At 35.8% G+C, this 72,089-nt stretch overlaps 3 protein-coding genes across 3 annotated transcripts; all 3 read right to left on the minus strand.

Annotated features, from left to right (window-relative positions):
• Window positions 1–13,675: 13,675 nt before the first annotated feature.
• Window positions 13,676–14,802, minus strand: LOC131802120 (probable serine/threonine-protein kinase clkA; the record flags this gene model as incomplete). The annotated part of the gene is given in 2 exon segments (XM_059121508.1): window positions 13,676–14,617; window positions 14,620–14,802. Coding segments are annotated over 2 exon segments (1,125 nt in total), but the record flags the coding sequence as incomplete, so codon positions are not given.
• Window positions 14,803–17,929: 3,127 nt separating this feature from the next.
• On the minus strand, window positions 17,930–27,275 carry LOC109613305 (uncharacterized). The gene is made up of 6 exons (XM_020037982.2): window positions 27,031–27,275; window positions 26,800–26,970; window positions 23,618–23,693; window positions 23,495–23,551; window positions 21,289–23,418; window positions 17,930–18,205 (listed from the first exon to the last, which is right to left on the minus strand). The coding sequence occupies exons 3-5, from the start codon at window positions 23,651–23,653 to the stop codon at window positions 21,289–21,291; spliced, it is 2,223 nt and encodes a 740-aa protein (XP_019893541.2). The 5' UTR covers window positions 23,654–23,693; window positions 26,800–26,970; window positions 27,031–27,275; the 3' UTR covers window positions 17,930–18,205.
• A 33,355-nt stretch (window positions 27,276–60,630) lies between these two features.
• Window positions 60,631–65,718, minus strand: LOC131802193 (uncharacterized). The gene is made up of 2 exons (XM_059121804.1): window positions 64,125–65,718; window positions 60,631–61,339 (listed from the first exon to the last, which is right to left on the minus strand). The coding sequence occupies exons 1-2, from the start codon at window positions 65,661–65,663 to the stop codon at window positions 61,328–61,330; spliced, it is 1,551 nt and encodes a 516-aa protein (XP_058977787.1). The 5' UTR covers window positions 65,664–65,718; the 3' UTR covers window positions 60,631–61,327.
• Window positions 65,719–72,089: the final 6,371 nt, after the last annotated feature.

Raw genomic sequence — 72,089 nt, forward strand, 5'->3', positions numbered from 1 at the left:
TTACATTCGTAAAAAAAAGAGACAGTCACACCATTACCAACCAACAACAACTACAATTGACCAAGTCAAGCCACAAAACTCTCGCACAGAGCCGGCCACCTACAACCACATCAAACCAATGCAAGTGAATTGTGGAGGACATTCATTGGAAACCACACGGCCAATGGCCAGCAAAAAACTGGTGCTCGCTCCACAGCAGAATACAAAATAGACAAATTTGTTGGTGCTGGTGTTGTTGTTGTTGCTATTTTGTAAAAATTCATTGTTTTATGGTTGTGTGGGAGATTTCGCATAATTGTGCATGTGTGCATCTTTAGTTATGTTTTCCCAACCCCCACCCCATCCCAATGCATCTTATGTGCCCCATGTCCGGTCCATTGGTTGTGTGCAGAATTATATGGTTTATCTCTTGAATGTACCAGTGGTGGGAATATTGTTGGTAATAGGCTAGCGATCCCAAGCAGAACAAATAAATATTTTCTGATTTTAATTTTTAATTGCATTTACCACACACACAAAACAGCTGATGCTCCAACATTGCTTGCTCCTCCATCTCCTCCTTCACTTCAGAACTAATGCCAGTAGATACCAATAAACCAACCTTGGATAAAGACAATGCAATTTACATAAAGAATTAGTCGGAATTTGTTAGGAGGTGGTGGTATAAACTAATTGTGTAATTAAATTGAAAATCTCAAACTTGGCATCTCCTGATTAAAGTAACATGGATTGCAGGGTGGGAGATGAGTCCACAAAATTTCAAATATTTTCTTAGGGGCACCAGCAGAAACGGGTATTTGAAGAATATTTGTTATGGCGGCGGTGTGAATATAACGATTTATGATGGCTAAAGCTTTGATACTGCGGCTAGTGGAAAAATATGACGGTAACGGCTCCAAACGTCCGGCGGCCTCATGATTTATTCAATAGTATTCATATTAAAATCAAATGAAATTAAGACGTGAGTTTTCTTTTCAAATTTGTTATATTTATAAAAAAAGACATGCATAAACAGGCCGAAAGGAACCCAAAAACTGTGGCCGAAATATTGGAAAATTAAGTGGAGACAGTTCCTTAAAGACGAAAGTTTTTATACCCTCCACCATTCTATGGAGGGTATATTAGCTTTGTAACTCCCCGAAATATTCATGGTAAACCCTACAATGTATATATATATTCTGGATTAACGTGTCTGTCTGTTGTAATCACGCAATCTTTCGAACGAATTCAGATAGAAAGCTAAAATTTTGCGTACATGCATATTTTCACAGTAGGCAGGTTAAGTTCGTAAATGGGCCATGTACCTCCCGATATTCGGTATTTTCATGATTTTTACGTAATTATTCACTGGAATTATTTCAAATTTCGTATTGGGAGATCTTAATGGGTACTACAAAATTTCGTATGCAGGTTCACGTCTTCGTATAGCCCCATATAACGGTACCTCCCGATATTCGGTATTTTCATGATTTTGCTACATTATTCACCGGAAATTTCGTAGTTAAAGTTCGTAATGGGTATTACTGCCTATGACACAAAATTTCGTATCCAGGTCCACGTCTTTGTATAGTCCCCATAAAACGGTTTTCATTTAATTGGTAGTTTTCGGAAGTTTTTCAACTTCCTTATTCGGACCGAACTTAGCTGTTTTTTTTTTAACTTTTTTTCTTTTTTTTTTTTTTTGATGTTTTCGAAATAAATGCTGCCAATTTTGAATAATACACTCTGGCCGTCGAACTTACCTGTTTTTTACTTTTTTCCCATGCTCCCAATTCTGAATAAAACATCGAAAGAACTGCCAAAATAAATCCATTTAGTTGCAGAACTTTTTACTATATCCAAAACTGTTGCATAGTAGGAGTTTATTTCATGATCTTTTTGTTATTTCAAATGTTGATTATCTTGTGAAGGAGGTAACAGGAGAATTGGGCGAATATTTTTCATCTTCAGACCAGCTCTTGCTTTAGTAAAAATATTGAAATATGTGACATTTGAAGAGAATCGGATGCTTATTTCACTTATGATGAACGATTCGGTTATTCAAAATTTTAACTCTTTGTGGGGAAAGTGCCAGAAGGAGTGAACTGATATATTTAATCTTAACATCACCTCATGTGTTAATAGAAATATAATCGATTTTAAGTACCGAGTTGCAAAGGAATCGAATGCTCATTTCATGTTTTGTGAGCTTCGTGGTTATTCAAAATGTTGATTAGTTGGGTGAGAGGTGCCAGAATGCGTATAATTTGAAGACTTTCGGAATTTTATTTCCCCTTTTATAAGAGTTATAATTATTCCTGATTTTGGTCGTTTGTGGGAGAGGTACTTGATGGAGTGGTCGAGAAGCTCTGGACCGATGTTACCCATCTCCAAACTTGTTCTAGGTTTGATAATAATATTACCAATATATTATGTACCAAGTTTGGACCAAATTGGATACATCTTTCGCGAGTAATCATGCGCACCAGCCAGACGGACATCACTAGATCGTTTCCAAATGTCCCGAAACGGATTTGGTCCAAAGAGACCAATGATCTACAACCGTTATATTGATGAGACACGTTTTGACCGTATCAAACGATATATACCTCTGTATGGACCATACTATCAAATTGACAAAATTGCTATCGATTTGAATCTCGGATGTAGGGTGGTCTTAAAAAAACATTGGTTGAATATAATTGTGCGGAGAAGAATGGAGAGGCTTCTTCCTCCCAATTTTTGGGGCTTAACATTCCACTCCATAAATCAAAGATTATACGTCTTTCTATAAATACGATTTTCGCTTTGATTGGTTAATCAAGCTTTGATTTTGAAAAGTCTAAAAGAGGAAGTAAACGTCTCATAATCGATTTTAAGATGCATCCTTAAGCAATCGTTTTTAACCTCAGCCATATGGCTATAAGGGGTATATATCATTTGATACTGCCATAACGTGCCTCATTTTAGACTCTAGGTCCCTTTGGACCAAATCTGTTTCAGGACATTTGGAATCGATATATGGATGTACGTCTGTCTATCTGACTGGCTGGTGCACACGATAACTCTTTATCGGATACTTCATTTGTTCAAAACTTGTAATAATATTATTATCAAATTTTGATCGAGTTCGGAGATGGGCAACATCGGACCACCCCATCTGGTACCTCCCCCATATATAGACTTTATAAAATTTGAAATAAGAGTTCTGTTGTTTTTAAATCTCACACATCCTAATGTTATTACCAACGCAAGAACTGGTGTGAAGGTGACAGATATCGGCCCAACCCTTTTGGTACTTTTCCCACAAAGGGTCAGAATTTTCAATATTTATATATTATTCCTCTTTTTCATTTCAAATTGGGATATTTAAATATTTCTTTCAGAACTGGCGTGAATATGGAATTCATCGGCTCCTTCTCGTAGCTCCCCCGCAAAAGTTTATATTATATATACATCTTGCATACTATAGAGGGTATGTTAACTTCATGATTCTGGTTGTAACTCTTCGAAATACTCATGTCAGACCCGCCAAGTATAGGTATTCTTGATTAGCGTAAAATTCTAAGTCGATTTAGCGGTGTCCGACTGTATATCTGTTGTAATCACGCTATCTTTGGAGCGAATTGACAGGTTCATTTAATAATGCGACCTCCCAATATGCAATAGTTTGATGACTTAAGCGACATTATTCACCAAAATTGTTTCGAATTTCATATTTGAAGTTCGTAGTGGGTACTTCAACCTATGACAGAAAATTGTCTATGCAAGTCCACGTCTTCCTATACCCCACATATAACGGTATCTCCCTTTTTCGGTATTTTGATAATATTAGCGATTAATAATAAATTAATATAAATGTTGAGAATTGATGTGCTTTCCTTTTAAAGACTTCCTTTGTGGCTTAAATTATTTGCAATGTATCGTCCTCGTCATAAACGATTTCGAGATTTCATTGGACAAATCATAGCTGCTAATCTTATTAGTAAATTTCGGCCAGTAAAAGAGAAACAACGGCGAATGAACGCATTCTCAAATAGAAATATAATACACCATGGCCCAGACTTGCATCGTTACTGGAGACCGTAACAACGCGATGTAAATCCTACAAAATTCTTTTTCTACATACAAATTGTACTGAATTTTTTATGGGAGAAAAATTTTAAAACAAACAAAAATTTGTAAAGGTTGTAGAAAGCGACGCAAGTCGTTGCACTGGTTTATGTTTTCGTGAAGCCTAATAACTTAAATTTTAGACAATTCGTTAATAAAATACAACTGAAATCATGGACTGCGGTGGAGGTACATATCAAATTTTTTTCTAATCCAGAATTTTGTTTTGTGGAAAATTTCCGAAAATCTAGATAAAAACTTTCTATGCGTATTAAAAAATAAGAGGTTTAAAATACGAAATAAATGTCTCAAAAATTTACATCATTTTATTTAAAAGAAAAATTATACATTAATTATATTAATTATATAATTATCGCATACAACAAAATATAACAATCATAGAATTTTAATTTCTGTTTCAACACTTCATGACACGATGTCAACACCGTGTATTGTAACACCACAGTCGAGAGGGGGAGAGAGAGAGAATGAGAAAATTTCATCACATATTTGTAATGCATCTGCATGCTGTCAGTTCGGCATTAATGAATGCATAAATGCCAGACAGCATGTCTATTTGTTGGTCTAGACAGGAGGAATGAGTTGGGGAGAGTAAAACGTCATTCACTTTTTCGAATGTGCTATTGAAATGCCTTACTACCAGTAAGGACATCATCGAATACCCAATTCAATGCATGCATATTTGGTGTTAATTTATGCGGTTGTTTACAAATGGAATAATTTAACCACAGACAAGTAAAACAATTTCAATACTTTTGGAAAGCAAACAACTGGTATGGGAGGAGATCTTAATTTTGAAAACAAAAAATAAATTTCGTCGCATAGTGAAATATGCACATATACAGGGTGAGATGAAAAACCTGTAAGCAACTTCAGACCGCTGTCATTTCTTAGCCACTCGTCCGACAACTGTTAAAATTATTCCAGTGACAGCTCATTATATTGTTTACAAGCGTAACGCATTTTGGTAAGAATTTTCCAGAAAACGAGTTATTCGTGATGGAATTCAAGCGTGATAGTGTGATTTCTCTATATTTGGCTGGAAAACCACAAGGGACTATCGTTAGAGCATTCCAGCATTTAAATGTGAATAAATCTTTTGTGTCTCGTACCATCGCTCGTTACCGTGATACTGATCAAGGAAATGGATGGAAGAAAACAGCAACATCAGCAGAAATGGTTCGAAAAGTAAAGAAGCGACTTGATCGAAATCCGCGACGCAGAGGCCGGAAAATGGCTCGTGTGCTAAACATATCGCAATATTCCATTCGGCAAATATTGAAAAATGAGCTCGGGGTAAAGCCATTGAAATTCCAAAAAGTGCAAGAACTTACACCGCAGTAGAAGGAAAATAGACCCAAAAGAGCTAAAGAGTACTCCAGCGTTTAAATCTGAATAAATCTTTTGTGTCTCGTACCATCGCTCATTACCTTGATACTAGTAGCGTTGCCCGACGTCAAGGAAGTGGACAGCAACATCAGCAGAAATGGTTCGAAAAGTAAAGAAGCGACTTGATAGCAACCCGCGTCGGCTCGTGAGCTGAACATATCGCAATATTCGATTCGGCAAATATTGAAAAATGAGCTCGGGATTAAGCCATTGAAATTCCAAAAAGCGCACGAAATTTCACCGCAACAGAAAGAAAATAGACTCAAAAGAGCTAAAGAGTTGCTTCGCTTGGCCGAAAGTGGTGAACTGCCGAATTTGGTTTTCTCCGATGAGAAAACATTCGTTGTCCAGCAGTTTGTAAACAAAGAAAATGATCGTGTTTTCTTGAAAAAGAGGTCAGCTAAAAATATTCACCTTCAGGGGCCAACCACCAGAACTCAAGCGCCGGCCATGGTGACGATGTAGGCCGCCATCGCTCTCCACTCGTAGCCGATGGTCGCTCTCCACTCGTATAATTCGACCGTGGTATCAGAATAAATGCCGATATTTTCGCGAAAATATTGTGGAGAGAGAATTACAGCCTTGGGCACGCATAAATTTTGGTCGCAGACCTTGGATATTCCAACAGGACTCAGCACCATCGCACTCAGCACGCGCCACCCAAGAATGGTTACAAAATGAGGTTCCTCGCTTTATTTCCAGCGCACAATGGCCACCAAAATCTCCGGATACCAATCCGTTGGACTATTGTGTCTGAGGTATTTTGGAAAGCAAGGTTGGCACTAAAAAATTCCAAAGTGTCGATCACCTCAGGGAAGCGCTTCGCCGGGAATAGGCCAAAATACGCAGAGCAACATTCGGGCAGCATGTGACAGTTTCATTGGCCGTTTGTAGGCCATAATTCGTGCCAAAGGTGACCAATTCGAACAAATCTAAACTTATTCTAAAATTTGATGCTCTTTCCGATATTTTTGCTTTCATTCAATAAAATTTAAAAAAAAAATGTAAAAAATGTAGCGTTTGACTTTGTTGCAGTTTTTATACCCTCAGCCATATGGCTACAGAGGGTATATACAATTTGATACGGTCAAAACGTGCCTAGTCGAAATAACGGTTTTAGACCCTAGGTCTCTTTGGACCAAATCCGTTTCAGAACATTTGGAGTCGATCTAGCGATGTCCGTCCGTCTGTCTGTCTGTCTGGCTGGTGCGCACGATAACTCTCGAAGGGAGCATCCGATTTGGTCCAAACTGGGTACATCGTAATATTTTTGTCAAACTTAGATCGAGATGGGCAATATCGGTCCACTCCTTCTGGTACCTCACCCACAAAAGGTCGAAATGTTAAAAAATTTAATTTTTGCACAAAATGAGAAAGGATGATCCAACTTTGCAAATCCTAATATTTGCGTCAGTGATAGGGCAGGTGTGAAAATGGACAATATCGGTCCACTGCATAAAGTACCTCCCCCACAAATGGTAAAAATTTTGAATAATTACAACTCTCTTAAAATGTGATGCAAGAGTCACACATGCCAATTTTTATCTTAACCCAAGGTCCGGTGTTAAGATGGGCAAAATCGGTCCACTCCTTCTGGTACCTGCCCCACAAATGGTCGAAATTTGCAAAAGAAAAATATTTTTTGCACAGAAAGGGAAGCAATAATCTAATTTTGCTCTAATCTCCTAAATCCTAATATTTGCGTCAGTTCTAGGTCTTGGGCCAAAATGGATAATATTGGTCCACTCCATCAAGTGCCTCTGCCACAAAGGGTCAAAATTTTGAATAATTATAACTCTTAAAAATATGATGTAAGAATCCGATTGTCTTCAAATTTCACACTTCCTACTATTTTTATGAACCTAAGATCTGGCAGTAGGACGGAATATATCGGTCCACTCCAGAGAGGGTCAAAAGTTTGAAAATTCGTAACAGAAGTCAAAATATTTTAAAATAATCGAACATTGAGGGTATACATCTGTCGGCAAAATCGATCGATACTTGTTTTTATCTCACGCCGTATATTTCAAAAATAGCACGTTTTCTTCCAGCAAACCGGATCACGTATTAAATGGTTTGAATTAAATAATCTTGTTTATCTCCCGTCTACCCCCCCCCCCCCCCAAATCCATTCTTCCATGACGAAAAATAAAAACGTTTTATGTTACTAAATATCCTAATCCAAAACTGATACCGTGCAAAATGGAAATAAGAAAATTTGTACTTTTTATCCTCTGACAAGGGTTAATCTAACGTTGACAGTTTTCGATTTTGAAAATTTTGTTCTTGGGGGGTCCATTGTCGGTAATGTATAAAGAAAAATATCAAAGATGAACTTACCTAAGTTTGTATTTGGGTAGCAGCTCGCTCTCTCTCCCTCTCTCTCTCCAAGAGTGCAAAGAATAATTCAAATTCCATTTTTTCCATAAATTTAATGAAACATAACCTAAAAAGAGAGAGAGAGAAGGGAAAAATTGTTTAAATTGCTTTAAGCAAATAATATAAGGAGCAAAGTTTTCGGTGTGGAAAACCTCAACAAAGGAAAAAACAAACCCACATCATCAGGAAAAAAATGAAATTAGGGCAAATAACGAAAAAACTGTTAAATTCAGGCGGATTGGGTAAAAAACTGGTATGGGAACGAAAATGGAAAAAAACTGCTGGCCATTTGTGGGAAAGATCTGCTTAAAAAAGGGAAATGTAAAAAAAAAAACTTGCGGTTAAGCACACTTTATTATTGAAACAAGAATTTTGGTAGTTAATTTTTTTCCTTCTTTTTGTGTGTACGTGTGTGTGTGTTTTTGTTCCCTTTGGCTGATTGCTGTTTGCTCTCTGTAATCCATTTGAAGAGTTTTGTAATTTTGGTGAGGATTATTGAAAAATGATTTTTTCCCTGTCGCTCTATGTTAGGGATTAAGTGATCAACAAGTAAAGAGCATTTTGAGTTCGGTCGAATCGAATTTGTCATACCTTCTAACTATGGAAGCAATTTAAATGTAAACATGTAACAAGTAAATTATCTGTAAGTTCGGCAGGGCCTAACTTTGAATACCCTACACCATTTGGTACAAATTTGGCAATTTTCAAAAAAATAAAATCCGTTTAAAATTCTGTTTAAATCTTAAAAATACCGAATGTAGCTGTTATATAGGGTCTTTACGACGACATGGACCTGCATAGATAATTTTTGTCATAAGCCATTACAATATTCAAATGCGTTATATGGGGGCTATACGAAGACGTGGACCTACATGACCCATTTTCAATACCAAAAGTCCTGCAGACATAATACACATTTGAGTAAAATTGTATCAACCTACTTCATTTCGTTCGGAAGCTAGAGAGATTTACACAGACGGACGAACGAATAGACGGATGGACATTGCTAAATCGACATAGAATTTTATGCTGATCAAGAATAGTTGTACTTTTGTGGGGTCTAAAATGTATATTTCGAGGGGTTACTAACGGAATGACAAACTTAATATACCCTCCATAGTATGGTGGAGGGCATAAAAAGGTATCAGTCGGTTTAGTCGACAGATGTATGACCCCAGCCTTAATTTCTTATGGTTATAAAAACTCTTGACTCTTTATGGCGGAGGTTCCGAAGCAGTTGGCCAATATTGACCAATTCGCATCTGACCTACGACTGATATAAATATTACAAGATGACAGATTTGGACTATATCGACTACTTCCTGAACTTGATATGAGATATGTGTATGAGGTACCAGAAGTAGTGGATCCTTATTTTCCATCTTCACACCAGACCTTGGGCTAATAAAATATGTGTGTAATTTGAAGAGAACCGGATTCATATTTCAGATTTTATGATAGTTTTGGTTATTCAAAATTTTGACTCTTTGTGGTTGAGGTACCGAAGCAATAGTCCGATCTCCACCATCCTTATAACAAATCTTGTGTTGCTGGAAATATTAAGATGAGCCAAGTCTGAATGGAATCGGATATTAATTTCGTGTTTTATGAGCTTCATGAATATCTGAAATTGTGACCCTTTGTGGGGGAGATAACAGACCTTGGGTTTATATTGTGATGTGTGTAATTTGAAGATAATCGGACTCTTACATCACATTTTATATATATAAGTATTCAAAATGTTTACCCTTTGTTGGGGTACTTGGAGTAAACCGATATTTTCCATTTTCCTGACCTAGCACTGATGCAAATACTAGGATATGCAAAGTTGGAGCAAAATTAGATTATCCTTTCTCTTTCTGTGAAGTAAAATATCTTTTTTTTTTTTGAAAATTTCGTGGGGAAGGTACCAGAAGGAGTGGACCGATATTGCTTATCTGCGAACACGATCTAATTTTGATAATAATATTCCGATGTACCAAGTTTGGACCAAATCGGATACTCCTTTCGAGAGTTATAGTGCGCACCAGACAGGCAGACGGACGGATATCTCTAGATCGACTCCAAATGTCCGTTATTTCTATGAGGCACGTTTTGGAGGTATCAAATGATATATACCCTCCCTCTCGAGCCTTATGACTAAGGGTATACAAACTCGGGTCCATAAAATCGATGCCTAAAATATAACTCCCGAATCGTTTTAATAAGCTCTAGAATACGACCATTTGTGAAATAGTTATTTTCAAAAGCTTTCCATTGATATCTAGTTTGTCCATATCAATTTATTGGATCCGGATCTTGGACCCAGGGGCATCCGGGTCCTCCTTCTCAAAGATTTATAACTTCAGAGCTAAGACACCAAACACCAAAACTAGAGATTGATCATGATAAAGTACAATCTACGCTAATGATTCCAGAGTCTGGAACGAACATTTAAGGGAAACAGGTAACACGAGGAACTGGTAAAACCGACCTCGAAAACTGGGAAAATATAAATAAGACCTTTAGTGATAGTTTGAATACCCTTCACCATTTAGAAGGAATTTTTAAATTAAAAAAATGCGTTGAAAAATACGGCGGGCCGAACTTTGAATACCCTCCACCATTTGTAACGAATTTGGAAAATTTCAAAAAATAAAATCCGTTAATCTGTTAAAATCTTAAAAATGCCGAATATAGCCGTTATATTGGGGTCTATACGACGTGGACCTTCATAGGCTTGTTTGTCATAAGCCATTACCATATTCAAATTCGAAACTTGAAATAAACGGTGAATAACGTAGCTAAAGCCAAAAAAAATATAGTATATAAGGTGGTACCGTTATATCGGAGCTATACGAGACCTGGACCTGCATAGGCAATTTTCTGTCACAGGCTGCAGCATCCATTACGAACTTCAAATACGACATCTCAAACAATTTCGGTGAGTATTGTACCTAAAATCGTCAATACCAAAACGAATATATAGGGAGGTGCTGATATATGGGGCCTATACCAACACCTAGACCTGCACAGACAATTTTCTGTCATAGACTGTAGTTCCCATTACGAACTCTAAATATGTAATATGAATCATCGAAATACTAAATATTGGGAGGTACCGTTATATGGGGGCTATATGAAGACGTGTACCTGCACAGACAATTTTCTGTGATTACAACAGACCATCTGCCTGGGCATCGCTAAATCGACTTAAAATTTTACGCTGATCAAGATTGTATATCCTTTTTTTTTGGTCTGACATGAGTATTTCGAAAAGTTACAAACGGAATGACAAAGTTAATATACCCTCCGTAGTATGGTGGAGGTTATAAAAATACCGAAAATAGGGAGTTACCGTTATATATCTACACAGGCAGTTTTCTGTCACAGGCTATAGTACTTATTACGAACTTCAAACACGAAATTTGACACAATTTCGATAAATAGTGCCGCTAAATCATAAAAATACCGAGTTTAGAAAGATACCGTTATATGGGAGCTCTACCTGTAAAGTCCTGGAGAATAAACACACTTCTATTCTAACCAATAGGGTTTCAGATCTGCAGAAATTTTATCCCAACTTCTAGTGTTGTAGGGTATCAAATGTTCGGCCCTACCCGACTAGAGCCTTTTGCTTACTTGTCTTTATATTTTTTTAATTTTCAATTTGTTTTAACAATTTTGGTAAAATCGCAAAAACGCAGTAAACAAATAAATCTTTCAACTGTTGTTTTAATTTTTTTTGCTTTAATTCATGGAAAGGTTGATTGCCTTTGAATTGAATTTCAACCCTTATCAAATGAAATTGTTGATGACATTTTCAAATTCCACTGGATGGCCAGGTCAGCGCAGACCCGCCATCCAACGAAAAGATGAAAGGTGAAAAGAAAACACAAAAACACAAATGAAATTTACATTTTCCATTCAACAACATGATTGACGACTGGCTATTGATTTTTGAACTGTTTTCACGTGTCTGTAAAATACTAAAAAAAAAATAAATAAATAAAAAGATTAAAAAAAAGAATTTTTATAATCTATCGGCAGGAAATAATCGGTAAAACGAAATGTAAATGACTTTTTAAATACTATTAGGCGTTTATAAAAAATACAGGTGAACAGTTTGATATATTTCAAATGAAAAAATTACAGATGAAATTAAGTATTAAAGTATTGTTAGAAATTGATTTCGGAATTTTTGAAGGTTGTCCTATGGAGGAAAAGTGTTTGCCAATATTTAATGAGGCTATTTTTTACAGGAGGCAATATTATTAAATCCCTGCAAGAGAAAAACTTCCCTTTCAGAGAAAGGGAATAGTTTAAGGTTGTGTCTTTTAGCTTCTGCTGTGCCTTCCACTAGCGAAAAATAGAGACTTGGGACAAAAAAATCTGATCTTGAGAAAATCGATTCAAATGATCTCAGGATCTAAAAGACTGGTAATGATACTGGTAATGATCGCTCACGTAAGTCCTTAAGAAATTTTAATGCTCTACATTCCTCTTCGGACCAAATTCGTTTCAGGACATTTGTCGATCTAGCGATGTCCGTTCGTCTGTCTGGCTGGCTGGTGCGCACGACAACTATCAAAGGGAATATGCGATTTGGTCCAACTTGGTACATCGTAATATTTTTGTCAAACTTAGATCGATTTCGGAGATGGGCAATATCGGTCCACTTCTTCTGGTACCTCCCACATAAAAGATCGAATATTTCAATTAATATATTTACTGTACAGAAAGATAAACGATAATCCGATTTTGATGCAACTAACATTTGCATCAGTACTATGTCGTGTGCGAAAAAGGTCAATATCGGTCCACTCCATCAAATACCTCCACCACAAAGGGTCAACATTTGGAATAATTTTAACTCTAATAAAATGTGATGAAAGTCTGATTATCCTCAAATTACACACATCACAACATTTTTATTAATCCATGGTCTGGTGTGAAGATAGAGTATATCGATCCACTTCTTCTGGTACCTCCCCCATAAAAGCTCGTAATTTTGAATATTCATTAAGCTCATAAAATACGAAATTAATATCTGAATCCATTCAGACTTGGTACATCAATATTTCCACCAACGCAAGATCTGCTATTAAGATGGTAGAGGTCGGACTATTCCTTCTGGTACCTCTCCACAAAGGGTCGAAATGTTGAATAAACAAAATGACCATAAATTCCGAAATAAGCATCCGGTTCTCTTCAAACTTCACACATCACAATATTTTTATTAACACAAGATCTGGTGTGAAGATGGGATATATCGATTTACTCCTTCTGGTACCACCCTCACAGAGAGATCAAATTTTTAATAATAAAACGATATAAAAATGCGAAATTACCATCCGATTATTTTCAAACTTCACACATCTTAATCTTTCTACCAACACAAGATGTGATATGAAGATGGAATACATCGGACATTACCTTCTGATACCTCCCCCACAACGGGTTAAAATTATGTATATGTATTATGCCTCCTATACTTCCTTCCCCACAAAAAGTTAAAGTTTTGATTTAAATAAATGTTCGATTTTCTTTAATGTTTGCAGGTCTCAATATACTTCGACCCACTATATCTGGCTCCTCATGCACATTTCAATACTCTCTAAAAATTGACACATATCTCATATCAAGTTATATAGTTATATAGAGGAGATGGATAATATTGGCCAGCTCCTTCGGAACCTCCCCTATAAAAGGTTCAACATGATGAATAATAAATACCGATGCCAAAATACGTTCAAAAATCGAACATCTGTCGGCAAAACTGACTGATACTTTTTAAATTGTAATTATTATTATTATTATTATTATTATTATTATTATTATTACTATTATTACTATTATTACTATTATTACTATTATTACTATTATTACTATTATTACTATTATTACTATTATTACTATTATTACTATTATTACTATTATTACTATTATTACTATTATTACTATTATTACTATTATTACTATTATTACTATTATTACTATTATTACTATTATTACTATTATTACTATTATTACTATTATTACTATTATTACTATTATTACTATTATTACTATTATTACTATTATTACTATTATTACTATTATTACTATTATTACTATTATTACTATTATTACTATTATTACTATTATTACTATTATTACTATTATTACTATTATTACTATTATTACTATTATTACTATTATTACTATTATTACTATTATTACTATTATTACTATTATTACTATTATTACTATTATTACTATTATTACTATTATTACTATTATTACTATTATTACTATTATTACTATTATTACTATTATTACTATTATTACTATTATTACTATTATTACTATTATTACTATTATTACTATTATTACTATTATTACTATTATTACTATTATTACTATTATTACTTATTATTATTATTATATTATTATTATTATTATTATTATTATTATTATTATTATTATTATTATTATTATTATTATTATTATTATTATTATTATTATTATTATTATTATTATTATTATTATTATTATTATTATTATTATTATTATTATTATTATTATTATTATTATTATTATTATTATTATTATTATTATTATTATTATTATTATTATTATTATTATTATTATTATTATTATTATTATTATTATTATTATTATTATTATTATTATTATTATTATTAGTATTATTATTATTATTATTATTATTATTATTATTATTATTATTATTATTATTATTATTATTATTATTATTATTATATTATTATTATTATTATTATTATTATTATTATTATTATTATTATTATTATTATTATTATTATTATTATTATTATTATTATTATTAGTATTATTAGTATTATTATTATTATTATTATTATTATTATTATTATTATTATTATTATTATTATTATTATTATTATTATTATTATTATTTTAATTATTATTTATTTATTTTTTACAATTTAATTATGGAATATTCCACAATTTATTTCCAACTCCACAAAAAGAATCCAATCAAAATGCAATCATAATTCAAAGCCATGGAGGAATCACACAAAGCAACAATGTCCTTCATTTTAAATTCCTCACAAATAGATTTGCGCTACTCCCCCAAAAAAAATCCCACTTCTGCGATATAATTATGGAATAACCAAAAAGTTTTCCCAAAAAAGAAGCGGAAACTCCACCAAAAGATTTCCCATAGAATGTTTTTTATGAAGTTTGTGGTTGCTTTCATAATCATTTTCACGAACTTTCATAGAAAATAGAAAAATATTTGATATAAAAGAAAAAAAGAAACGAATTAGAAATGAAATTATAAATTTGAATACATCATCATCAACGGCGGCAGCAACGTTTCACTCTGCCACCACCACCATCATCATCATCGTTGTCATCAACTGGCGCTTGTTATGCTAAACATGGACATGGCAGGAAATCTGGGAAAATCCCACATCCGCACCGAAAAAAACAACTAACCACAAACGAAGGGAAAATATGTAAAAAGTAAAATCGACAAAAAATCGACGAAAACAAACATTTAATGGAAAGTTGATGAGGGATACTTTTTGCGTCTGCAGAGTTGGGATGAGATGCGCCACCATGCTAACACACTTCATCAATAGCAATCATTAATTTTTCTTTCTAATTCTCTTTGAGGACAATGTCAATAGCAGATGTTATTGTGTTGGTGGGGGAGTGTTCGTAATTATTTGGGCAAAACGATAAACAAGAAAACTTTTTCAAGGTTTTTTCTTCTGTAGAAAAGTTATATCTTAAGACACTTCTCTAGATTGTGGATTAAGTCCTCCTTAGGATTGTAGACCCACAGCGGTTATTTATATATATAGATACAACTTCAGCTAGATCTCTTGAATTATCCAACATCTTTTTTTTACTTCAATATATCTATTGGGTGTTTCATTCAATTATGTAATCGTTATAGACGGAAACAATGTTACCAATGTCCTTCACTTCGCTCGAAAAAAATAAGTTTGTCCAAAGATATTGTATCCCTTTGATTACAAATTAAAGCGTGAGATGAAAAAACTGCATCCAACTTCAGACTGCTGTCATTTCTAAACCACTCGTCCGACAGTTGTTAAAATTACTCCAGTAACAGCTCATTATTTTGTTTACAAGCGAACATAAACATTTTGGTAGGAATCTTCCAGGAAAAAAGTTATTCGTGATGGAAATCAAGCGTGATAGTGTGATTTCTTTATATTTGGCTGGAAAACCACAAGTGGCTATCGTTAGAGCACTCAAGCATTTAAATGTGAATAAATCTTTTGTGTCTCGTACCACCGCTCGTTACCGTGTTACTGGTGGCGTAGCCCGACGTCAAGGAAGTGGACGAAAGAAAACAGCAACATCAGCAGAAATGGTTCGAAAAGTAAAGAAGCGACTTGATCGAAAACCACGTCGCAGTGGCCGAAAAATGGCTCGTGAGCTGAACATATCACAATATTCCATTCGACAAATATTGAAAAATGAGCTCGGGTAAAGCCATTGAAATTCCAAAACGTGCAAGAACATGCATCGCAACAGAAAGAAAATAGTCTCAAAAGAGCTAAAGAGTTGCTTCGCCTCGCCGAAAGTGGTGAACTGCCGAATTTGGTTTTCTCCGACGAGAAAACATTCATTGTCCAGCAGTTTGTAAACAAATAAAATGATCGTGTTTACTTGCCAAAGTGGTCAGCTGAAAATGTGCACCTTCGGTTGGCCACCAGAACTCAAGCGCTGGCCATAGTAATGGTATGGCCGCCATAACAACCGATGGTCGCTCTCTGCTCGTTTCAATCGAATGCCGAATATTATTGCGAAAATTTTCTGGAGGGTATATTAAAGCCTTGGGCACGCAAACATTTTGGCCGAAGACCTTGGACATTCCAACAGGACTCAGCACCATCGCACTCAACACGCGCCACCCAAGAATGGTTACAAAATAAGGTTCCTCGCTTTATTTCCAGCGCACAATGGCCACCAAAATCTCCGGATACCAATCCGTTTTGTGGAAAGCAAGGTTGGCACTAAAAAATACCAATGTGTCGATCACCTCCAGTAGCGCTTCGCCGGGAATGGGCCAAAATACTGCAGAGCAACATTCGGGCAGCGTGTGACGATTTCATTGGCCGCTTGAAGGCCATAATTCGTGCCAAAGTTGACCAATTTGAACAAATATAATCTATATTCTTAAATTTGATGCTATTTCCGAAATTTTTGGCTTTCATTTATAAAATTAAAAAAAATGAAAAAAATTATGGCGTTTGACTTTGTTGCAGTTTTTTATCTCACCCTGTATTCCTTCTCTAGATTGTGGATAAAATCCTCCTTTGGAGTGCAGACCGACTGCGTTTATTTTTTTAGTTTTGATACATCACCTAGAGCTATTGAGATATCCTCGCCTGTTTTTTTTTTTAATTAATAATCTAATCCCTCAGTTATATAACTGTTAAAGGACATTGGTCCTTAAAAAATGTTATGGGGACCCTTGGCTCGGAAAAAAAGTTGGTCCAAATATATTGTATCCCTTTGAATTTCAGTACTGAATACCGGGAGATAACGTTTAAATTATGTCACTATGTGGGGCGAGGAACTTATTTCAGGAAAATGATTATCACCAGTGATGTCAACTTTTCTTAATTTTGATCCCATTTCACCTACGACAAATCCAAAAGACATTAGCAATTAGATAACTTCATTTATATTTATTTTTCTTATTAATTGTTTAAAATAAAGAAAGCTGTAAAACAATACAAAAAATATCTAGGAACATAGGAAATTATCAAGACGGTCAATTTGACTTGAGTTTCCGGAACAAATACGTAAACAAAACAATATAGAAATATATATTTTTGTAGTTTTCGAGGACTTGTTTTAATAATAAAGACATATGAAAAACAAATATTGTCCCCATGTACAAAGTTTACAAATACACTAAAAAACCTACATAAACTTATTGTTATGTAACTTTACTTAAAATTAACACGAATCAAACAATCTGCAAAGATTACGAAATTGATTTTAATATATCGTGAAAAAAATTATGCTTGAATGATGAATTTATTCTTGGAGTAAACAGATTTGTACTTAAAGACTAGAATTGTATTTACTAAAATACAGCAATTTAGTGGTCGACACTAATTTTAATATAAAAACAAAAAACAAAAATGATCAAATTTCACATTTAATAAAAATAGAAAAAATCCAAAAAAAAAATTAAATAAAATAAAAAAGAAGAACTGGTGAACTAAATAACAAAACTAAAGGTACATATTTCTTAGGAATGTCTTTGAGCGTAGACTAAGGATTTATTCCCCACGGACTGATGAACACTTTACTGAAATGATAAATAAAATTAAATTAAAAAAGGAGAATGGATTTGAAACGGCTTTTAGAGAAATAAGAAAAAATCTTCGAGGAAAATTAAAAACAAAGTTAAAATACTAATGGCTCAGAATTAAAAATATGAAGAGATTAGAGATAAGAGACAATTATTCAACATTTTCAATTATAACCAGTAAGGAAAAATCGGGCTATACTATATGATAACCTACACCACTATGCATATTTAGTAGAGCTCGCGTAACTTTTTTATTTTTAATCTTTTATACCAAATAAAATTGTTATAGAGTGCATGATATCACTTCGATAAGAATTATATTGAAACAAGTAAAAAAGCTGTAAGTTCGGCCGGGCCGAACTTTGAATACCCTCCGCCATTTGGAACGAATTTGGCAATTTTCAAAAAAAATAAAATTCGTTAAAAATTCTGTTAATATCTTAAAAATACCGAATGTAGAAGTTATATTAGGGTCTATACGACGACATGGACCTGCATAGGTAACTTATGTCACAAGCCATTACAATATTCACACTTAACAGAAAAAAATCGGTGAATAATGTAGCTAAAATCATCAAAATACCGAATATTGGGAGGTACCGCTATATGGGGGCTATACGAACACGTGGACCTGCGTAGACAATTTTCTGTCACAGGCTGTAGTATCCATTTCGAACTTTAAATGCCAAATTTTAAACAATTCCTATGAATAATGTTGCTAAAATCATCAAAATACCGAATATCGGGAGGTACTGTTATGTGGGGGCTATATGAAAACGTGGACGTACATGGACCATTTACGAACTTAACCTGCCAACTAGCAAAATAAACATGTGTGCAAAATTTTAGCCTTCTATCTTAATTCGTTCGAAAGATAGCGTGATTACAACAGACAGACGGACATGGCTAAATCGTCTTAGAGTTTGGTTTCAGACGGAACTAAGATTTGGGGAGGCATATCCAATTCGATTTTCAATAAATTAAAATTTATACCAAATAAAATAATTATAGAGTGCATGATATCACTTCGAGAAGAATTATATTGAAACAAGTAAAAACGCTGTAAGTTCGGCCGGGCCGAACTTTAAATACCCTCCCCACCATTTGGAACGAATTTGGCAATATTCAAAAAATAGAATCCGTTAAAAATTCTGTTTAAATCTTAAAAATATCGAATGTAGAAATTACATTAGGATCTATACGGCGACATGGGCCTGCATAGGTAACTTATGTCATAAGCCATTACAATATTCAAATGAAAAATTTAAAAAAAATCGGTGAATAATGTAGCTAAAATCATCAAAATACCGAATATCGGGAGGTACCGTTATATGGGGGCTATACGAAGACGTGGACCTGCACAGACAATTTTCTGTCTTAGGCTGTATTATCCATTACCAACTTCAAATGCCAAATTGGAAACAATTCCGGTGAATAATTTCGCTGAAATCATCAAAATGCCGAATATCGGGAGATTCCGTTATATGGGGGCTATACAAAAACGTGGATCTACTTGACCCATTTTCAATACCAAAAGTCCTGCAGACAAAATATACATCTGAGTAAAATTTTATCAATCGACTTCAATTCGTTCGAAAGCTAGAGTGATTTCCACAGAAGGACAGACTCACGGACATCGCTAAATCGACATAGAATTTTATGAAATTTGAACTACTGGTATATAGGATGAATGCAGTCGTAGTTGCGAAAATTCGGTTCATTTGGGTTGATATTAGCCATTTGGTGCACAATAAACATGATATCGGATAAAAATATATATGAGAACTATATCCTAATCTGAACCGATCTCGATATAACATTGGATAGAGGTATTTTCGAGCAGTATCTGGTCTCCGGTACCAAATATCATTCTTGTGGAGTGCGTATTACGCATGTGAGGAACTTAGACCCCCAAATTGGATAAAACATTTATATATTGGAGCTATAGCTATATCTGAACCGACTTTCTTCAAATTTTATGTACTTGCTTCTAGACTGAAATCGGTGGGATGTACCAAAATTCAGGTTTTTTAGACTTATATTGGCAATTTGGTGCACAACTTACCCGAAATCTGTTCAAGATAAATGGGAGCTATATCTAAATTTGATCCGATTATCACCAATTTCAATAGGGTTCGTCCTTGGGCCAAACAAATATCATTTGGAAAATATCATCTCAATCTAATAATAAATGCGATCTGCATTTTGTTCACAAGAGTACACGGACGACTCAGAAAGTGATTCTATGAAGATCGTCAAAAGTAACTATGTTACAAACAAATGCACAAAGACATAACACCCTTACCACGGTGTAGGGTATAAAAATCAGACGGGCATCGCTAAATCAGTTTAAAAGCTACACAAGAATCTATACACTTTGTTGAGTCTAGCATAAGTATTTCGAGCAGTTACAAACGGAATGGCAAAGTAAATATACCCTCCAAAGAATGGTGGAAATATATGAAATTGGAATTAACACCAAAATCTTCAAAATATTGATGATCCGGAGTGGCTATGTCAAAAGCGAACCTACATTGATTATTTTTGAACAGACAGTATTTAAAGCATCAAATTATAACTGAGTTGGTTGGAGATACTGATATATGCGGGCCAAACCTAAAAGTGGATCGGTGGAGCCCATTTCCAATATCAAACATCTTAGGGGTACTACAATCATCTATATCTATATCGTGATATAATATGCAGACAGATCTAGTTAAATTGACGTAGAATTTTATGCTGTTCACGAATATGTGCACTTTATGGGATATTCAACCAAGGAAGGAATATATGTGTACTCTAGCATAATTCAGGAAAAAGTCAAGAAAACTTGAAATTTTATAGTTTAAATGTAAGACATATAGTTGAATGCTTATTGTCGAAAAAATAATCAAAATATTAAATTATTTCCTGAATCGTTAACATTTTTTACTTTGATCACAAAACATTTGATTTTCAAAAAAGTGATGATGCTGGAAAACTCTAAGAAAATTTTCCCAGTAAGAATTTCCCAACTATCAGAATCGTATTCACAACTCGAAAGAAAGTACATGAAAGAAAATGCAAAAGAAATCTCTTACCTATTTTGTGAATTCTTCAAATCTTCCTCTTTTCGCATGCGATTGATACTCATCATTATTATCTGCATCACAACGCCGTTTCCCACTATTTCTGACATTATGTCCCGGATATTTATTATTAGTATGGTAAAGACATTTACGCATAATCCATATGCGTTCTTGCATATTTTCAAAATTACAAATGGGATTGTTTTCGTATTGCGGCCCTTGTGACATTATACGATCATAGATTTTCAAATAATGTTCGATAATAAAGCGTAGAACATGGGGAAAAGAGAAGTCACGAATATTCAGTTCCAAATGATAGAGATCGTCCAATAGATATTTATTGCTTGTACGTTCTATAATGCGCCGCAAATGGCCTTGAAGTACATTATTTTTCCAATTGCGTGGTAAATGGCGTACGGAGTAACGAACATCGCCATCATAATCCTGGATGTGTGGATCATGCAATTTGGTAAGGAATTTCGATTCAGTACGATGTATGGCAATGTCCAAAAATGATATGCGACCAGCTATGACCAATTGATCATTTTCTCCGTAATCATAGTATTTGAGTTCCGTTTTAGCTTTGAAGCGTAGATTCAAATAGTTTTCCAAATTCATTAGAAAACTATTTATATCCGTATCGCATACATAGAACAGCAGCTCATTTTCGTGCATATAGACCCGAGAGTAGGCGGGAAAGCGGCAAATTTCATACTCATGTTGGCTCAATAGATAGCATAGAAGTAATTGAATTAAAACCGGTGCATCAGCGGAGCCACGCATCAAACCTTTTACTTGTTGATATGTCTTGCCACGATATTCAAAAATTTGTAAGTATTGGAAACGAAATTTCATCATTTTCATGAAAACAATTGGATCTATGGAACTGGTTTGTCGGAAAATTTCCGTTTGCACTAATTTCTCGAGTAAATATAAAATATCATCTTGTTTCACGTTCCAGTAGATATCCTCAATTTCGACTTTCACAAAACTATAATTATCTTGCACGGGAGTATTACGTATATCAGATGCTGCTCGGGTAATATCCTTTACATAGAACTTCTTTAGAAAAGGTTCAAGGACTCGTTTAAGGACATGACAAATAATCTGTTCCAATGGATAACTATACCAGCCTAAGGTGTTGGCTATGGCGCATAAAGTTCTCTGTTCGTCATCAATTTTCAGCTGGCCATATAAACAAGGAACATTTCGGCGACCGGTGTTGTATTCATTAAAAAGTTTCTGAATATTATCGCTATAGGGCTGTGGACGTCCCATGGCTTTAGCCATTTGTCGATTGTGCAAAAAATCTCGCTGGAGACGTTGATATTTTTTCAGACAAAGTTTTATCCAGCGTTTGAGATATTTGGTATCGCGCATTTCGACATAAATATCATTTTGTACAGCCTTTTGTATGACACAATCCATATCCCGATTGTATTCATGGGCTTCCATTAATATTGTACATTTGTTGTTTAGACTTTCAACAAATCTGTAATTCTGGTCCCCAACAATTCTACGAGTGTCCTCCAGGGCGTTGATCAAACGTGTGGCGTTAGCTGAGTTTTGTTCATACAATGACTTCAGTATTTTATCATAGCTTAACATCAAATATTCGCCATAGTACATTGAAGGTTCGATGGCCACATTTTCTTCATTAATGTGAAGGTCCTTCATGTACTCTGTGAATTTTGGCATATTGGGCGGTACAAACATATCACCCAATCCCAAAATGGCATTTACATTTGCCGGCAAATGTCGCCATGTAAAGTTTACAAATCCACTCAATACTTCATGCTTTGGTCGGGTATACATAAATGGTGGCTTTTTTAATGATTTTTTTGTATTCTTCCTGGTAACGGGTGCCTCAATGGCCGGAAGCGTTGTGGTTGTCCTTTCGAAGGGATTTGTGGGGAATTGTATTACAGATCTTACAGCTCTACTGTTGCTTGTGGTATCTTCTTTATCGCCCATGATAAATCTCTCAACACTCGGTGAAGCCATTAAGTTAATACAATCAGTGTTCCGAGTTGGAAATACAACGACACTTTGGGGTCTAATGGTTTGAATACCATTGTTTTGATACTTCTCAATTTTAGTTGTGTTGTTTTGCCCTGTTTTCATATTTCCATTGACATCATTCTGTAAAGATAAATTGGTAAATAATTTATTTTTATATGCCTTATTGTAATAATAAAGAAAATACAAAATAATTTACCTCATCATCTGAGCCAGTCAAGTCAATAAAGAAAGGAGCATCGGCGATTAGGACGACCTGAAAGTGTTTGTATAGAGATAAATATTTATCCAGTTTGCATTACTTTGGAATTCTTTAACTTACATCGTCAGAGAAATCCACTTCAATTTTTATATCCATTTCGTTTGTGGCAATCGAACGAGAATGCTAAGAAAGTATGCTGCAATAAAAAAAGAAAAAAAATATTTCAGATCGGTTTAAAGAAATAACAAGTAAAGAAAGTCTTAGTGTCGGGCGGGGCCGACTTTATGATACCCTACACCACTTTGATAATCTAGTAGAGCTACACATAACAATTAAAAGTTTTAATGGGAGAATTCAATCATACACGCTACGATTATTATTATGATTTAAAGTTCAAAGGACTAAATATGCCGAAGCATGTGTATCTTTTAAATTCGGACTTGTGTTGCCCATTTGGTGCACAAATAATTTAAAATCGAATAAAAATATATATAGGAGCTATATCCAAATCTGAACCGATTTCGATAAAATTTGGCAAAGATATTTCTGAGCTGTATTTTGTATATTTCCCTGAATATCGTTGTTACGGAGTGCATATTACGGTTGTGGGTAACAAATATAACAAATCGGATGAACAATATATATGGAAGCTATAGTTATATCTGAACCGATCTTCACCAAATTTGACATACTAGCTTCTAGACTCAATTCGGTCGTAAGTGCCAAATTCCATCCCATTTAGACAAATATTAGAAGTTTGGCGCACAATAAAAGGTAAATCGGACGAAGTTATATATGGGAACTATATCCAAATCTGAACCGATCTCGATAAAATTTAGCAAATATATTTCTGAGCTGTATTTGATATATTTCCCCAAATATTGTTGTTACAGAGTGTATATTACGGCTGCGAAGGACAAAAATAACAATTCGGATGAAAAAATATATATAGGTGCTATAGCTATATCTGAACCGATTTTGATCAAATTTGGCATATTTATTTTCAGGCCTAATTTGGTTGTATATGCAAAATTCTATACAATTCGGGCAGATATTACACGTTTGGTGTACAATAAAAGGCAAATCGGATGAAGATATATATGGGAGCTATATCTAAATTTTGACCGATTATCTCCAATTTCAATAGGGTTCGTCCTTGGGCCAAACAAATGATCTGTGCAAAATTTCATCTGGATCGGGCAATAAATTCGACCTGTACTTTTTACAAAAATACATGGACAGACGGACGGACAGAGGGACGGACAGACGGACGGACAGACGGACGGACAGACGGACGGACAGACGGACGGACAGACGGACGGACTGACATGCATAAATCGATTCAGAATGTGATTCTATGCTGATCATCAAAAGGAACTATGGGTCTATCTCGTTTCCTTTTTCCTGCTACAAACAAATGCACAAAGACATAATACCCTGACCACCTTGTGGTGTAGGTTATAAATATATAGATAGATTTTGGCTTTTTATACCTTCAGCCATATGGCTAGAGGGTATATATCATTTGATACCGCCGAAACGTGCCTCATCGAAACGACGGTTTTAGACCCTTGGTCTCTTTGGACTTAATCCGTTTCAGGATATTTAGATTCGATCTTACGATGTCCGTCCGTCTGTCTGTATGGCCGGCGATAGTGGTGATAATTCTCGAAAGGAGTATCAGATTTGATCCAAACTTAGTACTTCGTAATATTATTGTCAAACTTAGATCGAGTTCGAATATGGGCAATATCGGTCCTAGTTCTTCTGGTACCATATTTATAACAAATCTTGCGTTCATGGAAATATTAAGATGTACCAAGTCTGGAATTGGATCGGATATTGATTTCTCTTTTCATGAGCTTCATGGCTATGAAAAATTTGAGCCTTTGTGGGGGAGGTACCAGAAGGAATAGTCCGAACTGTAATGTCTTAATAACAGCAGATCCTCTGTTGATAGAAATATTCAATCGGATGTTAATTTCGCGTTTTATTATTAAAAACTTTTGTGGGGGGAGGTACCAGATGGAGTGGACCGATATGTTCCATCTTAACACCAGACCTTGGGATGATAAAAATATTGGTATGTGTGAAATTTTACGAAAATCGGACTCTTACATCACATTTTATAAGAGTTATAATTAATAAAAATTTTGACCCTTTGTGATGGAGGCACTTCATGGAGTGGACCGATATTATCCATTTTTACACCTGAACTAGAACGGACGCAAATATTAGGATTTGCAAAGAGCAAAATCGGATTATTGCTTCTCTTTATTTATTAACGCCAGTTTTGGTGTGAAGATGGGATATATCGGCCCACTCCTTTTGGTTCATCTCCAGAAAGGGTCAAAATTTTGAATATCCATTCTATATCGAATGAATATGGATTCCATTCAGATTTGGCACATCTCAATATTGCTATCTTATAAAGAAGGTACAAATTGATTCGTTCCTTTTGGTACCTCCCTCACACAGGGTTCAAGATTTTGAAAAACGAAACGCTCATAGAAAGCGAAATAAGCATCCAACTCTCTTCAAATTACAGAAATCCAAATATTTTTGCTAACACAAGATCTGTTAGCAAAATGATATATATCTGCAAAACCTCTGCTACTTCACCCATGAAGGGTCACAAATTTCAATACTTTTATCTGTCATAATTTTCTAAACAAGTCAGCGATTCTTTACAACTTGCTATATCTAAATATTTCTCTTAACCAGAAATCGGATATAAATGTTCGATTGTCTTGTAATTTTGCCCATACCAATATTGTTATCTGTATTCGATGAAGCATGAAAATGGAATACTTCAAAATATATTCAAATAATCGAGCATTAGCTGAGGGTATACATCCGCTGGCAAAAATAATATCACAAACTCGAAAACATGGATTACACAAAAAAAAAAACAAATTATAGTAGACCTTATTGGACTATGTAGGTTTTAGTCCGGATCAAAAACCGAGTTGTATGTCCGGCAAAACAGGTTTTGAAAACATACTTTCAGATCATATTTATTGTTGTACAAATCGGTCCCCAAATTCCTGAAATTCCTGAATTCAGGCTAAAAATGCCTACTTCTGGAAAAAATGCAGAGTTTTTGCGAAAGTAGAGGTGTACCTAGATAACTTGAAATTTCTTTCAATAACCCATATGATCACGCATTTCTAGCTGTGGTACAAAATTATAAGGCTTAACACTAGGTTAGTAGAAACTCTTGGATTTAATTTTTTTTTTTTTTTCATGAGTTAGATATTTGTTGTTCCGATTCTAATAAAAGTATTCTAATTTATACTTACCCGAAACCAGTTCCTCTAATAAGCGTCTTCTATAGAAGATAACGTCATGTATGAGCAGTGGTAATCTCGAAGAATCTAGTAGGAGCAAACGCCTTTATTCAGCAATACCCAGCGTAACGATGCTCACCATGCCTTCTTTAGTTCTTTAATCGTAATGGATTGATTGATTATCTATTGGATTGGAATTATCACGGAGTATTATGTGTTTTTTTTAAACATTATTTGTCTTACCTATTAACTGCTACAGAGTCCTTTTTTATAAAAACGCGCAATAATAATGCAAAAAACCCAAATTGTCTGCAATTCCAATTGGACAAATCCCGACAGCTTTTTGCACAAAATACACTTAAAACTACAATATACGACTTCAATACAATCACACACGCGACATATTTTCGAATCTCTTTAATTGTTTCAATATTTTCCTATATATGTTGTATTTTTGAAAATTGTACACAGATTGTCAAAGTTTTTAAAAAATTACGTTGAGTTCTATTCAAATTCGTCATTTAAGTAGAAAAAAGGTGCTCACTATCTGTCTCTTTCTATTGCACAGCAAAGAGGTTGCCATAATAATGCAAAAAATAAATGCACTACTTGCAACATAATGGAAAGGCGCTCCAGGGTGTTATAAAGCAGGTTTTCAATTCTTGTTCTATGAAAATGTGAAACGAAAACTTATATAAAGGAAAGAAATGTCAAATGAAAATTTTTTTATAAAGGAAATACTTCTCATTTCAAATTTGAATAGAAAAAGAATCCACTCCAAACTACAATTAAGGTTAGATTTAGATTTAAACACTTGACGCTGATCACTGTCCAAATGCCTTAAATTTAAGCATGTTTTTCGAAACTTGATTGCATCCGATTTTGTAAGATTGTACACGTAATGGGTTTCCGAACACAGCAAAGCAAGTCAACTTGTGTTTCAGAACCTGCAATATAGTAATCAAGGCCTAGCTAAGATCGACCAAGAAGACTACTTTGATAGTTAACTTAGTAGTCTTGTGCTATTGTGAATTGATTCTCTTTGAATTTCAAAACACATCGTTTCCATTTATTTGATAGTTTTTCTTAAATTTTAAAATGAGTTAAAAACGCTAAAGATAAAAGTTTGAAAATTCCAAAAATGTGCTTACAAAATTCTATTCCATACACCTTTTTAAAAATTTGCATATAGCCTTAGCGGTTTAAATCAATTAATATTGGAAACTATTGGTCTGTCCCACAACCTGCAAGAATCTTCTATTTTTACTATTTTTTTTAGATGTCATAAAGTAAAAATCAGTTATCGTAGTAAAAACTTTTACATTCTTGCAGTTCTGAAACAGATCTACTGCAAAAACTTGTTTACGTATTTACCAAAATTAAGAAATAAATTTTCAGTGAATATATTACAAAATTTACACGATCTCAAGTATCAATCCCATAGCGTATACGTCAAATATTTACCATTCATATGACGTATACGCCATGGAATTGATAATTTAAAGAAATGAAATGGATTAAGAAGTCTAAACGTACTCTAAATTTGACTATGGACATACCATGGTAGAAGAATATAAGTAGATGCATGGTACAATAAGGAGGTAGAACAGCTTCGTAAAGCTACAAAAATACAGCCCTGAGGTTACGCCCGCTTCCTGTCAGACTCATCCAAAATTATTGTTTTCATTTTTTTTCATATTTTTCCTCATTTTTAAAATGAGTTAAATACCGCAAAAAAAGAATAATATGTCTGGATTTTTCTCTCAATAATGTGATCCTACTTTTTCAATCTTTCAATATCATGGCTATACTTTTTATTGCACACTTATAAAAAATTGTAATCAGCTGTTAGCTCTACCTTACCTTTTTATTGTACCATGGGTAGGTGCATCCATGGTACAATAAGGAGGTAGAACAGCTTCGTAAAATTATAGAAATACAGCCCTGAGGCTATGCCCGCTTCCTGTCAGAATTTTTCAAAATATATCCAACAAGTTGTTTTCATTTATTTGATATTTTTTGTTCATTTTTAAATTGAGTCAAATATCGCGAAAGATGAATGAAATATCTGAATGTTCTCTCAAATATATGATCCTAAGTGTTCAATTTTTCAATTCCGTGGCAAATCTGGTTAATATCATTAATGAGCGCCCCGCAATTTAAGTCTCTTCCAATCATTAGTTGTGTTCTAGTACTTTTTTAGTAGTAAAACTAGCAGAAGAGAGAACAGTTCGAAATGTCATTCTCATTTAGGTTTGCTCAAAAAATAAGGGAACGGAAAATTAGCAGAAATGCGATAAAATGTCAAAATTCCAAAAGTAAACAGCCTAAATCGGACTGGTGAAACCTTACTGAAAAGGGTGCCAACATTTAAAAAATGAGTATTAAAGACGATAAGTTAAAATTAATAATTTATAATCTGATTCCTCATTGAGCCAGTCCTCTTCACTGCTGGAATCATCCAAAAGTGAATACATCAGTTGCTCCATATTTTCTCTTTTGTTTTTTTGCACGACAAATATTAGTTTTTCCTTTAGTTTTCAAGTTGATCATTTTCTTTATTGAAATGTATCAATACATTTTTCAACCTTGTTAGCCCTGCCAATTAAATGTCAAATTTACAATATGCTCATTTCTGCTCGGCCAAATTCATGTAGATCAAACAAACAGAAATGTGCACCACTCAGCGCCATTTTTTTCTCGAGAGAGCTGCAAGTTTTGCTAGTTTTTGGAGTACGGGAACGCGTTGTAGCAGAATTAGTGCTAATTAGTACTAATTTGCAGGTTCTGGAACACAACTATTGATTTTGAAAATAATTTGTTTTCATTTTTCAAAACAATAATACATACGCAAAATTGGCAGAAGTCGTGCACACTCAGAAAAAAATTCTAATCAGCTGGTAACTCTACTCTACCTTTTTATCGTACCATGGGTGCATCAAAGCTTGGGAATATTGATATGTCAACAATCTTGAATATTTTTTTCGAAAATAAGTAGTGTAAGTTTGTTTGTTTGTTGCTATAAATGCATTTTACAAAAATTTTTACAAATGTAAAAATTTTTCATTCAAAATTTTCTATTTCAAAATCGGTTTGACAGTTCATTATCCCAGCAGCTGTGTCGATGCGACTAGCTGTATTCTTCTACCATGGGATATACGCTACATTTATTTTGATCGGCCAATTTTGACGTTTAACCCTATTAAAGATTTACTATGTAAACGTACTTTTAGGTGCAGGCTTAGCACAATTGATGGTAGAATAATACAGGTAGATGCATCAACGCTTTTCAATATTTCTGTAATGTTTCTCCAAAAATAAGTTGAGTTACATACGTTTTACCCTTCGCCGCCAAAAGGTTAGAAAATTTTTCCTTTAAAAATTTCATTTCGAAAATTGGTTAGACAGGCCATTGTCTCAGCAGCTGTATCGATGCGACTACCTGTATTCTTCTACCATGGCACAATTACAGAAGGCAGAACAGAAAATACATCGAGATGAATTTCCGTAACAAAAAACGGCCAATGAAACCGTCACACGCTGCCCTAATGTTGCTCTGCGGTATTTTGACCCATTCCCAGCGAAGCGCTTGCTTGAGGTGGTCGACACTTTGTTATTTTTTAGTGCCAACAATGCTTTGCAAAATACTCTAGACACAATAGTCCAACGGATTGGTATCCGGAGGTTTTGGTGGCCATTGTGCGCTGGAAATGAAGCGAGGAACCTCATTTTGTAACCATTATTGGGTGTCGGCTGTTGAGTGCGATGGTTTGTAAGTCCTGTTGAAATGTCCAAGGTCTTCGGCCAAAATGTTTGCGTGCCCGAGGCTTTTATACACACCCCAGAATATTTTCGCGATAGTATTCGACATTTATTCTGAAGCCACGGTCGATTAATATGAGTGGAGAGCGACCATCGGCTGTTATGGCGGCCCACATCATCCCCATGGCCGGCGCTGATCATTTTGTTTGTTTACAAACTGCTGGACAACGAAGGTTTTCTCATCGGAGAAAACCAAGTTCGGCAGTTTACCACTTTCGGCCAAGCGAAGCAACTCTTTAGCTCCGTTGAATCTATTTTCTGTTGCGGTGTAAGTTCCTGCACTTTTTGGAATTTCAATGGCTTTACCCCGAGCTCATTTTTCAATATTTGCCGAATGGAATATTGCCATTTTTCGGCCACTGTGACGCGGGTTTCGATCAAGTCGCTTCTTTACTTTTCGAACAATTTCTGCTGATGTTGCTGTTTTCTATGTTGTTTTTCTGTTGTAATTCTACAACGTCCCTGGTATGTGTGGATGTTGATTTTCGTAGGATTTTTTGTTAAGCTCGGGAGTGGAGAGCGTGTTATCCAGGTTGTAACTTTTCTTTTGGGTTTATGATTAAGGATGGAAATGCATACAGCGTATATTTGGCTGGCTTCTTCGTAGATGAACAAAGGAGTTTTAAGTTGACTTAATTCGATTTTGGCCCTAGGTCCCTTTGTTCATTTCCGAAGAAGCCAGCCAGATAAGCGCATTAGTATTTCCACCTTAAGGGTTTAGGTTAGGTTAAAGGATGTGTGGTTGTGTAAAAACAACAACCACTCCACTCGGAGACGTATTGGCCCATTGTGATCATCCTAATTTAGAAAAAATTAAACTGAAAAGGTTTGGAGGTTAGAGTAGAATGGATAGGAAATAAAAGAGTTATTGGGTTTGCATCCATGGTGTAGTCACGTGTCGTCCTTAGCCATTTTAGTCTTCTGGCTAACTGAAGAATAACTACTGGCTCGGTTTCGGAGAGGCATGACAAATCGGACAGAATTTGCTTACCTAGAAGCCTATGTCTTACTCCGACCAGGGTAGGGCAGTGACAGAGTAAGTGTTCCACCGTTTCTGTTTCTTCCTCATCTTGGCAAAGGTTGCAGTATTCAGTGTCGTCACCTCCCCATTTTAAAGTCATGGCCTTTATGTTGCAATGACCTTTAATTACACCCACCACCAGCTTCAGGTCCAACTTCGTCATGGATGTAAGTGACCGTGATCTCTTTTCTGAGTTCACTGGCCAAATCTTTTTGGAGATGTTACATCCCCTTCCAGATAGCCAGTTCTGTTGAAATCTCCCAAGATAGTGATTATGAAGTACTTGAAAGAAGTGGCATAAAGGTGGCTTCACTGAGATCTCAATCTCTAGATCTACTGACGCAGATCCACGTCTGGCCAATTCATCGGCAGATTCATTGCCAGATATGTTGCATTGTCCAGGAACCCAACAGAGCTTGACAAACGACTTTACCTTTTCCAGGGCAGTCTTGCACTCCAGAACAGCCATAGATTTGATTCTCGCAATGATAGACATTTATAAAAGAAATTACTGATTGGGATGATACCTTCAAATTCTTTAAATCTTTAATTTCTTTTGTTAAAAAAACTTAAACTCCTTTACAGGTCGTCTTCCATAATTCCAGACAGCTGTTGTGCCCAGAACTAAAACACACACAAAAATAAAACAAATGCTTATGAAAAGAGAATTTCCGCTCGAAATGATTGCATTTAAAGGTCGTAAACATTAACAAAGGGGTTTCTGGAGTTATGCAGTGCAGTGCACTGCACTACAGTCAGTCAGCCAGTCGGCAATCCAGTCAACTTGTAGACAATGGAGGAGTAAATTTGCACGGCAAAATAAAAAAGCAAACACAACGACTGGAATGCAAACGGTACAATGTAAATGTATGTACGCTTATGTACCGGTAAAATCTATTTACATTATGAAATAATAAAACAATAATCCGGAGTTTTTTCCCTCCTTTCAGCTTAATGCACACGTAAATATTTACGAAGGAAGAACGGAAAATAAACAGCACCAAACTGCCGGAGGAATTGCATGTGGCAGTGTTGCCATTGTGAGAATTTTGCTGAAATAAAATATGGTCCAATTCTTGAAATAATCCCGCTCTGAAGGTGGGTAAGCGAAGCAGTTTTCCGTGTGTGTCATGATATGTTAGTGGAGACAATTATTAAAATTCATTTTAGAACCACGTCGAATTTCCACATTGATAAATAATATGGCAACATTTTACCTTCGGCAGGAGTTCTGCCATGTATTGACGTTTATTTCCCCACGAAAATCAAAATAATAACGATGGGAAAGGGATGTTACCACCTGATGGTTGTGTTGGGATAGAGTACTCTACTTCTGCTGGAAGACTTCATTTTATTTTGTTTTTTTTTTTTTTTTTTTTTTTCATAAGCTCTTCTTGTTGCTGTGGGAATGGCGCCCAAATGGGTATTTTTTATGACTTAATAAAATGTATTTAAACCATTAACACTAAGAAAATGTGTAGAACAGACTTCCTTTGAATATGGAAGTGGCAATGCACATATCCGGATGGAAGAAATAACCATTGCTTTGCGTATTAGTGTGTATTTTATTGCACTGCAGGTAGTGTGGATATCCCTAATGGAATTGCAGAGTTTTTTTCCTTGGCGAAATAGACTTGGGTAAAATGATATGGGAGTCATAAACGATTAACACCAGATAATCGTTGAAAAAAGTAAAAAAAGACGACTAATGATATATAAAACTTATTTTGGCTATTATAGCGCATTTACATACAAAATGTCTACCCGGGTTAAACCTTATAAGAGATTTTTCGCGATTGGCTTCCTAGTTCCAATCATGGTAGAAGAATATAGGTAGATGCATCAACGCTTAGAAACATTGATATATCCATTTTTTTAAATGTTTTTTCAAAAATAAGCATATTTTTATATGTTTTCTCATACGACGCCAAGCGGGGGTTGTTATAATATGCATTTTCAACAATTTTAACGAATTTGAATAGCTTTTCATTCAAAAATTTCAATTTCAAAATTCATCTGACATTTCATTGTCCCAGCAGCTGTGTCGCTGCGACTACCTGTATTCTTCTACAATGGTTCCAATTATGCGTCAAATTCGAACTAGGTCACCCTAACTTATTTTGCTTTTTATAGCACGTTTACATACATTTTTTAAGTGATGGCGTTGAAAGTTTACCATTCTCTATTAACCGAATAATATTTATTCAAGCTAACCCTGATAATTAAGAAATCACAATAAATATGTAAATGTAATTTCCGGGTGTAGATTAAATTTTGGTTTTATTCAAAAATATTTTTCTTAAGTACTACAAAAACCAATCTAACTTAACCTAATCGCAACCACACTATTAATCTTAAGCTGGGAATACATAAGGCGCTTATTTGGCTGGCTTCTTCGGAAATGAACAAAAGAGCCTATGGCCAAAATCGAACTAGGTCAACCTAAAACTCCTTTGTTCATTTACGAAGAAGCCACCCGATGACATAAGCCAGCCAAATATGCGCTTTATGTATTTCCAGCCTTATCTATTTTGCAGGGATTCAACTTCAAGGCCTTAAAAATTCTTGGTGACTTAATGCGATCATCCAAATAGTAAATTTTTATTTTTGCATCCGGGGCTAGCTCGTTGCAGCTGTCTTTTAAACGTGGTTGTTTCAATGAGTATTCCCGATCAATACTAATCTTTTTTACTTTGTCTTGCTACTCTTTTTTCCGCTTCCTCGATGCCTTCTTTAGCTGCTGATTTATCATATTTGTTTATTTCATACATGGAACAATTGCCATAATTATAATCCTCGACAAACAAGTATTCGCATTCTTTCAGTAAGGCACCGATATACACCGCGTTTCCTTCTTTGCTCTTCTCTTGATAGCAGTCTTGCTTCCCGTGGCTTATCAAGCACATTTTTACATGCCTTTCATTTTATAACCTTAACCTCCTTCTTAACCTAAGATTCCCATTTTTTTGCTGCTCCAACTCAGCTTCCAGATACAGATTGAGATGAAAAAACTGCAACCAACTTCAGACTGTTGTCATTTCTAAGCCACTCGTTCGACAGCTCTTAAAATTATTCCAGTGACAGCTCATTATATTTTTTACAAGCGTACAAAAACATTATGCTCAGAATTTTCCAGAAAAAAAGTTATTCGTGATGGAATTGATAAGCGTGATAATGTGATTTCCTCATATTTGACTGGAAAACCACAAGTGACTATCGTTAGAGCAGTCCAGCATTTAAATGTGAATAAATCATTTGTGTCTCGTACCATCGCTCGTTACCATGATACTGGTAGAGTTGCCCAACGTCAAGGAAGTGGACGGAAGAAAACAGCAACATCAGCAGAAATGGTTCGAAAAGTAAAGAAGAGACTTGATCGAAACCCGCGTCGCAGTGGCCGGAAAATGGCTCGTGAGTTGAACATATCGCAATATTCCATTCGGCAAATATTGAATAATGAACTCGGGGTAAAGCCATTGAAATTCCAAAAAGTGCAAGAACTTACACCGCAACAGAAAGAAAATAGACTCAAAAGAGCTAAAGAGTTGCTTCGCTTGGTTGAAAGTGGTGAACTGCCGGATTTGGTTTTCTCCGCTCCGATGAGAAAACATTCGTTGTCCAGAATTTTGTAAACAAACAAAATAATCGTGTTTACTTGCCAAAGAGGTCAGCTGAAATGTGCACCTTCGGTTGGCCAACAGAACTCAAACGCCGGCCATGGTGCTCGTGTGGGCCGCCATAACAGTCGATGGTCGTTCTCCACTCGTATCAATCGACCGTAGCATCAGAATAAATGCCGAATATTATAGCGAAAATATTCTGGAAGGTGTATTAAAGCCTTGGGCACGCAAAAATTTTGGCCACAGACCTTGGACATTTCAACTGGAGTCAGCACCATTACACTCAGCACGCGCCACCGAAGAAAGTGAGGTTCCTCGCTTCGTTTCCAGCGCACAATGGCCACCAAAATCTTTGGATACCAATCCGTTGGACTATTGTGTCTGGAGTATTTTGGAAAGAAAGGTTGGCACTAAAACATACCAAAGTTTCGATCACCTCAAGTAAGCGATTTGTCAGTAACGGGCGAATATACTGCAGAGCAACAGTTTCATTGGCCGTTTGAAGTCCATAATTCGTGCCAAAGGTGACTAATTCGAACAAATCTGAACTTATTTGAAAATTTGATGCTATTTCCGACATTTTTAGCTTTCATTTAATAAAATTTAAATAAAAATTTTAAAAATTATGGCGTTTGACTTTATTGCAGTTTTTTTTATCTCTCCCAGTATTGGTTCTGTTTTTCTAGGTTACGCCATTGCTTTTCAGAAACTTCTCCCATGGTCAATAGATCTCTTTCAAAATTAGAGAACAAGAACCACTAGCCCCAGTTTTGTATCATTAACTAGGTTTAGGTCATCTTTTAATAATTTGATTCGGGTAGTTGATTCGGCTTATTGCTATGCTATGTATTGTTATTGCTATGCTATGTTACGCCTTTCCTCATCCTTGGCTTCATTGTAGGAAGAGATCCCAGCTCTAACTGTTTCCATCGAATGAGGACTCGCCGGTGGGAACATGTTCATATCCTCAAACTTTTAAGCGGCCACAGAATCAAACCACACATTCGCAGTTATGTGAATAAAATAACCAATATCTTTTGGCCATTTCGAGAATCTCTCGAACACCTTCACACCATTAGCTTCTCTTTTGTCATTTAAATCACTGTGTTGTATTTTCATTCGACGTACAGCCTCAATTCAATTTAACAATGTGTCAGTACCTTACGGCTAAAAATATTTCCTTATATCTATACTTATGCCATGTTTACGTTAGAACTTTTTGTAGGGTTAACCTACTTTGAGAGGATTTATTTGAAGTAAAAGTAATGGATATGACAATTTAAATCCAAATCCAGTGGGTTAACCCTCATATATATAAACGTACTTTTAGTATATATCTTATTTATCTAAGTTTATCTATATAATACTTAACGGAGGATACGGTGAAGCTGTGGCCTTTCTCTATGCTATGTTAATTACATATATACTTATAATTACGCTTATAATTATAGTGTTCCCCTGAAAAACGTTGAATAAAAGCTGGAATCCCTAACGTTTTTTATATTTTAATTTCTTAAATCTAATTAAATCTATTTCATTTTTAATATCAATTCTAACTTAGATCCTCACGTTTAAAAAGAAATTTGTATTTATTCACGTTCCGAATATGCACATAAATAATATACCAAGGTGCTTATAGTTTGGGATTATTGGATTTAAACACGCCCTTAACACACTATATCTAGTGAGGTGAGTTTAACTTATATACTGTAAACCTACTTTAAGTTCGTAATGTTTTATAAAACCCCATGTTTCCAAATAAAAAATATTAATAAAGGCTCTACCACTCCCAGTATGTATATATCTGTGCCTTTCACATATTTTTGATTTTCTTTTATTAAATGCATTAAAGTGTTTGTTGATGTTCCTCTCAACGAACTGCTGTTTGACTAGGGATTCAAATGCAAATGGTGTGCAATACCTCTGCATTTGTACAGCCTAGTCTGGGCTCACACACACACACCATTTTTCTGCCATCAAAAAAATCATAACCGTTGGTGTTTGTTCAAGAATAGATTCTGGGATTCCCAGTTTTTTCTTAGTTTGAATGTCAGAGTAGTTAAAGCTTTTATAGGTTTACACTCCACGGAGGAAAAAAGGCAAGTTTACCATTTCATACCAGCAAAAAAGGAGGTAGAGATTGTAATATTGCTATTTGTATTTACAAAGCCGTTTGGAGTTTGCCATGCAGTTCATGGTAAAGCAATTCTGTACATTACTTAATGTTTTTTGCTTTTATTTTTTAAACAAACGAGATATTTGTAGACTAGGTATTGAAAATATTTTTCTTCTGAGATTAATGTGAGAATAATATAATAATACTATATTAGCAAAAAAACTTAAGTAATATTGTCAAGGACTACAACTCAAATTATGAAAACTTGAGATTCTCTCAGAATCTTTTTATTGCTGCGTTGTAGAAGGCCATCCTTTTTCGTTTTCATCTCGCTGACGATCACTTCATCCTTAAGTTCTGTCGTGTTCCGTTTTCATATGGCTAGAGAGGGTATATACCATTTGATACGACCAAAACGTGCCTCAAAAAAAATAACGGTTTAGACTCTAGCTCTCTTTGGGCCAAATCCGTTTCAGGATATTTGGAGTCGATCTAGTGATGTTCGTTTGGCTGGCTGGTGCGCACGATAACTCTCGAAGGGAGTATCCGATTTGGTCCAAACTTGGTACTTCCCAATATTATTATCAAACTTACATAGAACAAATTTGTAGATGGGCAAAGTCGGTCTTCTCCTTTTTATACATATCCCAAAAATTTGTATAAGAGTTCCTTCAAGGGTTCTTCTGCTCCAATTCTTTCGTCTTTGCTGTTTTTCCGCCATTTTCGCAGCGAACACATCACGCTCTGTTTTAGTCTCTCTACGGGCCTCCCCAGAATATGTCAAACCCTCCGAAAGTTGTTTCACTTTCTCCTCCAAAGATTTTATGGTTTGCTTGAGTACTTATTGTGCTCTTTCCTCAATACCCACCATTTCCGATTTGAATTCATGTCCTTGATTTTGTAAGACATGGTATTTATATTCATCTCCATCATTCTTCAAGTTTAAGTCTCGTTGAACCTGGACGTTCAATAACAACCTTTCTTTTGGATCAACATTGGCATCCACAGCGACCTTCAGGTTAAATTCAAACTTTATGTTCGTTACTTGTAGTTTCGTCATTTTCCTGTTTTGTTTCCTCTAGTAACTGTACATATTTACTATTCATTCGTCTTCATCCGTAATCCGTTCGTGATTCAAAGCATCGTTTGTTCTCTTCCTAAAGCCTCATGCAGTAGCTTATGATGCCTTGCTTTGCGCATTTGGCACCTCTTGTTGCTAAGACCTCTTTTGTCTCATCTTGTGTTATAGAAAAGAATTTGTAAAATTCCGTCATCTTATGTCTAACTTCATTGCAGGCATTGTGTGACTCTTGTACATGGTTAAGTCCTTTTTCGAACTTCGTCATTGGTGCTAATTTCACCGATTCCTCTTCTGGGGATAAAGCCCCTTCTGTCTGAAGTTCTCGGCATATTTTTATTGTGTGAAAAATTTCCTTACTGTGTGGCACAATTCCAGCTTTTAATTTTAATCTTAGCTGACAGAATTTCCTCGATGTTGAGGCAAATTGTTCGAATTTTTTTTTTAATATTTTTCGCCGATCCGGCTCGGATTATAGTTTTAAAAAAGAGGCATTCTCTTCTTCGTGGATATAAGATGTTAAATATTTAATATAAAAAAATATTAGATAGTATGGTAAGAATATGGCCATATTTTGCGAAGATTAGGTGAAATTGATGGTTTTCTTAATATTGAGTCGCGATAATGTCCAGGTTTTATGAGCTCAAAAATAATTTTGGTTTGTTCAGATTTAATTCGAAGATTTGTTATTTTGGTAAGAAGAAATTCCTAGTGTTTGTTTGTAAGAGAGGAACCTAGGGTGTATGCAACTGTTTGGTATGTGGTATCAGATTTTGGGGTCCTTTAAAATTTTAAATGTTTTGGATGAAAGAGACAAGGATGGACAGTCAAGGTGTCGAAACCTAAAATTCAAGTTCCCTTGTGTGACGATAGAAATCATGCCTCAATTTTATTTTTATCGAATTTTTCATTGTTTTATTTATATTTCCGTTTTAATTATAAATGTTTTCTTTTTTAAATGAATTATGTTGATTTAGGCAAATATTTAATGATTTAGGCAAAATTTAAAAAAAAACATTACCAGGTGAGTGGAAAAAAAATAAAATCCAAGCCTTAGAGAATTTTGATTGAAAACGATTAAAAAATCTGGAATTTAAATGAAAATCCAAGTGCTTTCGTGGGTCCTGGGTATTAAAAGGAAATTAATCTGAAGTCGAGTGAAATTCAATTGCCGTCGTGGGCCTTGGATATTAAAAGAAATAAACCCGAGATTAAAGTTAATCCAAGTGCCGTCGTGGGCCTCGGATATTAATAATCAAGAACCCGGAATTTAAGTGAAAATCCAAGTGCCGTCGTACGCCCTGGGTAAAAAGGAAAAAAACTGAATTTGAGTGAAATTCAAGCGCCGTCGTGGGCCTTGGATATTAAAAGAAATAAACCTGAGTTAAAACGAAATTCAAGTTCCATCGTGGGCCTTGGTTATTAAAAGGAAAAAAAATCTGAATTTGAGTGAAATTTAAGTGCCGTCGTGGGCCTTGGATATTCAAAAGAAAGAAACTTGTATTAAGTGAAATTCAAAGACCCGTTGTGGGCCTTTGACTAAAAAATGTTTTACCAAACGAATAAGCTTAACCACCACACCACATTCGGCAAGTACCAGAAGTGAAGCAGCCTTTATACAACCAGCCAAATAATGACCACCGGAGCAGAATGCCGTATTTCTGACAGCAACAATCAATATAACTATTAACATTTAATCGGAACATTAAATCTGTAACAACCGTGTTCCACGAAAAATAACGAAAATAGCTGTGGCTGTCCTTAAGTGGCGTCGCCGGTATGCTGGCGTATAGCGCGGCTATGGCTCGTCGGATTGGGGGTTGGTTCTTGCCACTTTTCGGATGTTTTCGGTTGAACAAAAAAAAAATCATACCGGACTTGTAAAAAAAAGTAAATTGGGTAAAAGGAACCTGAAACATGTCACTAAAAAGTACAAACAAAAAAAAACGTGAACCTAACTACAACCAAATCACTTTCACTATCAACACAGAAACAGTGCTCCTGGCGGCTGACCGACCAGGATATAGGCCTCCCTCCGAGAACACATCTCGCCATGACGTCTATTTATTCCTGACGTCCCAGATTTTGTCCTCAACTTACCATATTTTATCCCATTCCCACCACCTTGTTAATAGGGCTTTAAGCCGAAGACATTTTTATCTTTTCAGGTTTAATTATGTACATATTTATTTAGACTATCTTAGATATTTGGCGAAAAACAATTCATTCCATCATAATTCGAATCGAAATCTAATATTTAATTTACAGCGAATTATCAGACAAAAATTTCAGAAAAAAATTTCCAATTTTCCAAAAATTAATTTTGGAAAGTAATCTTTCCTTCTTGTACTTTTAGGGCTTAATGACGGGCACCCAGAGTGTGGAACCTTGACGGCAGCTTGTGACTAAGGCTTTTTTTTTCCCAAAACGCAATTATGTACGAATTAGTTTGTGTTTCAGCTTTTTAATTATATTCCTCGGTCAGAATGTAAATAATATTTTTCTTTCAATTCTAGATGAGGACGAACAGGTAGGTCGATACCACATTAAATCGACAATGTAACTAATATCTGGTAATCTAACTTTGAATTGAGCTTTTTTTTTGTGTTTCAACCAAATAAATCGTTGAATTCAATTTTCACTAAAGTCACCATAATCTTGCTAAATTTTCCTTCCTTCGGTTAGTCAGAGCCCCACGTCCAATCTTCTTCACGGGTTAAGCAAAAAGGACAGGTTTTTCTCACCATTTTTGCCAGGAAATTCTGGCTGCCATTTCCTCCCTCATTTAATTTTTACATTATTCCCCCTAATTGACATTTAAGTAATTGGAATAATCTGCTGTTTCCTAATAATGGTTGGCAACATTCTTCTTCTTCTTCTAGCTATCAATTATTTTCATGGTTACCCATTTTAAAGGCGCACACCACAAATCGGCACATATCGAATTTGTAACAAAAAAACTACCTCTTTCACTCTCAGTCACTTCAATATAAATTTTCTATGACGAACACTACACCCGCGAGCGTATCCCAGGAAACTCGTCGTTACACTTATCATGGTCCTATGTCGTGTTTGTCGTTTTATTTTGAGTTTCATATTGTTAATTTTCCTTTTGATATTTCGATCCCCAGGAGTGATGGTGGAAAGGTTGAGAACCCCTGTCAATATAAGCCGCAACTCAGTTGAAAACTCTCCATAGCTTCGCATTAGGAGATACATTACACAAGATTAATAGATCTCAGGAACCTATTAAATTTGTGCAATTGAACAAAAGTGTCATGCTATGTTCCAACGAAAAATACGTAAAAATATTTGGATATTACAAAGACATACTTAGTTGGTATTTATTGAGAAGATAAATCTAGGCTTCTAAGAATACATTTCAGAGACCAAATGATCAAGGTAATAACTAAGAATTTCTTAAAATTGGTTTTTAATATTCCTTCAAAATATAAAGAGTAAAGCTTCTATATTTTCAATATTTATAATATCCTCCATTCCATATAAAATTCGATAAATATGCAGAATTTATTATTGTTGGTCCTGTTGGCAAACAAGATTAAAACATGTTATTCAGGATTTTCCATGTTGTCCTATTTGTCAATATGTTGCCTTGTAAGCACACATCCACGGACGTACACTCACGTGCTACAAATTTTTATTATGTGTCCTTTCACATGTTTTTTCTCGACGGTCTACAGTGGTTCTGTTGATTTATTCCTACCCCTCTCCCTTACACACCATCCGTACCAAGCACCTCGACCGGGTTATTGTTAGTCATGGTTGTACCTTCGACATTGCCATCAACAACAATCTTTGATGGAAATTTTTATGGATGCCGTTGAAATATGCTAGCACTGGTTATTCCCCCATATTTATTGGTGGTTACCTTCAGAAAGAAGAAGAAGGGGAGAGACACAATGTTACACCTTGTCCTGCCGACAGTCACGACAGCGTGTGAGATTGTTGTTGCTGGTAAATACCTCTAGTAAATATCTCTGTTAACTTCGATTCTTACAGCTGTGACACACAATTTTGTTGTTGATGCTCTTGTAAAGGTGTACAACAGCTGCAGCAAATAGGTGGGTTCCTCCCACATCTTCTGGGGAGGAACATCAGTAAAAGATGAGTTGGCAACAACAAATAGCTGGAGCATAGGTACAGCTAAAGGAAACTAACTAGGATGTCTTTCAAATGACTTTATAATCCAATTATCGTTATTACATTTCTTTGCTTCGATTTAATCTTCATCAGCAATCAAAGGTAATTTTGCCAATAGGGGAAATGCACACAAATATCGGTAAGGCAAACACATACATATAAAAAATCATAGATTCCGTTTTAATGTCCCTAGGCTAAATGATATAAAGATGGTATTTTTTATACTAAAATCTTTATTAATATTAAAACACTAGTATTAAAAAAAGATGAAAGACTGCAGCCAACTTCAGACTGCTGTCATTTCAAAGCCACTCGTCCGACAGCTGTTAAAATTATTCCAGAGACAGCTGATTTTATTGTATACAAGCGTACAAAAGCATTTTGGTGAGAATTTGCCAGAAAAAAAGTTATTCGTGATGAATATCAAGCGTGATAGTGTGATATTTTATATTTGGCTGGAAAACCAGCGACTTGATCGAAACGGGTTTCGCAGTGGCCAAAAAATGGCTCGTGAGCTGAACGTATCGCAATATTCCATTCGGCAAATATTGAAAAATGGGTTCGGGGTAAAGCCATCGAAAATACAAAAAGTGCAATAAGTTACACCGCAACAGAAAGAAAATAGACTCAAAACAGTGGTGAACTGCCGAATTTGGTTGGTAAACAAACAAAATGATAGTGTTTACTTGCCAATGAGGTCAGCTGAAAATGTGCACCTTCGGTTGCCCACCATAACTCAAGCGCCGGCCATGATGATGGTGTGGACCGCCATAACAGACGATGGTCGCTCTCCGCTCATATTAATCGACCGTGGCATCAGAATAAATGCCGAATATTATCGCGAAAATATTATGGAGGGTGTATTAAAGCCTTGGGAGAGGAGCATTAGATTATTTTACACCTCCGCGATCAAAAGAGATTTTATAGTAAAATCGTGAAAAGAAACAGGTACACAGTTCGGAATATAATAGGTTTTTTAGCAGAATAATAATTATACAAGTGTACCACGCACTGAGAGACCACAAGTGCTCAGTGCAAGAGAAGTGGCTTAAATTTCCAGAAAAATTTAATAGGATCCAAACATAACAAAATGCATCCAAACGGGTGTTCAGTGCGAGAAAAGAGTTTCAAAATGTCAGAAAAATTAAAAACGATCCAAAATTGATTGCAGAAGTTATCGAGAAATTCATCTAATAACAATAACAAAGCGAGAATCGCTAGAAGAAAGCCTCACATAAGCGACGTTTACCGAAAAAAGGTGATTGGTGTATGCTTGGCTGTATAAAAGCAGGAAAGAAGACTTCTTGAGCAATGTTTTATTCTCTGATGAAATGGGTGACCGCGGGTGCTCAGTACAAAAGAAGAGGCTCAAATTGCCAGAAATATTAAAAAGGATCGCAAAATGATTTCAACTCAAGTTGCTGCAGACCTTAAAAAGAAATATGGCAAAGAAAGTCATCCAATAACAATTCGCATGATACTGCAGAGATCAGAGTATACCCGTCTGCATAGAAGCAAGAAAAAAAACTTCTGAAGCCATGTTTTATTCTCTGATGAAATAGGCGACCGCGGGTGCTCAGTACGAAAGAAGAGACTCAATTTGTCAGAAAATTTTAAAAAGATCCCAAAATGAAATCAACTCATGCTGCCGTAGAAGTTAATAAAAAGTATATATTCATCCAATAACAATGTGCAGAATACTACATCGTTCTGGGTACAAAGCGAGAATCGATAGATAGAAAAGCGATGTTAATAAAAATAGGAGATTTAAGTATTCTCTGTTGTGTAAAAGTAAGAAGGAAAACTTCTGGAGCAAGGTTTAATTTGCTGTTGGAAGTAGAAGACAGTAAGATTTTAGTACGAAAAAAGCGAACACCAGGCACAGCAAAACAAAATGGCAGAGGGTCTTAATTTGGGATTATATGGCAGCATCGGGCGTGGATGAACTGGTATTTTTGATCATATTATCGACAAGACTCTATATCTTAATATTCTGAAAAATAATTTTGTCATAAGCTGTAGTAGCCATTACGAGATTTGAAAAAAAATCCGGTGAATAATGTACCTAAAATCATCAAAATACTGAATTTAGGGAGGTATTGTTATATGGGGCCTATACGAAGTACCTGTATACGCGATTTTTTGTTATAGGTTGTGCTACCCATTACGAACTTAAATACAATTTTTGAAACAATTCTGGTAAAAATATAGCTAATATCATCAAAATACCTAATATTGGGAGGTACCGTTACAGGGGGGCTATATAAAAACGTGGCCCATTTACGAACTTAACTTACCTACTGACAAAATACACATGTGTTCAAAATTTTAGCCTTCTATCTCAATTCGATCGACAGATAGCGTGATTACAACAGATCGATGATGGAAATCGCTAAATCGACTTAGAATTTTGCGTTGATCAAGAATATATGGTGGAGGGTATAAAAATAAATGGCTACACTACTAAATACTAATTATAGTTGTGTTCCAGTACTTTTTTGGTAGTAAAATTAGCAGAAGAGAGAACAGTTCGAAATGTCATTCTCATTTAGGTTTGCTCAAAAAATAAGGGAACGGAAAATTAGCAGAAATGCGATAATCTGTCAAAATTCAAAATTCCAAAAGTAAACAGCCTAAATCCGACTGGTGAAACCTTACTGAAAAGAGCGCCAACATTTAAAAAATGAGTATTGAAGACGATAGGTTAAAATTAATAATTTATAATAATAATTAATAATCTGATTCTTCATTCAGCCAGTCCTCTTCACTGCTGGAATCATCCAAAAGTGAATACATCAGTTGCTCCTTTTTTTCTCTTTTTGTTTTTTGCACGACAAATATTAGTTTTTCCTTTAGTTTTCAAGTTGATCATTTTCTTTATTGAAATGTATCAATACATTTTTCAACCTTGTTAGCCCTGCCAATTAAATGTCAAATTTACAATGTGCACATTTCTGCTCGGCCAAATTCATGTAGCTAAAACAAGCAGAAATGTGCACCACTCAGCGCCATTTTTTTCTCGAGAGAGCTGCAAGTTTTGCTAGTTTTTGGAGTACGGGAATGCGTTGTAGCAGAATTAGTGCTAATTAGTACTAATTTGCAGGTTCTGGAACACAACTTATGTATTTTAAGTCCATGTTTACTAGGTGGCCAACCATTATGTTCGGGGAAAAACAGAGTTTGAATTCAAAATCCCTTTAAATAATTATAGTTAATATTATAATTTACAAATATGGAGAACTTAGGTGTGAATCAATTTATGTTTTTATACCCTACAACACTATGTGTTGGGGGTATTATAAGTTTGATTGGGCCAAAAATTATGTAACACCATGTTCCCACATAGGAAAGTATATATGGATCTTCCTATCTCGCCGAGCTGAGTCAATCTAGCTATGTATGTCCGTCCGTCCGTCTGTCCATGTTAATTTGTAATCACTCTACAGGTCGCAATTATGGCCCGATCTTCACGAAATTTAGTATGGATGTGTGGTTAAGGTCAGAATAGAACCCTATTTCTTTTCGAGATGATCGCAAAGTATTTAGGGGTAGAAATGGACCTAAAACTGCAAAAATTCCTGATTTTGCCGTTGCTCTACAGGTCGCATTTATGGATGAATCGACGGAAAATAGCATGGGGCTAGAGCTTAAGGCTGGCCAGAAGCCTTCCAATTTTGATGGTCATCGGGTAATATTTAGTGGGTGAACATTTGTAATAAATAAAAGTCAAATTTTCCATCAAACCGCGAATATTTTTATTCCCGGCAAAATCACAAATAGACGAACAGGTCAATAGTAAATATATCGGATATATATAGCGAAATATATACAATGTGTATAAACAAAGGAAGGGGATGTTAGCTAAAATGCGTATATCTCAAGAATGGCTGGGCCGATTTTGACAAATTTTGTCAATTCGGAATGCCCTCTTGGCATAAAAGTATAAAATCTAAAAAAATCGCATAAAAAGATGGCAATAATGATGTTAATATAGATTTTGTAGTCTTTTGTGACATTTTTTATTTTTTCATATTTTTATCGCATGCGATTTTTTCAATTTGACTTATAATATTGAGATGTACATTTTGTAATATTTTTTCACCTTACAACACAGGTTGGGGCTATTATACACATATTGCAATTATCGTCCGATCCTCACGAAAAAGGGTAGGGTTAGGCTGAGAAGGGCTAGGCCTATTGTTTTCATATATTTAGGGGTTAAAATGGACCAAAAACAAAAATTTCCTGATTTTGCATTTGCTCTATAGGCTACAATTATCAATCGACGCGAAAATTTACACGGAGTTAGAGTTTAGGAGTGGGCAGAAACAATAATTATGGGGGTAGGGTTAGGGTCAGAATTAAAGCCTGTTGTTCTTGAGATGTACATTTAGAGGTGCAAATTGACTAAAAAAAATTATTTTTTGTCGCTCTATAAATTTTTGTAGTCGCTCTATAGGCCACAATTGAAAACGTATCGACACGGAATTTCGCATCAGAAGAGAGTTAAGGACAAGGAAGAAGTCTAGCATCTTGGATAACTATTAGATTATATTTAACTATAAAATGGATTTCGTGTGAAATTTTTTTGAATACAACAAGAAGGAGTGACATTATTTCAAAAACGAAATCTTCCAAAATGGATTTGGATATAATATATATAGTGTTGTATTGTAGTGTTGTAGGGTATCATATGGTCGGCCCCGCACGACTATAACCTTTGCTTACTTCTTATTCAATAAATTCAATGCTTCGTTTGAATGATATTATACTCTGCAAAAAAATTTGTTTACCACTGCATGTATGCACATAAAAAAAGTTGAATATCCATAATGTTTGCTACAAAAAATCGTAATATCCTGTCAATAACGTTATTAATTTCCTCCGTATATTATTTTCCTCTTTCAAATTACATTTGATCTATACACATCATTTTTTTTAATAACAGAAACATATTGTGTGTGCATATGTATGTATGTACATATGTAAAAGTACCAGCAACCAGAAGGACCAGAGTTCCAGGCGAAAGATCAAAAGGATACATGAAAGCTAATTTGAAACATAAAAGGTCCATGACAAAAAAATAATCAATATGAGGAGGGAAAGTGATGTGATTAAATAATGGCAAAAACAAACTTGGATGGTAAGGTCAGATTTGGCTTGGATACCCATAATAAAATGTCCAGTGCAAAAGATTATAAAATGTTGTAGGGTAATATAATAAACATATCTTCAACATGTGCTATAGGGATAAATGATATGTTATTTCTTCCAAAAACAAACCTCTAAAAGAAAAAATATAATGGAGGCTGCTGCAGGTCGCAGGTAAGTATAAAAAAAACACCTAGGGGTTTACGGCGCATTTACATGCAACATTTTAAACAGACTAAAAGTACATTTATACTTATTAAATCGAGTGGAATTCAACTGTAATTTCTATTGAGGCATTTGAATGTGACTATTTATACCCTTTATTTTAGACTCATAGTTCCTTCTGATGATCAGCATAGAATCACATTCTGAGTTGATTTATGCATGTCCGTCCGTCTGTCCATGTGTTTTTGTAAACAAAGTACAGTTCGCATTTATTACCCTATCCAGATGAAATTTTGCATAAATCATTTGTTTGACCCAAGGACGAACCCTATTGAAATTAAAGATAATTGGTCAAAATTTAGATATAGCTCCCATATATATATATATATATATATATATATATATATATATATATATATATATATATATATATATATATATATATATATATATATATATATATATATATATATATTCTCCCGATTTGCCTTTTATTGTGCACCAAACGTGTAATATCTGTCCAAATAGTATGGAATTTTGCACATACAACCAAATTAAGCCTCAAAATAAGTATGCCACATTTGATCGAAATCGGTTCAGATATAGCTATAGCTCCTATATATATTGTTCATCCGATTTGATATTTTTGTCCTCCGCAGCCGTGATATGCACTCTGTAACAACAATATTTGGGGAAATATATCAAATTCAGTTCAGAAATACATTTGCTAAATTTTATCGAGATCGGTTCAGATTTGGATATAGCTCCCATATATAACTTCGTCCGATTTACCTTCTATTGTGCACCAAACGTCTAATATTAGTCGAAATGAGATGGAATTTAACACTTACGACCGAATTGCGTCTAGAAGCTAGTATGTCATGAAATGTTTGGTGCAGATCGGTTCAGATATAGCTATAGCTCCCATATATACTGTTCATCCGATTTGTTATATTTGTTACCCACAGCCGTAATATGCACTCCGTAACAACGATATTCAGGGAAATATATCAAATCCAGCTCAGAAATACATTTGCTAAATTTTATCGAGATCGGTTCAGATTTGGATATAGCTCCCATATATAACTTTATCCGATTTCAAATTAATTGTGCACCAAATGGGCAATACAAGTCCAAATGCTTTGGCATATTTAGTCCTTTGAACTTTAAATTATAATTATAACCATAGCGTGTACGATTGAATTTTCCCATAAAAAGTTTAAATTGTTATGCGGAGCTCTACTAAATTAGCAAGGTGGTGTAGGGTATCATAAGTCGGACCCGCCCGACTTTCAGACTTTTTTTTACTGGTTTTCTATTATTTATTATCGTATTGCTATCTGAACAAGTAAAAAAGTATCGATGGGTTTTGCCGACAGATGTATACCCTCAACCAATGTTCGATTATTTAAAAATATTTTGACTTCTGTTATGATTATTCATATGTTTAACCCCTTATGCATTAGGTTCCGAAGGAATGGGCCAATATTGGCCATTTCGTCTCGGACCTAAATAATATGATATAAATTTTGCAACATGCTAGGTTTGGACTGTGTTGTGTTGATGTAAATATTGGGATTTACCAAATCTTGAATGGAATCGGATGTCAATTTCGCTTTTTATGAGCTGCATTCATATTCAAAATTTTGAGCCTTTGTGAGGGAAGGTACCAGAAGGAGTGGACCGGTATATCCCATCTTCACAACGGATCTTTTGTTAGTGGAAATAATGGGATGTGTGAAATATAACGAGAACCTGATGCTTTTTTCGGATTTTATAAACGTTTTGGTTATATAAACGTTGACCCTTTGTGGGGGAGTTACCAGTAGGAATGGTCTGATCTCTACCGTTTTTTTTGATAGATAGTTGATAGAAATATTCAGATGTGCCAAGTCTAAATGGAATCCGATATTAAATTCGCGTTTTATGAGCTTAATGACCTTTTGTGGGGAAGCGATTTTCGCACCTGACGTAGCACTGATGGAAATATAAGGACTTGCAAAGTTGGAGAAAAATCGGTTTATCCTTTCTTTTTCGGTGCAGTATATTTTTTTTTGGAGGCACCAGAAAGTCTAAATCGATATTGCCCATCTCCGAACTGGATCAAATCGGATACTTCCTTGGAGAGTTATCACGCGCTCCAGCCCGCCAAACAGACGGACGGACATTGCTAGATCGACTCCAAGTGTCCTGAAACGGATTTGGTCCAAAGAGATCTAGGGTCTAAAATCGTTATGTCGACGAGACACGTTTTGGCTGTATGAAATGATAGGGCTGGGGGTATAAAAATTAGTAAAATGGACAAAGGCTTATATAAATGGACATTTTATATCAGTAAATTGTCATCTTAAATACAACATCAAGGACATGAATTCAAGAAATTAAGTAGATTGATAAAATTTTACTTAAATGTATATTTGTCTGCAGGACTTTTGGTATTGAAAATGGGCCATGCAGTTGCACGTTTTTGGATAGTCCCATATAATTGTACCTCCCGATATCCGGGTTTTTTATGATTTTAGCTACATTATTCACCGAATTGGTTTCAAATTTAGTATTTGAAGTTCGTAATAGATACTACAGCATATGACAGGAAATTGTCTGTGCAGGTCCACGTTTTGGTAAATCCCCTTTATAATGGTACCTCCCTATATTCGGTATTTTGATGATTTTAGCTACATTATTCACCGATTTTTTCAAGTTTCGCATTTGAATACTGTAATTTCCTATGCAGGTCCAAGTCGTCGTATAGACCCTAATATAATGGGTTCATTCGGAATTTTTAAGATTTTACAGAATTTTTAACGGATTTTATTTTTTTTTTTTTTTGAAAATTGCCAAATTCATTACAAATTGTGGAGTATATCAAAAGGTCAGCTTTACTTACAGCTTTCTTACTAGTTTTATAGCAGTTTTGTATCATCGCTATTTGCTTTTTCTAATTTTTCAAAGTTTTTGATTAAGAAATCTAAATTTCTTTTATTTTCTTTTCGGTTCTTAATTTGGAGTTTGGTCTAGTTTTTTAATGATTCCTTTTCATTAGTTATTTATAGGCTTATGCAGCAAATATCAAAAGCTATGGTGAGTGGTTGTGGCAATGGCAAAAACAAATTCAGTGGCACTTAAAAGGATTCCATGAAATAACCAAAAAAAAATTATATTTGGCCAATGCATACAAATGCAATAAAGGAAAGAAGAGGTAGAAGGTACAGTGATTTGAAATTAAATCATAACAACATTAATTTATTTATTTATTTGTGAATGTTGATTTTTTCCATATATGTTTTATAATAACTTCTGGCCTGCAGATAAAGAAGACCTAATAAATATTTATTTCGAATAAAACAAAAATACTCTTAGCTCATAAAAAACGGAATTTGTGAGACTTTCATTAATTAGTGTGGTTACCATGCCGCCAACACCCAACCTTTGCCACCAAAATTTTATATTTGAATCCTGTATTTATGTTTTCAAATTCTGTATGTATTGTCCCACTGTACCCTGGAAAACACCAAAAGAAGCCCTAGAAGAACAAAAAAAAAAAGTCCAACAAAAATTCGTATCATAAGTCAACGACAGCTTCAACGGCAATACTTTATGCTTCACTGATTCACAAAATCTCAAATGCAATTTTGACTTAGTATCAAACCGCCAGATGTTTGGCAATATGCTTAAGCAACATTGCCACCATCAGCATCATCATCTTCATCTCGAGGAGGAGCAGCACAACCGACCGCCGTTACCATAAGGATCATGATCATCAGGGACATCTGCTGCAATGCATTTATTGCGCCCAAGAAAAAAGTGTTCAACTTTCCTAGTCTCCTAGCTCAGTGCCAATGAACGCAAAATTATGTTGAATGGTGGCAATGGAGGTGAGGATAGGAAAGAAGTTGGACAGAGGGTGATGATAAATACCACATCTAACATTTAAAATTGAGGGAAAATCCAAAAAAGAGTCGAAAGTATTATCATTGGAAATTTATGTTTATCAAAATATGTTGAACATTTTGGAAAGAGCTTTTGGTGTTGTGGGGTGAAAGGGTGTGAGGGAGAGGAGTGAGCGAATGTTGTTTAGGTTAACTAAAGAAAACCAGATTTGAAATAACAACCCAAACGAGAGGTTGTATTCTACATCTCACAATAGACGACGAGAGATTTGATTAAAGCTACGCCTGAGCCGTGCGGTTGATTTCCCTTCCCACTTCTTTTATTTGGTAGTCCTTGAAAATAACTCCATTAAAATCCACGATTAGTGGTATAACAGTCCTTGAGTAAATATTTAAACATATGTAAAAAATAATCCGCCAAAAACCCACAATTTTAGCATTAAAAATCTACGATTATCCTAGATTTGGGTCTTTGGAAAAATATTTTTAAAAAACCCACGACATAGAAGGTCCTTGAAAAAAATTTAAAAAAAATCAATAATTTTAGCAGGTCCTTGAAAAATAAGTATAAAAAGATCCACGATTATAGCACAGTATCTCCATGAAAAAAATATTTTTGAAAAATCCACAATTGAAAAAATATTTTTAAAAATCAAAGATTTTAGCTTAGTGGGTTCTAAAAAAATATTTTCAAAATTCCAAGATTTTAGTAGGTACTAGAAAAACATTTTTTAAAAAATCCAAGGTTTTGAAAGACCCTCAAAATATATTTTTAAAAAATCAACGATTTTATTGGGTCCTTCAAAAAAATCCTCTATTAAAAAAAAAAAAAAACATTAAGTAGGACATTGAAAAAATATTTTTTGAAAATCCACTATTGTACCTCTTTGAAAAAAATATTTAAAAAAAATCAAATTTTTTAGTGTATCCTTAAAAAATATTTTAAAACACCCAAGTGTTTATTAGGTCCTTAATTTTTGTTTAAATCCACGATTTTAATAAATTCTATACAAAATAAATACAAAAATACTTTCGAATCATTCACGATATGATCTTCGAGAAAATATTTAGCTCAATATGTTCTCGAAAAAATATTTGTAAAATGTCCGCGATTATTGCTCAGTAGGTCCTTTGAAAAATATTTCTAAAAAACAAAGATTTTAGAAGAGCTTTGAAAAATATTAAAAAAAATCCAAGATTTTGGAAGATCCTCGATTTTTTTAAATGCATTATTTTAGTTGGTCCTTGAAGAAATATTTTTCAAACATTCCTAATTTTGGTCTTTGAAAAAATGTTTGAAAAAATCCAAATAAAAAATATTTTTTTTTTTAAATCCACGATTAAAGCTCATTTGTGCGCTCAAAAATATTTTTAGAGAATCCGTTTAGATTTTAAAAGGTCTTTAAAAAATAATTTTAAAAGATTCGCGAAAAATATTTTTAAGAAATCCACGATTTTAACAGAGGCCTTCTGTAAAAAATGATTAAAAATTCCACGACTATAGCTAAGAAGGTCCTTAACAAATATTTTTAAAAAATCCACGATATTAATAGTCCCTCAACAAAATATTTTTAAAAAATCCACGATATTAGTAGTCCCTTAAAGAAATATATTTAAAAAATCCACGATTTCAGAAGGTCTTTGAATAAATATTTTTAACAAATCCAAGATTTTAGAAGGCATCTGTTAAAAAAAAAATATATATTTTTTAAAACCCCACAATTTTAGTAGGCCCTTAAAAATATTTTTAAAACATTCAAAATTATGGTTTTTGAAAAAAACCTTAAACTTTCAAGATGATAGCTCAGTAGGTCATTTAAAAATACTTTTGAAAAATCCAAAATTTTAGAAAATAGTTTTGAAAATCCACGATTTAAGTCTTGAAAACATATTTAAAAAATCCTAGATTTTAGTACGTACTTGTAAAAACATGACTTCAGTAGGTCCTTGAAAAATGTTTTAAAAAATTCCATTATATTAGTATGTCCTTGAAAAGTATATTTTTCAAAAATGAAAGATTTTAGTAGGCCCTTAAAAAAATAATTTGAAAAAATCTACGATTTTAGTAGGTCCTTGAAAAATATTTTTCTCAGAATCGTCAATTTAAGTATGTCCTTGGAAAAATATTTTCAAAACATTTACAATTACGGCTTTGAAGAAATATTTTTAAAAGTAAATAACCATAGCTTATTTTGTCCTAGAAAAAATATAAGTTTTAAAAAATATTTTAAAAGACCCAAATTTTAGAAGTTACTTGAGAAAACATTTTTATAAAAATCTACAGCTTTAGTAGGCCCTTGAAACATTATTTTTCAGTTCACTGGTCCTTAAATGTATTATTAAAACATCCATGATTCTTGAAATTCTTTTTTTAATCCACCTTAAAAATCCGTGTTTATTAGTACATTGGTCCTTGAAAATATGTTCTTTAAAAAATCCATGTTTTAAGGATTTTCTTTAAAAAAATCCATGTTTTTAGGATTTTCTTTAAAAAATCCATGTTTTAAGGATTTTCTTTAAAAAATCCATGTTTTAAGGATTTTCTTTAAAAAATTGGTCCTTGAAAGGTTTTTCTTTAAAAAATCCACGTTTATCAATCCATTGGTCCTTGAAAGGATTTTCTTTAAAAAATCCACGTTTATCAATCCATTAGTCCTTGAAAGGACTTTTTAAAAAAATCCACGTTTCTCAAATCATTGGTCCTTGAAAGGATTTTCTTCAAAAAATCCACGTTTCTCAAATCATTGGTCCTTGAAAGGATTTTCTTTTAAAAAATCCACGTTTATCAATCCATTGGTCCTTGAAAGGATTTTCTAAAAAAAATCCACGTTTATCAATCCATTGGTCGTTGAAAGGATTTTCTTTAAAAAATCCACGTTCATCAATCCATTGGTCCTTGAAAGGATTTTCTTTAAAAAAAATCCACGTTTATCAATCCATTGGTCCTTAAAAGGATTTTCTTTAAAAAAATCCACATTTATCAATCATTGGTCCTTGAAAGGATTTTCTTTAAAAAAAATCCACGTTTATCAATCCATTGGTCCTTAAAAGGATTTTCTTTAAAAAAATCCACATTTATCAATCATTGGTCCTTGAAAGGATTTTCTTTAAAAAATCCACGGTTATCAATCCATTTGTCCTTGAAAGGATTTTCTTTATAAAATCCACGTTTATCAATCTATTGGTCGTTGAAAGGATTTTCTTTAAAAAATCCACGTTCATCAATCCATTGGTCCTTGAAAGGATTTTCTTTAAAAAAAATCCACGTTTATCAATCCATTGGTCCTTAAAAGGATTTTCTTTAAAAAAATCCACATTATCAATCCATTGGTCCTTGAAAGGATTTTCTTTAAAAAATCCACGTTTATCAATCCATTGGTCCTTGAAAGGATTTTCTTTAAAAAATCCACGTTTATCAATCCATTGGTCCTTGAAAGGATTTTCTTTAAAAAATCCACGTTTATCAATCCATTGGTCCTTGAAAGGATTTTCTTTAAAAAATCCACGTTTATCAATCCATTGGTCCTTGAAAGGATTTTCTTTAAAAAATCCACGTTTATCAATCCATTGGTCCTTGAAAGGATTTTCTTTAAAAAATCCACGTTTATCAATCCATTGGTCCTTGAAAGGATTTTCTTTAAAAAATCCACGTTTATCAATCCATTGGTCCTTGAAAGGATTTTCTTTAAAAAATCCACGTTTATCAATCCATTGGTCCTTGAAAGGATTTTCTTTAAAAAATCCACGTTTATCAATCCATTGGTCCTTGAAAGGATTTTCTTTAAAAAATCCACGTTTATCAATCCATGGTCCTTGAAAGGATTTTCTTTAAAAAATCCACGTTTATCAATCCATTGGTCCTTGAAAGGATTTTCTTTAAAAAATCCACGTTTATCAATCCATTGGTCCTTGAAAGGATTTTCTTTAAAAAATCCACGTTTATCAATCCATTGGTCCTTGAAAGGATTTTCTTTAAAAAATCCACGTTTATCAATCCATTGGTCCTTGAAAGGATTTTCTTTAAAAAATCCACGTTTATCAATCCATTGGTCCTTGAAAGGATTTTCTTTAAAAATCCACGTTTATCAATCCATTGGTCCTTGAAAGGATTTTCTTTAAAAAATCCACGTTTATCAATCCATTGGTCCTTGAAAGGATTTTCTTTAAAAAATCCACGTTTATCAATCCATTGGTCCTCGAAAGGATTTTCTTTAAAAAATCCACGTTTATCAATCCATTGGTCCTTGAAAGGATTTTCTTTAAAAAATCCACGTTTATCAATCCATTGGTCCTTGAAAGGATTTTCTTTAAAAAATCCACGTTTATCAATCCATTGGTCCTTGAAAGGATTTTCTTTAAAAAATCCACGTTTATCAATCCATTGGTCCTTGAAAGGATTTTCTTTAAAAAATCCACGTTTATCAATCCATTGGTCCTTGAAAGGATTTTCTTTAAAAAATCCACGTTTATCAATCCATTGGTCCTTGAAAGGATTTTCTTTAAAAAATCCACGTTTATCAATCCATTGGTCCTTAAAAGGATTTTCATTAAAAAATCCACGTTTATCAATCCATTGGTGCTTGAAAGGATTTTCATTAAAAAATCCACGTTTATCAATCCATTGGTCCTTGAAACGATTTTCTTTTAAAAATCCACGTTTATCAATCCATTGGTCCTTAAAAGGATTTTCATTAAAAAATCCACGTTTATCAATCAATTGGCCCTCGAAAGGATTTTCTTTATAAAATCAACGTTTCTCAAATCATTGGTCCTTAAAAGGATTTTCATTAAAAATCCACGTTTATCAATCCATTGGTCCTTGAAAGGAATTTCTTTAAAAAAATACACGTTTATCAATCCATTGGTCCTTGAAAGGAATTTCTTTAAAAAAATCCACGTTTATCAATCCATTGGTCCTTGAAAGGATTTTCTTTTAAAAATCCACGTTTATCAATCCATTAGTCCTTGAAAGGATTTTCATTAAAAAATCCACGTTTATCAATCCATTGGTCCTTAAAAGGATTTTCATTAAAAAATCCACGTTTATCAATCCATTGGCCCTTGAAAGGATTTTCTTTATAAAATCCACGTTTCTCAAATCATTGGTCCTTGAAAGGATTTTTCCACGTTTATTAATCCATTGGTCTTAGGATTTTCTTTAAAAAAGTTCACGTTTATAAATCCATTGATCCTTGAAGGGATTTTCTTTAAAAAAATTCATGTTTATCAATCCATTGGTCCTTGAAAGTATTTTCTTTAAAAAATCCACGTTTATCAATCCATTGGTCCTTGAAAGTATTTTCTTTAAAAAATCCACGTTTATCAATCCATTGGTCCTTGAAAGGATTTTCTTTTAAAAAATCCACGTTTATAAATCCATTAGTCCTTGAAAGGATTTTCTTTCAAAAAATCCACATTTATCAATCCATTGGTCCTTGAAAGGATTTCTTTAAAAAATCCACGTTTATCATGAAAGGATTTTCTTTAAAAAATCAAAAAAAAAAAAACACATTTCATTTTGGTTCTTTGTTTCTTGAAAAAATACTCTAAGAAGATCCAGGATTTGACTACAGTTGGCCCTTTTAAAATATTTCAAAATATCTACTTTTATGACCTTGATAATCCTTGAAAAATCATTCTTAGACAATCCACGTGATTATATCCCTGTTATTCCATAAGTCTATCACTTTTTGTCATTTTCCTCCAGGACACCCTTTCCCGACTTTGAGTGCCACTAAAAATTGTCACTTACAACCTCAAAGGTTCCTTTTGCTTGAAAATATTTGTAGCTCAAGCTGAAATTGCAATGCATTCCGCTACATTTCCCCTGCCATTAACTGAAGATTCCGAAAAAAGAGATACGCAATGATGACAAATTATAAATTCCAATTTTTCTTCTCTTATGGTATAAGGGGAGTTCTCTCAAAAAGAGCTAAACTTTAATTTAAGAAAATCGTTTTATGGCACAACTTTAGCCATTTGCTTGAGTGAGAAATATTTCTAAGCCAAAAGATGAAGAAAAGAAAAAAATCTTTGAAATGAATGAAAAAGAGGAAAAACTAATTCTGGAAATGTCTTTTAGGGATTTCCATTCCCCCTTCCATCCACTCACTTACATGTCCTTAACAACCACCACAAACGACACAAAGAATGGCAAGCATATTAACGACATTGCTATTTGGTTAATACAATCACGTTTATGGCCGGTTGTAAATTAAAATTCTTGAAGAGCTCTTATTTCGGTAATCAAATGGTTGGCCGGAAGAAGGAGTTAGGTGATTGCCTTTTTTTCTCAATTGTTCCTTTGGAAAGTCAAAAAAAAAGAAGTTTTTTCCTCAAAAAAAAAGGAAACCAACAAAAGTAATTTTATATGAGAAATGTTGCTAAGTCAATATTTGAGCCATCGTAAAACTGCCAAATGTAATAAATTTCGAATTCTTTGCCGGATATCCTCTTCAGTTGTTTGGAAATCTTAAAATTAATGTTTGCTCACGTAAGTGTTTATTTATTAGGAATTATCGAAAAAAAGATTATTGCCTAAAGTTGGGTTGATTTGCAAACATATGAGAGAAGCCTAAAAGTATGCATTAACTATTGGCATCAATCTCTTCTCAACTCCTTTATTACAATTGCCATTATATGAGGACTTTTCAAATGTAATTCGAAACATTCTAATTGTAATTTGAGAAATCTATTAGTAATTCGAATTGTAATTTCGAAAATTCCCCTTGTACAGGGTGAGATGAAAAAAATGCAACCAACTTCAGACTGCTGTAATTTCTAAGCCACTCGTCCGACAGCTGTTAAAATTATTCCAGTGACAGCTCATTATATTGTTTACAGGCGTACAAAAGCATTTTGGCGAAAAATTTCCAGGAAAAAGTTATTTGTCATGGAATTCAAGCGTGATAGTGTGATTTCTTTATATTTGTCTGGAAAACCACAAGTTGCTATCGTTAGAGCACTCAAGCATTTAAATGTGAATAAATCATTTGTGTTTTATACCATAGCTCGTTACCGTGATACTGGTAGAGTAGCTCGACGTCAAGGTAATCGACGGAAGAAAACAGCAACATCAGCAGAAATGGTTAGAAAGTAAAGAAGCGACTTGATCGAAACCCGCTGTGACGACGTGTTTTCACTTTGAAGCTGGGGTAGGTTCAGCGGGGGCCAGAGTCGTCACAAAAATTTATTTGTTAGGACATAAAGAGAGAGAGAGAGCGAAGCAAAAATATTTTCTTAAAACGTTATAAATTTATTTCCTTAAATAACACTAAACACTACACTAAACACAATAAAATCACGTTCAGAACGTTTTACGAAGAACACTAAATCACAAAGTTCAGTCGAAATGTTAATAAACGGGTAGCAGTGGTGGCAGCTTGGCACAGCGGCGGCCCGATGAATAGGCGAGCGACGAATAGAGTGGCGGCAGCTTGGCACAGCGGCGGCCCGATGAATAGGCGAGCGACGAATAGGGTGGCGGCGGCTTTGGCACAGCGGCGGCCCGATGAATAGGCGAGCGACGAATAGTAGTGGCGGCAGCTTGGCACAGCGGCGGCCCGATGAATAGGCGAGCGACGAATAGGGTGGCGGCGGCTTTGGCACAGCGGCGGCCCGATGAATAGGCGAGCGACGAATAGTAGTGGCGGCAGCTTGGCACAGCGGCGGCCCGATGAATAGGCGAGCGACGAATAGTAGTGGCGGCAGCTTGGCACAGCGGCGGCCCGATGAATAGGCGAGCGACGAATAGGGTGGCGGCGGCTTTGGCACAGCGGCGGCCCGATGAATAGGCGAGCGACGAATAGTAGTGGCGGCAGCTTGGCACAGCGGCGGCCCGATGAATAGGCGAGCGACGAATAGGGTGGCGGCGGCCCGATGAATACGTCAGCGGCGAGTAGTAGTGGCGGCAGCTTGGCACAGCGGCGGCCTGATGAATACGCGCACGACGAATCGGGTGGCGGCAGCTTTGGCACAGCAGCAGCCCGATGAGTACGTCAGTCGCCGTCAACGCAGCCCGAAGAATAGGGAGTATTGCTACAACCCTCACTTGACCCTGCGTTCAGTCGCCGTCAACGCAGCCCGAAGAATAGGGAGTATTGCTACAACCCTCACTTGACCCTGCGTTCAGTCGCCGTCAACGCAGCCCGAAGAATAGGGAGTATTGCTACAACCCTCACTTGACCCTGCGTTCAGTCGCCGTCAACGCAGCCCGAAGAATAGGGAGTATTGCTACAACCCTCACTTGACCCTGCGTTCAGTCGCCGTCAACGCAGCCCGAAGAATAGGGAGTATTGCTACAACCCTCACTTGACCCTGCGTTCAGTCGCCGTCAACGCAGCCCGAAGAATAGGGAGTATTGCTACAACCCTCACTTGACCCTGCGTTCAGTCGCCGTCAACGCAGCCCGAAGAATAGGGAGTATTGCTACAACCCTCACTTGACCCTGCGTTCAGTCCAGTCACCACAAATAGTCAAGGCTTATTGTTTGGCTTACTAAGACTCAATTCAACCAAGGTTGCGCGCCTTTTCTTCCTCCCAATCACTCTTGACTTACCAGCCATCAACAGAAGACTGATCCCGATTGTGTGAAATGCGTCTCCTTTTATACCTTTTTGGCTGGACAACGATTGTTGTTTTCTCATGACAGCAGCTGATCCCAATCTGACAGTTTTTCGTAGTTCCGCCATTTGCCACCAGGGGTTCCAATGTTGTATTTTAAGTATACTTCTTTCTACTAGGGGACCTGTGTGACCGTTAATATTCAAATACATTTAAATTACATGACCCTGAGTAGCTATTAGTTAATTCATAACTTAAATATTTTAATGCATTTTCAAACAAAAAAAATATAATTCATAGTTGATGTATATAACATAAGTAAGTAAAAATGGTATTTAAAATAATAATGTACCCCAAAAACGAAAGCATGACTTTTGGGCGTTACATGGCATCTCTTCCTCCCTCTGATTTTTGATTCCTTGATTTGCTTTCTCTATTGCTATTGGGTTTCAATAGCCAGGAAGCCCTAGGGTGTTATGTAACCTTTTATTTCTCCGACATGGGCACTTTGGTTCGACTATATCTCGGTCGAATAGGAAGGTATGTTAGAGACCAATTGCAGAAGTTCGGAGAGATACCTTCACTACCCCGTCTGCTGATATTATTATGCGGTACTGCTTGCCATCTTGTTTAACAATTCGCTTCAGTTTGTGTCCCTTTTTCCAATTGTTTTTAAACTTCTCGATACGGATTTGTAGGTTTTCGGGATAATTTGGCAGTTCGAGAAATGTGTTATCGTTCACGGGATTGTCTGTCGAGGACGGTGGCGTTGACTCAGTTGGGATTTCAGTGACTGGCAATTTGATTGTACTTGGTGTGCTATTATTCTCCTTCGCCCGTTTGAATTTTTTCGTGTTGGGGCTATCTTGCTCCATCGTGATGTTGAAATTTTGAGAATTTCGATGGTCTTTGCAGTATGGGCTTATATTAGGACACTGATTAGTTTGGGTATTGTCAATTTAATGTCTAAAAATAAAATAAGAAATTATAATGAAATGGCATCACATAAACGTAAGTGGAACTACAATCAACATTCTACTTCTATGTCTACAATTTAATTTTGTTCTTCATAAAAAGGCTTAATTTCACTTAAGTGCGCGACGCGGGTGATGTTGCCTTTTCCTCGGACTACAACGATTACTGGAGATTGGAATTTTTGTACGACAAACGGCCCTCCGTATTTGGGCGCTAGTTTGGCGGCGAAATTTTCGACGGCCTTCGACTGAGGATGTAGACGAACTAGAACTTGCTCCCCAATCTTTGGTTTCCAAACTCGTCGTCTAAGGTTGTACTGTCTCCGCTGGTTTTGAGATGCTTTTGCCAAGTTTCGACGCACTATCTTAAATATTTCTTTCAACTCCTGGGCACGGTCTTCTGGTAAGACTATTCTAGCACCAGTTCCTGTTGTGAGCTGATCATATAATGCCTGGGGCAGTCGCGGTTCTCTTCCTTGTGTCAGGTATGCCGGCGAATATCCAGTGGATTCTGATGCACTAGTGTTTATGGCTAACATTATTTCGGGCAGCATATCGTCCCATGTATTATGTTGTTTCGAAACTTGTGCTATCATTGTTTTCACTGTCCGATTTGTCCTTTCAGTAGGGTTCTCTTGTGGGGTGTAAGGAGCCGTAAGTTGATGCTTTATACCCATTTCTGCTAGGAATTTTTCGAATTGGTTGCTAGTGAATTGGGTTCCGTTATCGGTTATCAATATTTTTGGAACCCCATATCTAGAAATAATTCTTTCTCTGCATGCCTTTATTAATCCCTCTGTCGTAGCCTTCCGCAATGGAACCAACTCCGTCCATTTTGAGAATCTATCCATAATAACGAGTAGCATTGAGTTACCGTGCTTAGATCGCGGTAGGGGTCCTACGAAGTCCGCACAAATAGTGGCCCATGGTTCCTCCGGGATTCTTATCAACATTTCCCCTGCTGGTTTCTGTTGGCTGACCTTATATTTTTGGCAACATTCGCACTGCTGGACATAACGTTTGATGTCCTGGAACATACCAGGCCAAAAATATCGGTTCGCCACCTTGTTGCTAGTCTTTCGCACTCCCAAATGACCTCCGGTGACACTGTCATGATTTTCTCTAAGGACCTGAATCCTTGATCCGGTGGGCACACACAGCTTCCATGGTGTGCAATCTTCATCGTTTATTTGCTTGGGAAAATGTCGATAAACATTTCCCTCAATGATTGTATAGTCTGGATACTTCTTCGGATTCTTGGTTATGGTTTCCTTCAACTTTTCTAGCCATGGGCACGGACTGGTGTCATATTTTACTGTGGCTAGGTCTAACGTTTCCAAAGGTGTTCTCGAAAGCGCATCCGCCACAACGTTCTGTTTTCCTCTACGGTATCTGATCAAAAAATTATATTGCTGTAGCTCGAGAGCCCAACGTGCGAGTCGACCTGTAGGGCTTTCAATAGAATTTAACCATTTTAGGGCCAAATGATCGGTAATAACTATAAACTGGTAACCCTCTAAATAGGGTCTCATGTGTCTGATGCCCCACAGTATGGCTAGACATTCCTTTTCAGTCGCTGAGTAGTTCTTTTCAGCCTGTTTTAAATGTCTGCTGGCGTAGGCTATGACACGTTCCACGTTATCTAACTCCTGTGTTAGAACTGCTCCAAGGCCATAGTTGCTGGCATCAGTTTGCAATATGAACGTCTTTGTGAAATCCGGACAAGCCAGAACGGGGGCTTCAGTTAACTTTGCTTTTAGGTCTGAGAATGCTTCTTGTTGTTCGGGACCCCATTTCCAATGTTTTCCCTTTTTAAGACGACTAGTCAATGGTTGTGAAATTGTTGCAAACTGTGGGACAAATCTTCGGTACCAAGATGCTACTCCAAGAAATCTTCGTACCTCCTTTACCGATGTTGGAGGTTTCATTTCCACTATTGCGGCAACTTTATCTGGATCCGTCTTTATTCCCTCGCTACTCACAACATGGCCTAAATACTTCGTTTCTTTTCTGAAAAATTCGCATTTCTCAATGTTTATTCTCAGGTTAGCTGATCGCAATCTTCTGAACACTTCTCTCAAGTTCCGCAAGTGTTCCTCAAACGTTTTTCCAATGACGATGATATCGTCAAGGTATGCAAAAGCGTGGGGGTCCATTTCAGGCCCAATCACACTATCTAATGCCCGTTGGAAGGTTGCCGGTGCTGAATGCAAACCGAAAGGCATCACTTTCCACTGATATAGACCTTTACCAGCTACCGCAAAGGCCGTGTATTTTCTGCTCTCCTTCGCCATAGGTATTTGCCAATATCCGTCTTTAAGGTCCAGGCTACTCACGTATTTGGCATCCCGTAGTCGATTCAGTATTGCGTCGATGCGGGGTAAAGGGTAGGCATCTGGAACAGAACGTTTATTCAATTGGCGAAAATCCATACAAGTTCTCCAATTCCCATTTTTCTTTCTGACTAATGTGATGGGGAAACAGTATGGGCTTGTAGACGGCTCTATACATCCTCGTTCTTCGAGCTTTCTCACTTCGGCATTAATCACGGCTTGCATTGCAGGATTTCGCGGAGCATATCTTAATTTAATGGGTCGATCGTCGGTCATTACAATCTTATGTTCAGCTATTGACGATAGGCCATTTAATTGTTGGAACTTAGGGAGTTCCTGTGCCAGAAAATTTTCAACGATCTCACATTGCGTTTTACTCAATTCATCGTTTAAGAATTTAGGTCTGGGGGATACATTATTCGTAGCTGTCATTGTATCTATTACCTCTTTTGATGGGGTTTCCTCTCCTATAGCCACGGTACAATGCTCCGTTGATGTGGTTGGCTTACTTAATTTGACACTTATACCGGCGCAGTGAATGGTCGTGTGGAACTGTTTTAGAAATTCCAATCCCAATATGATGTTTTCCTTGAATTGCGGCATGATGAGAAATGTAACATCTGAGCTTTGGTTTCCAAATGTAACAGGTAACACTGTTGATCTTGTGATGTTCACCGTGGTGCCGTCTGCGAGGATAACATTTGCCTCATGCCGTGAATAAGTAAACCTTTTCTTGATTTTTTCCGCAAATTCTCTTTTTATAAAACAGCTAGTGGCACCCGTGTCGACAGTTGCTTTAATAGCTTTCCCCTCTATTAAGACCGTTGCAGTAAGGCGATATTCTTCACATTGCAATGAGGTAATATTCTGGTTACTCTTCTTTGCCGGGGGTTCATCCTGCTGCGTTTCTGGATTGGATGAGCTTTCGTTTAGCACTTGGTCACCTTGATTGGTGCAATACAGGTTATTTCTAGAGTTGTCCGCACGTCGATTATAGTTTTGTTGATTTCGAGGCTGTTCTGACCGAGAATTATTTGGTATGCTTTCGAGTTCGTCTGCCAAGGAGATCAATTCCGAAAGTGTGGTAAAGTCTTTACGGCGAATGTACCATTGATAATCCGAATGCGCGTTTCTAAAAATTCGTTCCAATTTTTGTTCTTCGGTCATATTGGTGTGCTGCATAAGATGCTGTATAGAGAGTACATATTCCTTAAACGGCTCCTTATTACGCTGTATCCTTCTCCTAATTTCATCCTCCAATTTCTCAAAGTATCTCGGTGGCAAAAAGAATTTCAGAAAATCACTCTTAAATTCGTTCCAGGTAGTCCAGTGTCGGTTGTTGTTCCTTAGCCAGATTAAAGCTTTACCTCGTAACAACTCTGGCATTACTTTAATTATTTGATTCAATTCCACGATGTACATTTCAGCCATTTCTTCTACACGTTCTACGAATCCACTAGGGTCCATTCCATTTTCAAAAGTAATATTCCATTTTCGGATTTGGTCGAGAATTACGAGTAACGACGAATTATTGGATGGCTTGGGCGGAGAATCTTTTTGAAATCCATATTCGGGGTTTGTTGGCGACATCTTCTGTACTTTTTGATCGTTTGTTACCCCGGTGCTTGACTCTCCATGTGACCTTTCCGCGGAGATGTGGGGAAGGGCGTACTCTGTTTTTATTGGGGATAATACTATTGCTTCTGCTCCACACGGTGTTACGGTTATAAGGGGTTGTTTTGTGACGGCTCGCAATGTCGGCGATTTGGTCGGACTGGTACTTTCATGTTTGTTCTGCAACTCTATAAGCCGTCTGTATACATCGGCTTCATGGGCGTTGTGGAGAAATTTAGCCCATCTTTTTCGGAGATCGTCCACTTTTCCAACTGGATCAAGATTGAATTCAGTAAGATATGTTACCAAGTCTTCTTGCTTTAGCATATAGGCCCAGGAGACCTTCAACATTGTCTTTTCGTTTGACATTTTTTTTTTTTTTTTTTTTTTTTTTTTTTTTTTTATTATTTTTACTTGTTTCAGTTTTTTTTTTTTTAACTGTTATTTTTTTCACTGGGTTTTCATCTGTATTTGTCTAATTATTGTTCACTCATTTATTTATTCTTTCTCTCTTTTATAGTCCCTGCTCGGGCGCCATTGTGACGACGTGTTTTCACTTTGAAGCTGGGGTAGGTTCAGCGGGGGCCAGAGTCGTCACAAAAATTTATTTGTTAGGACATAAAGAGAGAGAGAGAGCGAAGCAAAAATATTTTCTTAAAACGTTATAAATTTATTTCCTTAAATAACACTAAACACTACACTAAACACAATAAAATCACGTTCAGAACGTTTTACGAAGAACACTAAATCACAAAGTTCAGTCGAAATGTTAATAAACGGGTAGCAGTGGTGGCAGCTTGGCACAGCGGCGGCCCGATGAATAGGCGAGCGACGAATAGAGTGGCGGCAGCTTGGCACAGCGGCGGCCCGATGAATAGGCGAGCGACGAATAGGGTGGCGGCGGCTTTGGCACAGCGGCGGCCCGATGAATAGGCGAGCGACGAATAGTAGTGGCGGCAGCTTGGCACAGCGGCGGCCCGATGAATAGGCGAGCGACGAATAGGGTGGCGGCGGCTTTGGCACAGCGGCGGCCCGATGAATAGGCGAGCGACGAATAGTAGTGGCGGCAGCTTGGCACAGCGGCGGCCCGATGAATAGGCGAGCGACGAATAGTAGTGGCGGCAGCTTGGCACAGCGGCGGCCCGATGAATAGGCGAGCGACGAATAGGGTGGCGGCGGCTTTGGCACAGCGGCGGCCCGATGAATAGGCGAGCGACGAATAGTAGTGGCGGCAGCTTGGCACAGCGGCGGCCCGATGAATAGGCGAGCGACGAATAGGGTGGCGGCGGCCCGATGAATACGTCAGCGGCGAGTAGTAGTGGCGGCAGCTTGGCACAGCGGCGGCCTGATGAATACGCGCACGACGAATCGGGTGGCGGCAGCTTTGGCACAGCAGCAGCCCGATGAGTACGTCAGTCGCCGTCAACGCAGCCCGAAGAATAGGGAGTATTGCTACAACCCTCACTTGACCCTGCGTTCAGTCGCCGTCAACGCAGCCCGAAGAATAGGGAGTATTGCTACAACCCTCACTTGACCCTGCGTTCAGTCGCCGTCAACGCAGCCCGAAGAATAGGGAGTATTGCTACAACCCTCACTTGACCCTGCGTTCAGTCGCCGTCAACGCAGCCCGAAGAATAGGGAGTATTGCTACAACCCTCACTTGACCCTGCGTTCAGTCGCCGTCAACGCAGCCCGAAGAATAGGGAGTATTGCTACAACCCTCACTTGACCCTGCGTTCAGTCGCCGTCAACGCAGCCCGAAGAATAGGGAGTATTGCTACAACCCTCACTTGACCCTGCGTTCAGTCGCCGTCAACGCAGCCCGAAGAATAGGGAGTATTGCTACAACCCTCACTTGACCCTGCGTTCAGTCCAGTCACCACAAATAGTCAAGGCTTATTGTTTGGCTTACTAAGACTCAATTCAACCAAGGTTGCGCGCCTTTTCTTCCTCCCAATCACTCTTGACTTACCAGCCATCAACAGAAGACTGATCCCGATTGTGTGAAATGCGTCTCCTTTTATACCTTTTTGGCTGGACAACGATTGTTGTTTTCTCATGACAGCAGCTGATCCCAATCTGACAGTTTTTCGTAGTTCCGCCATTTGCCACCAGGGGTTCCAATGTTGTATTTTAAGTATACTTCTTTCTACTAGGGGACCTGTGTGACCGTTAATATTCAAATACATTTAAATTACATGACCCTGAGTAGCTATTAGTTAATTCATAACTTAAATATTTTAATGCATTTTCAAACAAAAAAAATATAATTCATAGTTGATGTATATAACATAAGTAAGTAAAAATGGTATTTAAAATAATAATGTACCCCAAAAACGAAAGCATGACTTTTGGGCGTTACACCGCGTCACGGTGGGCGAAAAATGGCTCGTGAGCTGAGCATATCGCAATAGTCCACTCGGCAAATATTAAAAATTAGCTCGGGGTAAAGCCATTAAATTTCCAAAAAGTGCAATAATTTACACCGACAGCTACAGAAAGAAAATAGACTTAGAAGAGCTAAAGTGTTGTTTCGCTTGGCCGAAAGTAGAGAACTGCCGAATTTGGCTTTCTCCGCTCCGATGAGAAAACATTCGTTGTCCAGCAGTTTGTAAACAAACAAAATGATCTTGTTTACTTGCCAAAATGTGCACCTTCGATTGGCCACTAGAACTGAAGCGCCGGCCATGGTGATGGTGTGGGCCGCCATAACAGCCGATGGTCGCTTTCCGCTCGTATTAGACGACCGTGGCATCAGATTAAATGCCGAATATTATCGCGAAAATATTCTGGAGGGTGTATTAAAGCCTTGGGCACGCAAACATTTTGGCCGCAGACCTTAGACATTCCAACAGGACTTAGTACCATCGCACTCAGCACGAGCCACCAAAGAATGGTTACAAAATGAGCTTCCTCGTTTCATTTCCAGCTCACATTGGCCACCAAAATCTCCGGATACCAATCCGTTGGTCTATTGTGTCTGGAGTATTTTGGAAAGCAAGGTTGGCACTGAAAAATACCAAAGTGTCGATCACCTCAAGCAAGCGCTTCGCCGGAAATGAGCCAAAATACCGCAGAGCAACATTCGGGCAGCGTGTGACTGTTTCATTGGCCGTTTGAAGGCCATGATTCGTGCCAAAGGCGACCAATTCAAACAAATCTAAATTTATTCAAAAATTTGAGAAAATTTAAAAAAATAATGTAAAAAACGTGCTTAGTCGAAATAACTAGGGTTCCACTAGGTCTCTTTTTACCAAATCCGTTTCAGGACATTTGAAGTCGATCTTGCGATGTCCGTCCGTCTGGCTGGCTTTTGCGCAAGATAATTTCTAGAAGGGAGTATCCAATTTGATCCAAAGTTGCTACATCCGAATATTATTCTCAAACTTAGATCGAGTTCGGATATGGGCAATATGGGTCCTCTCCTTCTGGTACCTCCCACCCAAAATGTCAAAATTTTCAAAGAAAATAATTTATTGCACAGAAAGAGAGAGAATAATCCGATTTTGCGAATCCTAATATTTTCATCAGTGCTAGCTCAGGTGCGAAAAGAGACAATATCGACCCACTCCATCAAGTACTTCCTCCACAAAAGGTCAAAATTTGGAATAATTACAACTTTTATAAAATGTGATGTAAGCGTATGTATTAACCCAACGTCTGGTGTTAAGATGGGATATATCGGTCCACTTCTTCTGGTACCTTCCTCACAAAGGTAAAATTTTTGAATATCAATAAAGCTCATAAAACGCGAAATTAACACACGGTTCCATTCAGACTGGGTTCATCTGAATATTTCCATCGGCACAAGATATTTCATAAAGATGGTATAGATTGGACAATTCCTTCTGGTACCTTCCCCACAAAGGGTCAAAGTTTCGAATAGCTAAAACGATTATAAAATCAGAAATAAGCAACTGTTCTTTTCATATTTTACACATTTCATTATTTTTACTAATACAAGGTCTGCCGTGAAGATGGGCAACATCGGTCCACTCCTTCTTGTACGTCTCGCACAAAGGGTCAAAATTTTGAATACCCATGAAGCTCATAAAAAGCGAAATCAACATCCGATTCAATTCCAGACATGGTACATCTCATATATTTCCATCAACACAAGATCTTTTATAAAGATGGTAGAGATCGGACCATTTCTTCTGGTACCTCCCCCACACAGGGTTCAAGATATTGAAAAATAAAACGCTCAAAGAAAGCGAAATAAGCCTCCAACTCTCTTCAAATTTCACACATACAAACATTTTTGCCAACACAAGATCTGTGGTAAAGATGATATATATCTGCGAAACACTTCTGGTACCTCACCCACAAAGCGTCACGATTTTCAATACTTTTTTCTGTCATAATTTGCGAAACAAGTCAGCAATTCTTAAAACTTGCTATATCTAAGTATTTATCTCAATCAGAAACCTTAGTTGAATATGGAATTTATGATTTCGCATAAAATTGGATATAAATGTTCGATTTTCTTGTAATTTTGCTCATACCAATATTTTTATGTGTATTAGACGAAGTATGAAAATGGAATACTTCGGTCGAATAAATCTGGTACCTCACGTACATTTTAAAATTTTCTGAAAATTATCACAAATCTCATATAACGTGAAGAAGGTAACCATTATAGTCCTAACCTGATACGTCGCAATATTTATATAAATATTTATTTTGGTCCGATATGAATTGGATAATATTGGGGCATTCCTTCGCAACCCACGCCATAGAGGGTCAACAATTTGAATAATCATAAGAGAAGTCAAAATATATTTAAATCATCGAACATTGACTGAGGGTATACAACTGTCGGCAACTCCGAATGATACTTTTTAACTTGTTTCTAAACAAATTTGCCATAAGTAGTAAATATCCATGCCCCAAAATCTCTCATAATGGCGCCCAATACAAAGCCATAAAAACATACAATTACAAAACATATAAATAAATACTTCACAGTTCATAAATTTCACACCCAAGCTCCTCCCCACCTCCACACAGACCACAACATTTAAACAATTTATGTTTATTTCATAAATAACGATTCTTCTAAATTACCTTTTATTGTAGTATTCTCTCCTAATTAAACCCCATAAAATGATTTATTCCAAGCTGATGTATCTATGGGAGAGTGTATGTGAAATTGTGTCTGGAGTAGCTTTTTGTGAAAGTTTATTAATAAGACCCCCTTCCCCATCCTCCCACCGGCTCGCAGCATACTATCGTAGTCAAAGTGGCAACAGGAGCCACCAGAAATCATATCACAAAGCCATAAATTTTCCAGTTTTATTGCCGTAGTTTTTATTTGCAACAATTAGCTGACTGGGTAATAAACAAAGCAACTTGCACATTTTTCAAATAAAAATGTTGATTTGTGGTTTCACCAAAAAGGAAAAACAAATACACTCTAGGGACATAATTGATATTGGCCGGAGTCAAATTAGGATAAATGTGCAATAAATTAGTGTAGTTGAATGATAATATTAATCTCTCTAAAATTACACCTGGCATAGGGTTAATAAACATATTTTTTAATGTTGCAAAAAAAAAAAATAAATAAATAAATAAAAAAAAAATAAAAATGGACAAAACAATTAAAAAAAAAAATAAGTTAAAAAGTTGGCGGGTTTGTTGACAGATGTATACCCTCAGCCAATGTTCGATTATTTAAATATATTTTGACTTCTGTTGATTATTTAAATTGTTGACTATGGAGTAGATTCCGAATGGGCTAATCATGTCCATTTCGTATCGGACCTAAATAAATATGAGATACAGGTTTGGACCATATCGACTACAACCTTCAATGTATATGAGATATGTGATAATTTTTAGAAAATGATAAATTTTCGCGAGGTGCCAGATATAGTCGACCGAAGAATTTCATTTTCATATTTCAGCTAATACTGATAAAAATATTGGTATGGGCAAAATTACTAGAAAATCGAACATTTATCTCCAATTTTATGCGTATTCATGAATTAAATTACATATTCATCTCAGAATTCTGGTTAAGAGAAATATTAAGATATAGCAAATTGTAAAGAATCGCCTACTTCTTTCGCAAGTTAAGAAAGATATAAGTATTGGAAATTGTGATGGGGTACCAGAAGGGTTTCGCAGGTATTTATCAGCTCCACAACAGATCTCCTGTTAGCAAAAATATTTGGATGTGTGGTATTTGAAGAGTGTTGAATGCTTATTTCGCTTTCTATGAGAGTTTTGTTTTTCAAAATCTTGAACTCAATGTGGACAGGTAGCAAAATAAATGATCCGATCTCTACCATCTTTATAAGAGATCTAGTGATTATAGAAATATTGAGATGTATCAAGTCTTGAATGGAATCGGCTGTTAATTTCGCTTTTTATGTGCTCCAAGGATATTCAAAATTTTGAGCTTTTGTGGTGGAGGTACCGGAAGGAGTGGACCGAGAGATCCCATATTCACAACAGATATTTTGTTAGTGGAAATTATGAGATGCGTGAAAAATAAAGAGATTTCGGATTTTATAAACGTTTTGGTTATTCAAAACGTTGAACCTTTGTGGGGGAGGTACTAGAAGGAATGGTCCGATTTCTACCGTTTTCATAACAGATCTTGTGTTGATGGAAATATTGAGATGTACCAAGTCTGAATGGAATTGGATATTATTTTGCTCCATGACTTTTTTAAATTTTGACCCTTTGGTGGGAGGTACCAGAAGGAGGGGACCGATATATCCCATCTTCACACCAGATCTTGGGTTAGTAGAAATAATGGGATTTGGGAAATTTGAAGAAAACTTA

The sequence above is a fragment of the Musca domestica genome, unplaced genomic scaffold (genome assembly GCF_030504385.1).
Source record: "Musca domestica strain aabys unplaced genomic scaffold, Musca_domestica.polishedcontigs.V.1.1 2, whole genome shotgun sequence".
NCBI lineage: Eukaryota > Metazoa > Arthropoda > Insecta > Diptera > Muscidae > Musca > Musca domestica.

Coding starts and splice junctions, on each gene's coding strand:
- LOC131802193 (XM_059121804.1), bottom strand. CDS start 65,663: ATGTCAAACGAAAAGACAATGTTGAAGGTCTCCTGGGCCTATATGCTA.
- LOC109613305 (XM_020037982.2), bottom strand. CDS start 23,653: ATGGATATAAAAATTGAAGTGGATTTCTCTGACGAT. Junction 23,552..23,617: donor AAGTGGATTTCTCTGACGAT/GTAAGTTAAAGA, acceptor AAACACTTTCAG/GTCGTCCTAATCGCCGATGC. Junction 23,419..23,494: donor TGACTGGCTCAGATGATGAG/GTAAATTATTTT, acceptor TTATCTTTACAG/AATGATGTCAATGGAAATAT.